The sequence below is a fragment of the Cheilinus undulatus genome, linkage group 2, assembly GCF_018320785.1.
Source record: "Cheilinus undulatus linkage group 2, ASM1832078v1, whole genome shotgun sequence".
NCBI lineage: Eukaryota > Metazoa > Chordata > Actinopteri > Labriformes > Labridae > Cheilinus > Cheilinus undulatus.
This window is the reverse complement of record NC_054866.1, coordinates 11,078,233-11,150,321: the sequence shown is the minus strand read 5'-3', so window position 1 is coordinate 11,150,321 and position 72,089 is coordinate 11,078,233. Positions and strand designations below refer to the sequence as shown.

The 72,089-nt window shown below is 38.8% G+C and overlaps 3 protein-coding genes across 4 annotated transcripts; 1 reads left to right on the top strand and 2 right to left on the bottom strand.

Annotated features, from left to right (window-relative positions):
- Positions 1 to 535: 535 nt before the first annotated feature.
- Positions 536 to 18,268, top strand: meis3 (myeloid ecotropic viral integration site 3). Its single transcript, XM_041808104.1, has 13 exons — positions 536 to 811; positions 1,151 to 1,252; positions 7,029 to 7,168; positions 7,472 to 7,646; positions 7,741 to 7,791; positions 7,886 to 7,936; positions 10,001 to 10,150; positions 10,321 to 10,429; positions 13,134 to 13,279; positions 13,824 to 13,900; positions 14,736 to 14,794; positions 14,897 to 14,983; positions 17,116 to 18,268. Exons 2-13 carry the CDS (start codon positions 1,241 to 1,243, stop codon positions 17,313 to 17,315), a joined length of 1,257 nt encoding a protein of 418 aa, XP_041664038.1. The 5' UTR covers positions 536 to 811; positions 1,151 to 1,240; the 3' UTR covers positions 17,316 to 18,268.
- Positions 18,269 to 35,549: 17,281 nt separating this feature from the next.
- Positions 35,550 to 56,199, bottom strand: rinl (Ras and Rab interactor-like). Of its 2 annotated transcripts, XM_041795923.1 has the most exons (11): positions 55,932 to 56,199; positions 55,547 to 55,712; positions 50,139 to 50,250; positions 47,587 to 47,659; positions 43,633 to 43,721; positions 43,454 to 43,536; positions 42,715 to 42,937; positions 38,511 to 39,224; positions 38,085 to 38,402; positions 37,795 to 37,926; positions 35,550 to 36,613 (listed from the first exon to the last, which is right to left on the bottom strand). In XM_041795923.1, coding segments are annotated over exons 1-11 (2,364 nt in total). In that variant the 5' UTR covers positions 55,934 to 56,199; the 3' UTR covers positions 35,550 to 36,161. The 2 variants fall into 2 exon arrangements, with proteins under 2 accessions (XP_041651857.1, XP_041651848.1); XM_041795914.1 differs by lacking the exon at positions 55,932 to 56,199 and having other exon boundaries at positions 55,547 to 55,726.
- A 2,730-nt stretch (positions 56,200 to 58,929) lies between these two features.
- dmac2 (distal membrane arm assembly component 2) lies at positions 58,930 to 66,759 on the bottom strand. The gene is made up of 7 exons (XM_041799641.1): positions 66,714 to 66,759; positions 65,895 to 66,085; positions 65,051 to 65,131; positions 62,222 to 62,361; positions 61,971 to 62,133; positions 61,711 to 61,881; positions 58,930 to 59,714 (listed from the first exon to the last, which is right to left on the bottom strand). The coding sequence occupies exons 1-7, from the start codon at positions 66,729 to 66,731 to the stop codon at positions 59,711 to 59,713; spliced, it is 768 nt and encodes a 255-aa protein (XP_041655575.1). The 5' UTR covers positions 66,732 to 66,759; the 3' UTR covers positions 58,930 to 59,710.
- Between the last annotated feature and the right edge of the window lie 5,330 nt (positions 66,760 to 72,089).

The window sequence follows — 72,089 nt, the reverse complement described above, 5'->3', positions numbered from 1 at the left end:
AAGCAAAACAGCATAGAGGTAGTTTTAAGTTAATTTTCTTGCGATGATAGCACTAAAAGTTCACAAATTTAGCTTGTTGTCAATGTTTGGTCCGCCATATTTTTATTGTTTTACGTCTTATTACTCCCTTTATACCCAATGAAAGGGAGTAATATCACCTTAATGGTTTGTCAAGAGTTTAATATCCTCTTTTAAACATACATAGTATCTCAGAGAGCCAGTAATGACGATTTTTAACCCGAGTTTTCCCGGGTAGATAATAGCGCAGCTGCAGCACTGCTGGGGAGAAAGGAGGGGTGGATGGAGAGATGATGGAGGAGTGATATCACCACGAAGGAGAGCCGAGATAAAACGATTCAAGGGATCTTCTTCTTCTTCTCTGGTGTTTTGTGTATGTGATAAGGAGGAGGAGGAGTAAAGGAGGAAGGGGAGGAGGAGGGACAGAGGGAGGGGGGCCAAGAGACCCCGTCGCGTTTTGACCCTCCGAAACCTCCCAGCACACCACCACCATCACCACTCCTCCTCCTCCTCCTCCTCTTCTTCTTCTCTCCTCGTGAGACTGAAAACACCATCGCTCACTTCCACCCGTGACACTCTCCAGCCCGTCGCCGTATGCTGCGTGGACAGCGAGCGCAAAGAGCCAAAAAGGAAGGAAGGAAGGGACGCTTTCTATCTGCACCGAGCATCCCTGCGACCGCGAGCCGGAGCAAGAGGAACACCAGGCGGGGGCGAGACGCTGCAGGAGCCGCTGCAACCGGGGGTCTCTGGACTAGTCTGACCAGGACTGGATACAGCGGATATTTACGTCTCGGTGGGACATTTTACACCGCTTTACGGAGGCTTGTATGTTACTAACATCACTAGCCACTAGTACAGCATTTAACAGGCTTTATTAGCGCTGAGTGTATTGTAAACCATTAAGCGCACATCAAAATATCGTCCATAAAATCTCCAGTCCCATCACAATGTTGTAACATAAAACGAGATGGGCTCGGAGTAAACACAGTGGGGTAGCACGCAGGTCCACACTGTTTCCATGCACAGTTTTGTGTTGATGTTAAATTCTTTTAGGTTTTTCCTGCAGTGGTCGTGTTTTTAACTTCAGTGCAAATGCGTATTTTAAAATAAAAGTATTTGCTTTAATTTCCAGGACCCAAAGGGCAGAGGAAGGGAGCAAAGCTCGCTGGACTAGCCGAGCCGCGCATCATCATCTCCGGTATAGGACTGGCTGTCGAGTCGCATGGAGAAGAGGGTAGGTCTGCAGGTCTTTTTTTTTTTTTTTTTTTTTTTTTTTTTTTTTAAATCATGAGGCTAGTTTGAACCACAGCATGATGGCCGGGGCAGAAGAGCTAATTACAAAGACATAATGAGAGCATGTGGTTGGGAATCCTCTTTGCACACTGCTGGGGAGGTTAAGCAGCCATGCAAAACACAAGGCCCACTGAAAACAGACTAGTGGACTGCACTGGCATGGACTTCAGAGGGTAAACTAGAGCCAGCAGAGGCATGGCACACAGGGAGTTATGCTTTCAGAACAATTTATTAATGATTAATTTAAAAAGCTGCAAATTAAAATAACTTTCAAGACCACTTTAAAATGTCCCAACCTTAAAGTGGAGGCTATGAGAACTCAGAGTAGATGCCAGGAATCTAAGTGTCAATTTGGATGTAATATTTAACCATCTGCTTAAATTAATATGGATTTATTGTTGCGGAATGTCAGCCAGGAGCTGGAATGGCACATCAGGGTTAGAGTAGGTCATTAAGAGGCAGAGGAGAGGAGATGGAGCTCTTCAACTCGGTAAGTAGGTCAGTTTTTTTGCTACAGTGATTCAGAGGCATGGAGATGGAGGAGGAGAAACAGGCAGATCAGGCTGACGGGCAGCAGGCGGACTGAGACCTCGGAGTGCAAGAGGGCAATTAGACATGTACAGTGTGCAGACAGAAAATCAGTGCAGAGCAGGAAAGAGACGATACAGGCACATTAATGAGCTGCAACAAAGAATTAACTCATTAAGACCACTGAGATAGCCATCATTTGATCACATCTTTATTTTGTGTGTTTAAAGTAATGTGCTCACTGGAGGCTACTTCTCCAAACATGTAAACTCTTTATTTAATGCTCATAAAGAAGCAGTTAGGCTTAATTCAACTTCAAATGTTCTATTCAGCTGTAATAAATAAAGTAGACCAGTTTTGTGCGTCATAATTTTATGCCTGCTACTTGACGCTAATTTACTCCATGAAAGACTTCATTAATGTTTTTATTTTTTGTCAATTTATTTAAAATCTACAGTTTAAATGTTTTTATTTGCTTTGTGCATGAGTGACTTTTCCTGCACCTGCAGAAACAACAGGTTTTTCAAACTTTATGCAGCTTACCAAAGTGACATTTTTTGGTGTTGTTTGTTTAAACTTATTAAAGTCTCTTGAAGAAATTGCAGAAAAAGTCTCAGTTTGAATCAAATTTATGATGTTTTTTTGGATTTCTGAATAAGTTCTTGACGCAAAATGTGCCATTTCTCGTTCTCGAAATTTACGCACAGAGAAATTGCGCCTCCAGTTGTGTTTTCTAGGGTGAATTTTTTTCCAGATTGGGGCTTAAGTTTAAAATAACATCTTTAAAACTTATTCAGATGATAAATATTTCTAATAAGACGCGTCTTTCTTATAATCAAGGCAGTTTTATTATGACGGAAACTTTAAAACACGCCTATAACGCACGATAGTGCTGCGCCAATTCCGCCAAATGCTTTATTTTTAATTTTCCTGCATAATAAATCCACTATAACAGGTCTTGATGATGTTATTCTTTAGTCTTGATGTTTTCGGCTTTGGGGATTTCCTCCCTCCAGCTGAAGCAGCCTCAACACGCCTGTTAGGCCTTGTTATCAAAATAATTAAAAGTTCCAATGAAAATGTTGTCCTGCCATCTGAAGCCCGTTTGCCCGCTCCGTGACTTTACAAAAAGGGAAAATTCACGGAATTTGTCATCTCGACTTGTGCGCTTTGATCCGCTTGACGCACAGAAACCGGATAGGGGCCGTGCGTAAAGAGAGACGCGCAATCCGATAGCGGTGATTGTGTTAATAGCCGGCCCACCATAAAAACTAGAAGGTGTCCCGGACCAGGGCCTCAGAGCAGGTGCTTTCTGTGATCCTGGTGGCCATATGGGACTCAGAAATACAACAATTTGATAAGCCATTTAGGACAGTGGTTCCCAAAGAGTGGTCTGGAGACCTCCAAGGGTCCTGTAGAGGGAACTGAAGGAGAGCAGTGCCTGAACATGAAGAGTAATTGTGATTTTTTTTCTTATTTAATTCCAGTAATTAGCAAATAGATCATCCTTTAGAAAACAATATTAAATCCTGGCTTCTTTGTTTGTGTTAAATATTTCTTAACTCTACATAAACAGCAAAATGTAAATCAGATTGGACTTTTGTCACAGAAAACTTGGCCACTTTTAAGTCTTTTAAGCTTAAAAAAGTGTAAAACAACTAATAGAATAAAAAGTATAATGAACAGAATAAAAAGATTCAGACTTAGCAAGTCTCTGCTAAGTCTGAACCTCTTGTAGCCACCTGCATTGGAAAAGTCTCCCCAGAAACACAGAGCTAAGCAGATCATAACCTTTACAGCTTGATTAAAATAACACAGAAGTGAAAGGTGTCCCAGGCCAGGCCACCTAGCAGGTGCTTTGTGTCTGTGATGGTGGTGGTTCTGCACTCCGAGCCTCTTTAATCCAGCAAACAGAGGCAGATCTGCTGACCTGAGCAGACACAGAAGCTGCAGTGAAGAACAAATGAGCTCAGTAACACAGAGGAGCAGAGGGAGAAACAGAGGAGTCACACATGTATATTCATGATGTTGTGTGTAAACGCTGCTGCTGTCGTGGTGTATGTATCTGTGCATGTGAGCGTAATTGTGTCTGCGAGTGTGCCATATGTGTGTCTGATTCATTGAGTTGGGTGAAGTGTGTGAGCGGCCCCAGTGAGGCTGTCACAGCGGGTCGTGAGGGACGTCTCAGCACGGCTCCTGTCTCGTCTGTCTTTAGAAGGGAGGAGGAGATATTAGCAGGCTCACTGTCTTCCTCAGAGGATCTCATCTCTCTGTTATCCTCCACTCCTTTCCTTTCAAGAACTGAGAAAATCTTTTTATATCACCGCTTGCTCTGCATTTTCTGAGGTTAAACAAGAGCTTTTGAAGGAGTTACTAAATCCAGAGTGGCAGAGTTGTCAGCAACACTTTTATGATGGTTTAATGAGGAAGTGGAATTATTTTTTTACACACATAACCAGGATGCATAGTGGTGTTTAGTGACATTGGTCTATTAATGTACATATAAACACAGGCCCTTTGTCAGAATGGTTGTGAGCTTGAAGAACTGCATCATATTTTTGTATGTATTTCTTTCAATATTAGTAAGATAAGTTTTTTTTTCCTATTGCAGCCTTGCTAACACTAATATTAAACAGTATACACACATAAAGTCAGAGCTGATAAGTTGATCTACTGAAAATCTCTAACAGCACAGTTTTCCTAAAATAGATTTTTACTTGATAAAATTGCTCCAAATGAACCACTTCCAATACTTTGTAGATATTTGCTGGTTTTATCAGTTTTCTTTGGCAGCGTGCTACATGCACAAGTTATATATTCAGGTGAGTTGCATTCAGTTTACCCTGTGGCTCCTTTCTAAAGTCATTCCCCGATGGCACTTCCCAATTTCCAACTATCCAGTTGACAATAAGGGCACAAAATCCCCCAAAATAACCCTTCTAAAGAAAGTTAGACAAACACTGAATCAAGTGTTTTTATGTTTCTTTATGTTTTCCATGTTTGCAATAATAGAACTTAACCAGATCACATTATCTTATTGGGCGTCATATGCAATACTTCAACAGCTTTGCTGCTTAATGCTAAAAGTCCTGTTCATTCGTACAGGTTGTCTATCTCTTCAGTTACAAACAGGTTATTACTTAAGCACTCTTCACTCTGCACAAAACTTTTTTCCTCCATTAATCAGATTTCTTCAGATCCCTGAAAAGTTTTCAATAGTCTTAAATTGCATTTCTGAAATATTGGCCTTAAAAGTCTGACTTTTACCAGTGAGAAGTCTTAAATTTTACAGGGCACTTTGACTAAGACATGCTCATATCAAATCTTTGTTTTCTAGCCAAACTTGTATGATTTTGAACATTGTCCTCCACAAGTTGTTGCATAAATATCATTCAGGGAATTTAGTGGTAGATCTTCTAGATTTCCTGGGGGACCTTGGACCCCAACACCCCGATCACTGTGATCAATTATACTCTATACTGTTGAAAACTCTTGTGCAGTTTTCTAACATCTGGGCTACCAGGTTCCCTACTTAAAAACCCATGCAGGCCTCCATTTTTTTAACAGGTTTCCTCAATAAAAAAGCTTTATTCTGCTTTTAAATAGTTGCATTGTTTAGAATCAGCATCACGATACTGATAATATTGATAGAATAGAAGGATTAAATGTGCCTGAAATCATCAAACTTGTAACCCAAAAACACCTTTGCCCTGTAGCATACGATATTTCATAAACAGTTCAGACATGGTCTGATGTAAAGAGAAATCTCATAGGCCTCTCATGACTACGATTTGATTATTTACAGCACCAGAAGTGGTATAATTTTTTTTTCATTTCAGTTTTTTAAAATGGTCTTGAAAAGTCTTAAATTTGATATCTGTTGGACGCATTGCATATATACTTATGTATACTTATTTCTTTTTCATATTCATCTTAAGTCATTTTGTACTTTATTTATATATGTTTTTGTTATCTTATATTTCTTTCTCCTGTACTGTGTGTAAGAGCAATTGTAGCAACCAAATTGCCGTGGTTATTAATACGCTGTCACTGATTCTAATCAATCTGTTGATCATTTTTACATTAGGCCAGTTTGTGAGATTACATTATTAGTTGATGAATATGGCTTTGTTAAATTCTGATCATAATTTTCTAAGACCAAAACTGACATTTTTAAGTACTTGTATTAAAACCTCGTCAAAATACAAAGATTATTTTTGCTTAAAAAAGCAGGAAATTCTTTCAGTTTGAACTCAAAAGTGTTTGTCAATATTCTCTTGAAAGATCATAAAACATAAACAATTCTATTTAAGGGTAGGGCTGCATGGAATTGGAAGAAAAACTAAAATTGCAATATCGTTTCTTCATGCAGCTTTTTTGCAATTTGAAAAAAAAGGAAATCAAACAAAATAAGATGCAAAAAAATTACAATATGTGAACAAGTGCTTTTGTTACAAGGCACAGTTTCTGTTCATATTCGCAGCAATGTGTAAAACACATCTATGCAACATGAAGCCAAATAAATTGAGAAATTATTTCTTAATGACTTGAATGACACCAAATATTTTTTGGGTTATCTGATTGCAATCTTGAGCTTCAACTATCTGCATTAAAATGATGTAAATTCTCAGTCGTTATACCTTGGTCAACAGCCAACAAGTTAATTGTGCACATACTTTGTGAGAAATTATCGCTTCTTTAAATACAATGAAAAATGAATACTAAATTGAATAATGTTTCCTTTTCTTAAATATGCATTATTTCAGGCGTTTGTGATGTGTTATTGTGGAAACTCATGTTGCATTATTCGGTGATTATTCTTTAAATAGTTTGACAAGTTAGTTGATTAATTGTTACAGTTCTTTTGTAAATATGACAGTTTGTTTTTAAGGCCTTTTTTATTAACTGGTGTCTTATTCAGAAAAAGGCCATTTAGATTAACCAGCAGTTAAAGTGATAAAATATAAGATGCTGTATTAGTGGTTAAAAGTTCTCCTAAGTTCTTTAGTTCAGACCAAAAACAGATAAAAAAGCCGTGGATGTGAGTGACTGTGGGTCAGTAAGCCGTGTCTCTGAAGCCCCCTGACAGCTCAGCCTCCTAATAAAATCACTCTCACATTTGATGTCAGACAGGCACAGATGTCCAACGTGTCTCACATTTACTGTCTTTCTATCTAATTGTGTTGTAGTATGAAGAGCTGGTGCACTACTCAGGGTCGGAGGCCATGCCGGTGGGGGGGTACGGGGACGATGTCAGGCCGTTTCCTCCCCCACAGTACGGACCCGCCATCCCCGACTCCCTCAAACACCACAAAGACCAGATCTATGGGTAAGCGTGTTTGAAACCTGAGAAGTGATTTATGTGGCCTGTCGATGGCTGACAAACAAGTTTCAATTACATGTGCACGTTTAGCACGTTAGCAGAGCGTGTCTGTTTGTATTGTGAATATTTAAATATAAGTGAAGTGTTCACAGCTGTCTGTTTCATAAATACTGTGCTCTAAAGTTTCTGTAACACCTTCTTTAAATGTATGGTGCGTACACTATGTCAACTGTTGCTGTGTTTATGTACAGTATGTTAACTGTATATATATGTCTGTGTGGTTGTGTGTGTGTTTGGGTGTGTGTGCAGTCACCCACTCTTTCCACTGCTGGCCTTAGTGTTTGAAAAGTGTGAGCTCGCCACCTGCTCCCCTCGAGACTCCACCTCTCTCTCAGCCACCTCCCACCTCCCCGGCATGACCAATCACAGTGACGTCTGCTCCTCAGAGTCCTTCAACGATGACATCGCTGCGTTTGCAAAACAGGTGAGTGACAGCCAGGGGAGCCAATCAGAGAACAGGCGTCTATCAAAGCTGTCAGATCTTTTAAAATCAATGTGTTTGTTTTTGTGTGTTGCAGATTCGTTCAGAAAAACCCATCTTTTCATCCAATCCTGAGCTGGATAACTTGGTATGATACTCACTGAAGTCAGAGTCAAACATGGGTGCATGTTTTCACATGTATACTGTATACTGATTTATAATCTGGATTCTCCTCTCAACAGATGATCCAGGCCATTCAGGTGCTTCGCTTTCATTTGCTGGAGTTAGAAAAGGTAACTGAGATAGAAGCGTGCTTTTATCAGAAAACTTTCAATGTAGTTTTTTAAATTTATAAACCTTGGAAGAGTATTGTGTTTTATATGGGGTTGGCATTAATAGGATATGTTTTATTTTATTGAGCAAAAAGAACTAAAGGATCAGCTGCAGTTTGCAGTAAGTGCATCAGTTTGCACATGAGCATGTGTTTGTTGTTCTAAAAGGAAGGTGAATATGTGAAATTTCATTTTAATGTTTATAGCACTGCCTTTAAGACTCTACTTAGATAATACAATCCAATATGATACAAGACGGTACAGTATGATAAGATATAATACAAGATAGACTTTATTTTCTGAAAATATTTTTTTTTCATTAAAATGTTTAAAGTACTCACCCTAGTTTGACCTTTTAGGCCCTTCTTATGCAATAAAATATAATATGATATGATATGTTATGATTAAAATAGTGCTGCCAGTTGACTTTTAAAGGTATCTAATTAGTTATAGGCTTTGGCATAATTAATCACAATTAATTGCATATGTTGATATTTTGAGAAAGATTGCATAATGGTAAATTTAGTATCTATAGTAACAAAACAATCAGAAAGGACATGTTCCTGAATGGCATCTAAACTTTTCATAAGCTTTTGTAAAAGAACAAGTGGAGACTGAGGACAGATTGTTCACTTACTACTCAATCCAGAATAGTGCCAATCTGTAGAATATGGATTTTTGTCCACAAGATTATTAAAATTAAGAGCACAGAGAACCTTACGTTTTTCTGTTTGAAGTTACAAAGCTACTTTAGCAGGTTGTGTGGTGGTGTCAGAATGCAAATAATCAGCATATATTTTTTAATTGTATTTTTTGACTGTGATTAATTAATCGAAATTAATCGAAAATATTGACAACACTCGATACAATACAAAAACTGTATTATGATATGATACCATTTAACAAAACATAACACAATGCAAAATGATTCGAATGCAACATGACACAATATAATACATGATTTGATACAATATGGTATGACACAGCATATGACACAACTTGATACAATTTGATATAGTATGATACAATAATGATAAGGTATGGTACAATACGATTTTATACAATATAACAGGAAAAGATACATTAAGATATTTTATGATTTAATAATATATGATAAAGCAGAATACAATGAGGTATGGTACGACAGGGATTGGCAGGCATTGTGGGGGCCAGACTATTAATTAAGCAAATAAGATACATTGAGATGATTTGAATTCCGTTGATATGTACCTTATTTTTAGGCATTAGCAGTAAATTCAGTCCCCATTGCCTATACTGCAGCCAGCCACAAGGAAGCAATTGAGATATTTTAGCCACATATTTCCAGGGCTGTCATGTTGTTTATCACAGGGTTTGAGTTGAATTTTCTAATCCCGATTCGTGAAAATAACACATGCAGTTAACAGGTCTTTTGTTTTTGATCTCTAGGGAAATTGGGTGGTTGATGCTGTAACTGGCAGTTCTAATCAACAATGCATCTTATTTACTAACAGGTGGATTTTTGTGAAACTGTTCAAGCATCAAGCAAATGGCCCCCGGGCCTCAGTTGATGATCAATATGATAGGATATGATATGGCACTTCATTGTCCCCATGGGGAAATTTGCCATGGATTCAAAGTGCTTTACATTTTTTTTTTTTTTGCTTCTATAGAAAAATAAATAAAATCATTCAAACAATTACAGCTCACTTGTAAACAATGAAGCACATACCAGTGCTAAACATAAGAACATGCTATGTCCTCTCATCTATTTATTTCCTCTTATTTGGGGCCTGATTGCGGTGGTGGCAGGCTAAGCTACTTGCAAAGACAAGTAGCTTAGCCTGACTGAGGCATCTAGATAAGATGCCTCAGTCACCTTGATATACATATATTTTGCATTGCCCATATTGCACAAAGCCACATTTAAAACAGCATAAAAAGAAAAACATACAGAAAAATAAGATTTAGAATATTAGAGCATACTCATATTGGAGGATGTGAGACAGGTCAGACATACTCATGCATCCAAATCTGTCCCTAAAGGTGCACGACCTGTGTGATAACTTCTGCCATCGCTACATCACCTGTCTGAAGGGCAAAATGCCCACAGACCTCATCCTGGATGAGCGGGAGGGCGGCTCCAAGTCAGACATGGAGGACTTCACTGGATCGTGCTCCAGTCTGTCAGAGCAGGTGAGACCAGCATGTGGTAACAGTGTGTGAGAGGCTCCAGCTGCCTCCAATAGATGTCTGAATAATGACCGTGTATTTCGTGACCCCTTGTTCTCTCACCTGCTGGGAATTCCCGCCTACCCATCACTCTCCCTCACACCTCCCCTCTGCCTCTGTCTTTACTCTTGCAGAATGCATCGTGGTTACGGGAGCCAGATGAATGCGCCACAACTCCTCTGGGAACTCCAGGCACCTGCGGCCTGCCTTCACTCAGCACAGCAGACAACTGTAGCGACACAGGTACACACAGGATGACACACGGTGCACGGGGGGACAAATGCACTGCACAGTGAGGATGCATGCAGGGAAATAGAGGTGCACATGTTTGGAGCGGCTTCAACCAGTGGTTACCAAACTTCTCTGCCAGCCCTCTTTTGTCAGATTTATAACAAATATTTTTAAGCAACCCAGCCTCTCCACCTCTCACCTTACACATCAATACATGCATTATATTAACATGCACTAAACAAAATTTCAGTCATTCATTTTGATAACAGATTATTGTATAAATCTTTTTATATCTAAAAAAAACCCCAACAGCAATCCTGCAATACTGAATTTGATGAGCTTGCAGTGTTAACAAGGGAGGCCACTTTTAACAGCTTTTCTCCCTCATTATGTGAAAAGAAAACAGTGGTTTTCTGATTAGTAAATTAATCTTCTGGAGTGTGGTTTTTATTGAACGGTCCTCAATTCAAAACAAAAGTAAGCAGTAGAGCTGGGTGGATGAAGCCAGAGCTGAGGGGGATGAGGGGGTGGAGTTGTGGGTTATGGTGGCGCTTTTGCAATAAAATATCTAACAGAAACAACAAGAAGAGAGGCTATGGTTCATCCCAAGAAAGAAGCACACATCATCAATGAGATACAGCAACAGAACAGCAGCTTTGAGTAGTGCTTATGTGGCCGTCTATCATATTTCCTGAAAAAACAATAAACGTTTTGTGTCTGTCATGGCAGCTCTTTCATGGCAGCAACAAGAAAATGACCTTTAAAACTAAAACACAGGATTTCTTTGGCAGTTTATTTATCAAAGGGGTAATTATTTTTAATTTCAATGTTTAATCAGTGTGAAAATTGTGTATATTGTATATTTAAACAGAATTTCAAAATCTGAATATTTGAAGGTGAACAACTTCCTTAAAATAAAAAAAAAACAAAAATCTTTCAGAATTTTCATCTTCAGTTCTGCAAATGTCTAGCTAGGGCTCTTCTTATGCTTTAGATCTTTTTCAGTCTTTGCAATGGGACTGTAATTCTTATTTCATTTTTAAAGTGATGCATTGATCTTAATTTGATCTTGACTGAGGAAACTGCAGATTAAAAAAAACTATCACACAAGTAGGATGTGGCTAAACTTATCAATGTGGCTCTCTTCATTACCTATGGTTGAAAAGATAAAGACAAGGTCAGGATTTGATTTGGCCTATTTTCTTGTTGTTTGCCGTAAATTCCACTTAAAATTTCCATGCTTTGCTAGCAGTTCACAGTGTTGTGCATTGTTTGTATGTTGTTATACTACAATAATTTGCTGTACTGACTTTTACCCTACACCTTATTATAATACATTAGAGCAACTGGTGGGTGAGGACGCAAAAGTTGGTCGTGCAGCTGTTTTCAGCAGGTCTTGATTGTGCATATGGAATTTTAAGAAATGGCAAAGAGTCTATAATGTATAAAACCTTTAGCAGACATACATCCACTATTTTTACTTAATTTTGTAGGGATGCATGATATTGGATTTTTGCCAATATCAAGATATTTAGGAAACAATTTTAGCTGATACTGATACCAATATTTATTTCAGTCCTTAAAACACACAATTTAATTTTTTAGGATAAAAAAATGAAAATTCTCAGTCTTTAAAACAACTCAATAGTGTAAGTAATGATGATGTATAAAGAAAAAGACTTCAGCTAATGTAGGTCTGTTGGTCCAGACAGCCCTGTACTCCAGTGACTTCATATGGCCAATATTTACAGCTGATATAGGCAGATTTTTTTTTTACTTTATTTACTCATTATTTGTTGATGTTTATGTATTTTATCTATTATCATTATTTTTAATTGTATTACTTATTATTATTAGTATTATTATATATTTATTATTAATTGACTTTCTTTACAAATTTACAAATTAACAAATTTCAGTCCTTAAAACACACTTTGGAGATGATGTATAAAGAAAAAGACTTCAGCTGATGTAGGTCTGTTGGTTCAGCCAGCCTAAAACTCCAGTGACTTCATATGGCCAATGTTTAAAGCTAATATAGGCAGATTTTTTTGCCAAAATATAACAGCAGAAGTGTTATTTTGCTTATTCTGCTATTTTACTTCAAAATTAAATTTAAGATATTAACTCTTTTTTATCCCTTTAACTTGGGATTGCAAAGCTGGTTTCCCATTAGGATGCGCCAAATTCTCTTTTGGTCTTGTCTCTTAATGCAATCATATATATTTTTCCATGTAAAGTCCAAATTGCAACATTTTTCATAAAATGAATTGAAGTAGTTCAAAGTGTCTCACAATGTGGGTTGCTTTTGCTCATAAGGGGGTGAGTGCTGAAGATAGTTCAGTTCAGAGTCACTACATAAGAGTAAATTCAAGATCTCAAATGCATTTTAAATGCTTTAGACTTGACATAAAAAATTACCTTCTTTAGTTCAGCATTGAGTGGGAAATTTTAGATATTATATCAGATAGACTATTAGTAAAAATTTCCGTTTTAGCAGAATTTTTCTATGATTAATTACATAAGCAAGCATTTATTTTTTTATTGCTTTAAAATACGTTAGAGTGAAGAAGTGTCAAATTGTACAAGGGTCAAATTCTGCTAGAAACACACAGAGATAATCAAAGTGAATCCTTAAAATCAGCATTATTAGTGTATTAGCTTGTTGAAATGCACCAGAGTTGATCTTGTAAATATGTTCTGTGCACCCCTGCAGGCGATGGTATGGATGGAGCAATGGCCTCCCCCAGCACAGGTGAGGAGGATGACTCTGACAGAGACCGGAGGAACAACAAGAAGAGAGGGATCTTCCCCAAAGTGGCCACAAACATCATGAGAGCGTGGCTCTTCCAGCATCTGTCGGTGAGAAAACCTTTTCGTGTTCTTATCGCAACAAAGAGAAACGTCTAAAACAGTGAATTAAGACAACAATTAAAACCATCCTGCAGAGCTTTAACAAGACAAAGAAAGCTTGTATATGTCTGTGTGAAAGAATAATTACTGACAGAGAGGATTTAACATGAGGCAAAACGTCGCTGACAAGAATAGATGGAGAGGGGAACGGGGTGTATAATGGAGGTCAATTAAATTAAATGAAAAATAGGGGGATTAAGTGATTATGTGAATATGCTTGCTATTGAATAACTATGGATGTGATAGAAATGGAGTGAGTAATTGTTGCTGAGGTAATTAGCTACTAAATGAGGCAGGTCAAATGTTGCTTCACTCCAATTATTGCAGAGAAATACAGAGAGAGAGTGAAGGGTTGCTGGGGTTGAAAAAGTGAGCAGATGTGAATTCAGATGGAAGGTCATCAGTATTCACTCTGAGATTTCTCTTATGTACACTCTTTCACTGTAGCTTGAAGTTAAGCCTTTTTTTTTGTTGCCTTTGTGTCCTCTCCCAGCACCCATACCCATCTGAGGAGCAGAAGAAGCAGCTGTCGCAGGACACAGGACTGACCATCTTACAGGTCAACAACTGGTCAGTGCACTCTTGATCAATACGCTAATTCCTCCCCTGCTACTTATCAATAATCAGTTAAACTGTCATGTTTGAATGCAACACATCAACTTTCAATTTAACAACATGCTCGCTGCCACGTCGATACTACATCGACGTTAAAGTCTGCAGCAGGAATTAGCAGTATCTCTGTTTTACAGCTCACTTATGCTGCATTTTTTGCTTAATGAATCTTTACTGTGGACACATTAAAAGTATCAGGCGCCACTTTTACAAGACTTTTGGATAAGACCGTAATCTACTTTATGAAAAAAAAAGCTTGTAACAAGGGAGGAAATTTTCTGCTTAGCATTTTTCTTAAACTGCAGCACAATAAAATCCTCTGTGTTCATAAAACAGAATTACAAATCAATGCCCAATAATCCAAAGGTTTACTGCCCCCAAATTTCCCATTCAGTCCCTCTGCACACTTGCATCTGCACAGACAGAGCATGATTTATGAGTGTCTTTCATAACATTCAGCATCTACTTGCATATTGATAGAGGAAGGCATACAAGCCAACATATGCAGTGCATGCAAAACAATAGATTTTGTAATCTGATAACTTCCACATTTTTATTTGCGCCCCTGCAGCGCACACGCACACAGAGCGAATGAATCAATGCAGATCAATCAATTATCACAAGGCGATCAATGCTTGCTCTGCCCTAACGTTGATTTACTCTGCCCTCTGAAAGGGTTAAGTGGTTGTAAAATGGAAAAAGGTTAATAGTCTCCTGGTCAGCCTTTTTCTCCATTAAAGGTCAGCTTCGTCCATCTCTCTCTCTCCTAACTCTCTCTCTCCTCTCTCTGCAGGTTCATCAATGCCCGGAGGAGAATAGTTCAACCCATGATTGACCAGTCAAATCGCTCAGGTTGGTGTTTAGAACTCACTCGCCTGCTGCAAACAATTTCTACATTTATATTTGTGTTTTTATGTTGTGTACTTGTCTCTGATGATGTGTGTCACCTCACAGGTCAGGGTGGTCCCTACAGCCCAGAGGGGGCAGCTCTCGGGGGCTACGGGCTGGACGGACAAGCCCACCTCGGGCTTCGAACAACAGGTACGGTGGCCTGCAGGTCTCTTACACATACTGACAGTGTAAAGGCAAAAATGCGTAATTTTTATTAAACAACAAAGGAAAAGAACAAATGAAAAATGAAGAAATTTTATCAAACAGCCTAGCCTACTAAGTTAAACTTGAAAACATGTCATTTAGCTTCTGTCATGGTTAGATGTCAACAATTTCATCAGAAAACTTCAGCCTTTTCTTAACAGATGTTGAAAGTGAGACATGTTACCATTTCATGAACAGTTAGCTCGTTGTGGATTTGATGGCAGTGGCACATCTCAAAAAAGTAGGGACACGGCCATGATTACTGGTATGTAGCATCTGCTCTTCTTTTAACAACCCTGTAAATGCCTTGGAAGTGAGGAGACCAGTTGCTGGATTTTTGGGAGAGGAGTGTTGTCCCATTGTTGTCTAATGTAGGATTTTAGCTGCTTAACAGTCAGAGATCTTGTTTTATGATGCTCCAAATGGTGAAAAGTCTGGTCTGCAGGTAGGACAGTTCAGCATCTGCACTCGTCTACTGTGAAGCCATCCTGTTGGGATGGATGGTGTGTGTGTTTTAGCTTTGCCCTGGTGAAATACAAAAAGCCTTTCCTGAAAGAGATGTCTGGATGGGAGCCTATGTTGCTCTAAAACCTCTGTAAACTTCTCAGCATTGATAGTGCCTTTCCAGATGTGTAAGCTGCCCACGCCATAGGCACTAATGGAACCCCATACCATCAGAGATGCAGGCCTTTGAACTGTGCATGGCTGACAAGGTGGATGGTTCCCCTCTTCTTCGGTCCTCAGGACACTGTGGTTTCCAAGAAGGATTTCAAATTTTGATTCATGTGACCACAGAACAGTTTTCCGTTTTGACTCAGTCCGTTTTAAATGAGTTTGGCCCAAAGAAGGTGGCGGTGGCGGTTCACATAATGCTTCTTTCTTGCATGATTCAGCTTTAATTTGCACTTCTGGATGGCACTGCAAACTGTGTTGACAGACAATGATTTCTGGAATTGTTCCTGAGCCCACGCAGCGATGTCCAGGACAGAAACATGCCTATTTTTAATGCAGTGCCACCTGAGGGCCTGGAGATCATGAGCACCCAATGGTGACCTTTGGCCTTGGCTGCGCACAAAGATATCTCCAGATTGTCTCATTCTTTTAGTGATGCCATGCACTGCAGATGGTTGAATATTTATTGTCTTTGTGATTTTTCTGAAATTGTTCCACAACTTTTAGACACAGCTTTTCAAACTCTTCCTCTCTAAAATGCCTCTTGTATACCCAGTCATGTTACTGACCTGATGCCAGTTCATCTAATTAGTGGCAAATTGCTCCTCTAGCTGATCTTCGTTAGCACCGTAGCACTTCCACTGCTCCGTCCCATCTTTTTTTTAGATGTTTTGCTGCCTTCAAAATCAAAATAAGCTAACATTTTTCATGTAATGTTAACTGTCTCTGATTTTTATCTATTATTGTGAATAAAATGTGGTTTTCTGAGATTTTTATTTTAATTTTAAAGTGTGCCCCAACTTTTTTGGAATTGAGGTTGTACACATAAAGATATATATTGATACTGGCTTAAATCATATCAAACTGCTAAAAAATTGTCTCATAACAAAGTTCAACAAACTTAGAATCTGCTTGGTAAGGTTCACATATATTAGATGTTAAAAATGTACAAATTTGTAATTTTGGCTACTTTTGACCTTACTTTTTTGAACGGCCAAGACAACAATTGATCAACAATTCATCAGTTCTTATTCTATATTGATTAGGAAAAAAATGATGCTGTATTTAGAAAACTAGATTGAAGAAATACATATTTTACACACACGCAAAAAAAATACCATAAAAAAATTTGACCCTAGGACAACATAAAGGGGAATTTATCAGAGATCTGGCAGAACACAAAGGTAGCAGTGTTCAGTATTAACTTGACTGTCCTTTAGTTCCACCTTTCTGAGACTGGAAACCAGCTCAACCTGGCCCAGCATACTATGAAGCAAAGATAATACTATGTACTACTGTCAAACACATTGACCATATTGCATGCCATGTCGTAGGCTGTACTGAATGCACTCATAGTTTGTTGCTGAGCTGAAAATGTAAATCCATCCTCTTTGTCTCTCCAACAGGCCTTCAGGGGATGTCTTCTCTGCAGGGTGACTACCCTGGCGCTCTACTGTCCCAACCAGGCTACCCTCCCCACCCAGGACCCTCCCTCCACCCCTACCCCGGACCACACCCCCACCCCGCCATGCTGCTCCACCCACCACCACACGCACACCCCGCAGAGCCGCTCCTCGCCCAGGGACTGGATATACATGCACACTAGCTGATGGGGGAGTGTGCTGTGTACGTTTGAGGGCAAATGACTGTATGAGTGTGAGAGTGAGTGGTGAGATCCAGTATATGTGTGTATGTGTGATGACGCATACAGAACACTATTTAAAGAAAAAAAGACAAACTGCTCTGAAGGTTTACATTCCCCACTGAAAGACACTGACCTCAATGTAGCTGTTACACACAAACATAAACATTACCACCGCACACAAACACTCAGTCTGAACCCACAGGTTTAAGCCATACCTCTGTCAGAGTAGAAGTGCTTCCTCCTCTCCAAACGTCTCCACTGTGTCCTGTGGGTGAGACACATGCTTTAAAATACACTTCCCATCATGCCTGCTGAACCACAGGTGGACGGTCAACCAGATCGGAGACATGGAAGAAGATTTAAAGTCTCCTAACTTTGTGACAGCACATACTGGATTGGACCTGATCCTGTGAACACGCCTTCTTCACCTTTCCCCGTCTTCCTTCACACGACTGTCAAAGATACAAACACCTTCACACACTTTATTTAAAGCTGATTTTTTTTAGTTTTTCTTATTCTATTTTTATATTTATGTGTGCCACTCCAGGCAGATGCAGCTTCACGTGAGCTTGTTGAAATATTAGTGCTCTTCCTCAGCATGAAGCTAAACACTATGAATGACTTCCATTCTGCCTCGCTCTCTTACCACTGACCTCCTTAAGATGCCAACAGGCGTCCGTTACCTTAGACCCTTTCTACACACACATAACATACACACAAACCAACACACACCACACTAAAGGCCATTTATACATGCACACATAAACAAACACAGTCTTCTGTAAGCATTTCTACAACATTTTTTTGTCTGTCACCGTGGCGTGTGAGGGGAGCTGCAGCCAAAGGACTCTTTAAACATTCGGCTCCCTCTCCACGCTGCTCGGACTGCTGAAACCTTTCTGAATGATGTTTGAAAATACCGTCAAAGTATTAAAATGTTTTTTATATAAGATTTGTCACTGGTCTTGTATTTGTGTGTTGTCTGATTCCTCCTGTAGACAGCTGATTACTCAGGAGTGTTTTGATAGCAGCAGCAGCTGTCTGTTAGGAATCTACTGCAGAGAGAGGCTTGCATTAAAGAATGGTAAAAAAATTCTCAAAAGGTGATTGGACATTCATGCAGAGCCCCAGTTGTAACCTGTGCTTGACAGGCAGGTGCTGTCGTAGTTTACAAATGTTGGAGCTTATTGGTTGATAAAACTCATGCCAAGGCTGGTAGTGCAAAAACATCACTGCTAAAAAAGCCACCAGTGTGGCTCTTTGCTCTAGTTTTAATAAAGAAATGTGTCCCAGTTCTGATTAAACTGTTGCTATACTGTAGCTACATCTAGGCTAATCGCTACATTGGCAACAGCCATTGCTTTTGGCTTCCAGTAAACCTTGTCCATAGCTATCAACTCATTCTCTTTAAAGGATGCGGATTGTTCAGGTCTGTTTTCATACCCGGCACAATGGTTTCAGACTGTAGCTTTGCAAGATGGATTTGCCAGATCACAGACATTGAATCTGGCCAATCCACAAAGTCATTGACATAAACCAGTCAGAAAAGAGTTACATAGCCATTTCTAAGGCTTGGGGTTCCAGGGAACCACTGTAAGAGCTATTATCCACAAATGGAGAAAATTTGGCATAGTGGTGAACCTTTCCAGGAATGGCCGACCTACCAAAATAACTCCAAGAACGCATCGACAACTCATCCAGAAGGTCACAAAAGAACCCGGGACAACATCTAAATACCTGAAGGCCTCACTTGACTCAGTTAAAGTCAGTGTTCATAATTCAACAATAAGAAAGAGACCAGGCAAAAATTACCTACATTAGATCATTCCACCATCAGTGTTAAATTAACTCCCATAGTGTTAAATTTAACACTTTTTCTGAGTTTATATAATTCTCACAGATTCCGAGTTAAAATAACACTTTGGAAAGTGTTAATATTTTAACACTCTTTTAGTGTTATTTTTTACATATTTTAGTATACTTTTAACACAATATTGTTACTTACTGTCTCTTTCAGTGTTAAATTGTGGTATTTACTACTTTGATTGTTGACACAAAGCAATGCACTTTTCATACTTCCTAAAAAACTTCCATATTAAATTAAACTCCTGAAATAGAGCCAGGTGTTTTGAGACAATCATGGTGCAGAGACAGACTCAGGGTTAGAACATGCAGAGTTTCAAGCCAGCACTCCAGCCTTCAAAGAAATACCATCCCCCACTCTAACCATGAAGTGACCGATGCAGTGGACCCATCCACTCATGGTGCAGGAGTGTTAAACAGCAAAAACACTAATCCACCAGAAACAAAGCAAAGGAATCACAGCAGTGATCACTTTACTATCTGCAACACCCTAACACATGCAAATACATCTAAACACATCTAAACACCCTGCCCTGGAGCATGATGGGAAAAGTCCAACAACCAGATTTGAAATGGCAGTGGGCAGGGCTTAGATCAATTCAGAGTTGAATTAACACTGAACAGATCAACACTGACAAATAACTCCAACTCTGAAGGCCTTTTAACTCAGAATGGAGTTAAAATTACACTTAAAGAGTGATAAAATCAACACTGAAATGTTAAACACTGAAAATTCAACACTCCAGTTTTTGCTGTGCAGGCCAAAACCACTGCTGACCAAAAAGAACATTAAGGCTCATTGCACATTTGCAAAACAAACAAACAAACAAACAAAAAAAAAAACATCTCGCTGATTCTCAAGACTTCTGGGGATATATTCTGTGGATTGACAAGATAAAAGTTGAGTTTTTTGGAAGGTTGCTACATCTGGCATAAAACTAACACAGCATTCAATAACAAGTACATCATGCCAACAGTCAAACATATGGATGGTCTGGAGCGTTTTTGGTGCTTTAGGACCTGGACCATTCGCCAAAACTAATAGGACCATGAATCCTGTTCTCTACCAGAAAATACTGAAAGAGATAGTCCGACATCAGTTCATGACCACAAGCTCAAACACACTTCGGTTAAGCAGCAGGGCAATGATCTGAAACAGACTAGTAAGTCAACCTCTGGACTGGCTTAAAACAAATTGAAAGTTTTGGAGTGGCCAAGTCAAAGTCCAGACTTAAATCTGATTGAGGTTTTGGCATGACCTTAAACTAGTCGTTTCATGCTCAAAAAAACTCTAATACTGCAGAATTAAAACAATGGAAGAGAGCACCAAAAATTCTCCAAAGTGATGTAAAAGACTCAGTGCCAATTACTGAAAAATTGCACCAAGGGTGGCACAACCATTCATCAGGTTAAGGGAGCAATTTCTGCTTCACATGGGACCAGGTTAACCTTGCAAAGCAGATGGATACACCTGTTCCCATGTTTCTCACTGGTGAATCCATCTTGCAAAGCTCCCTTCTGAACCGTCTTGGCCCCGTTAGAAAGTGACAGGACCAATCAGAGATGAGGGGCAGTACTTTCGGGCAGAGTCGTGACATACAGTTGAAACCAGAAGTTTACATACACTATATAAAAAGGCACATAAACTTTTTTTTCTCACCGTCTAACATTAAATCAGATTAAACTTTTCCTGTTTTTGGTCAAATACGATTACCAAAATTACTTCTATTTGCTAAATGCCAGAATAATGAGAAAAATATTTTTTTTGACAATTTTTATTACTTTCTTCAAAGTCAGAAGTTTACATACACTAAGATTACCATGCCTCTAAACAATATGGAAAAGCCCAGATGATGATGTCATGTCTTTGGAAGCCTCTGATAGATTTATTGACAACATTTGAGTTAATTAGAGGCACACCTGTGGATGTATTTTAAGGCACACCTGAAACACTCTGCTTCTTTGTGTAACATCATGGGAAAATCAAAGAAATCAGCCAAGATATCAGGAAGAGAATTGTGGACTTGCACAAGTCTGGTTCATCCTTGGGTGCAATTTCCAGATGCTTGAAGGTGCCACGTTCATCTGTTCAAACGATTATATGCAAGTATAAACACCATGGGAATGTCCAGCCATCATACCGCTCAGGAAGAAGACGGGTTCTGTGTCCCAGAGATGAACATGCTTTGGTCTGAAAAGTGCATCTCAACCCAAGAACAAAAGCAAAAGACCTTGTGAAGATGCTGGCTGAGTCTGGTAAGAGTGTGTCATTATCAACAGTCAAACGAGTCCTGTACCGACATGGGCTGAAAGGCCACTCTCCCAGGAAGAAGCCATTACTCCAAAATAAACATAAAAAGCCAGATTACAGTTTGCAAATGCACACAGGGACAAAGACCTTAATTTTTGGAGACATGTTCTGTGGTCTGACGAAACTAAAATTGAACTTTTTGGCCATAATGACCATCGTTACATTTGGAGAAAAAAGGGGGAAGCTTGCAAGCCTGAGAACACCATCCCAACTGTGAAACATGGGGGTGGCAGCATCATGTTGTGGGGTTGTTTTGCTGCAGGAGGGACTGGTGCACTTCACAAAATAGATGGCATCATGAGGAAAGAACATTATGTGGAAATACTGAAGCAACATCTCAAGACATCAGCCAGGAAGTTAAAGCTTGGGCACAAATGGGTTTTCCAAATGGACAATGACCCTAAGCATACTGCCAAACTGGTTACAAAGTGGCTGAAGGATAACAAAGTCAGTGTTTTGGAGTGGCCATCACAAAGCCCTGATCTCAATCCCATTGAAAATTTATGGGCAGAGCTGAAAAGGCATGTGCGAGCAAGGCAGCCTACAAACTTGGCTCAGTTACACCAGTTCTGCCAGGAGGAATGGGCCAAAATTCCTGCAAACTATTGTGAGAAGCTTGTGGAAGCATATCCAAAACATTTGACCCAAGTCATACAGTTTAAAGGCAATGCTACCAAATACTAATGAAATGTATGTAAACTTCTGACTCTCAAGAACATAATAAAAAATTGTCTAAAAAATGATCTCTCTCATTATTCTGGCATTTAGCAAATAGAAATAATTTTGGTTATCCTAACTGACCAAAAACAGGAAAAGTTTAATCTGATTTAATGTTAGATGGTGAGAAAAAAACGTTTATGTGCCTTTTTATATAGTGTATGTAAACTTCTGGTTTCAACTGTATGCAAACAGCAACAAGAGGCCGGTGCAGTTATGGATCAAGAATGTCCGTAAGAGGCCTGAAAGTCGGGGACAGCCATTGGGAATGGAAGACATTAGCGTGGATGCTGCTAAAGCGCCAGTTTTATCAGAACTTGACAACATTTCTTTGTTAAAGGAAGAACAAAGAACATCACTGAGTTGTATTCTATTCAAAGACGACAAAAGTTGTGTACTGACATGTCTAAAGTCGCTAGGTTAGTGTTATGCAGTTCTGATGGAGTTTACTTCTCCGTAGGGGCGCAGCTCGATAGTGGCTAGAGATGTGAGAGACAGGACATTTATCCAATCACCCCCCAAGTGTTTTTTTCCAAGGCTCTGCCCTTTCCCAAACGCTGGCTATGACTGATTTTCCAGATGGATGTGTGAAACAAATCCATCTGGCATGTCAGGTTAGGACCAGGTGGGTTTGGATGGATTTTTTTCCCTTAATAAAAGTAATTATCATTTAAAAACTGCATTTTGTATTTACTTGGGTTATCTTTGTCTGATATAAAAATTTGCTTGATGGTCAGAAACATTAAAGTATCACAAATATGGAAAAAAGGAGAAAGAAATCAGGAAGGGGGCAAAGACTTTTTCACAGCACTGTATGTGTTTGAGTTTATAGCACTAGTATGTATGAATAGCACTCTGTTTCAGACACAACCTTTGACTTGTCTTCATGCCATGTCCTCAATCTGGTGTGCTGGCAGTGAACCGGTTCTGTCCATGAGCCCTCTGTGCACAAACTGTTGTCATCCACATGGGTGGCTTGGGTTCTGGTCTGTGGCTTCTTTCCCGCATTTCATTGCCCACCCTCTCTTTCTCTTCGTAGTTTCTGTGTCTGTCAACTGTCCTATCAATAAAGGTTTAAAAGTCTACCTGAATAAAGACAAATTTATGGACTAAAATGGAATGTGGCTTGTGCAGATCTTTGTCTTCTCTAACATCCTTCTGTCCTCTTTGTTTCTCACCTATATAAAAAAGGAAATATCTGATTTGCAATAGTAAAAACTGAAATAGAAACATCCCACCCCCTCTTGATGTCATCATGTTATCCACCATTTTCACCTCTCCTCTGATCTATGTCCCTTTAGTCTTTAAATGTTCATACATAATTCCATTTTCAGGAACCCTGCATCCACCCGCTGCACCCTAAACATACAACAAACACTGCTGAATCTCCTCCCCTCACCCTACCCCCATTCAGCCTGAAGCAGCAGGGGGTCATGGGCCAGAGTGCAAACAGAGGTCAACAGGAAATGGCTGTTCTCCTTTGCACCCAGGTCCTGACCCCAGCACCCCTCCACTTTTCATTTCTCTTTTGTCGCTCTGAACCAGTCAGTGCTCAGCCAGTACATGTTGGTCACTGTGAACCCCTCATGTTTACTCTTCAGTCCTTCCACTTCCTTATTTGCTGTACCTGTACATCACATGTCTCCGTGGTTGAACGTAGATGTGATGTCACTCAGATCAGACAGTTTATTTAGTGGTGGTGATGATGGCTACTGCAGAGAAGGATAATGATTCTCCACCTGAGCACCCATAGTCCAATCTTAAACCCATGTTTGAGGTTTTTGAAGTGAAGATTTGTGTCATTTTTATAATGCATTTCTATGTATTCTTGAATGCCTTCATACATTGTGAAAATGCAATAATTATTAAGTACTTTTAAAACTTTATATTTCTAATAAGCCTTTATACTTGGGACATCTACTACACTGAACCATCACTTGGCATCCCATTGATGCCTATTCTGATTATTTAAGAAGACGTACTGAAGACTAAATAGTGTAATACATTTAGGTTGGAAACTGGCATAATAGTAACTTATAAGGTATCCTCCTGTCATACAACAATCATATATGAGAAAGTTGATTTTCTTTTTACAATGTTCCGAAAAAAAAAAAAAAAACATGTTGCATTACAAAAGAAATATTTTTAAAAAATAGTAATTATGTCAATTTTATTGGGGAAAAATACAGGACCAAAGATATAAGCACCAACACAGAAGTACGTTCAGTCAGAAAAAGTAAGAAAAAAAAATAACATTTTGTGTCAGTTTGATGAAAACTTGACTTTAAAATGCATGTAAACATGTTAGTCTAAATCAAACCATGATAATGGGATTTTTTCCAGGTGGACAAACAAGGCTGTGGTCCTGTTGGGGGGTAATTAGTAATTTTTAAGCTACCAAAATGCCATAAATTAAGCTGTTTATGACTATGCCAATTATTCAAAGTGCAAAATAAAATCCCTTTTATGTTTTTTTGCAACTTTTGTGTCCTGAAAGTAGTGAAATGTTCAGACAAAAGTTTTTTAATAAAGTTTAAAAATCTCACATAGAAACAGCAGCAGGCAGGAATTCAAAAAGCCTGGATGAGCGGTGTCACACAACGCTGGTGGTTTGTGCGGCACAGTTTTGTCATGTTTAAGTCCAGTAAACTCTGATCTAACCTACATTTCCTCAGCTCATGTCTGTCCACTTTCTCATTTTAGATATACAGATAATTTGGATCAGATTGTCTGGCTCCCAAACGGCTCTTCATTTGGTACCAGTTTGTTTTTTTTTAAATGTGGATTTAATACAGACAACAACTAGAGGTAAGAAAACTAGCACTCAAACGGGAGCTAGCTACCGTGGCTCACATTAAAGAGCCGTTTAGCAGAACAGGCTTGTTCATGAATAGCTCATCATCACTCGGCCTCTTCCCTCACAAGGTTTATTCTGTTGACAGTACATCACAGTCTCAAAAAAAGCATGTTTGTAGAAATCAGGATTTAAAAAAAATATGTTTACCCTTTCAAGCCTGATACTACAAACAATATCCAGAAAATTCTCAATTTTTGAAAATGAGATATTTATTCAACCTTCTATTGGAAAAAAAATGCCATAAAATTCCATATATGTCTTTTGTATCACATTTGCTGCATTACGCATTTCTGACAACTGATAATCCACTGGAGGGCATTTTTACCTTTTATCTGAATGTTTTGACGAAGTTTTTAAGGACATTATTAGACAGAGGTCTCACAAAATCATGTATCAGAATGATACAATTGGCTTTAAAGGGTTAAAGGGGCTCAGCTAGCCTCTCAGCTCAGAGCTAGACTCCCCCAGACTCTTGTCTCCCTACATCTGGATAGACAGACACTAGCAGGTCTGCAGGACTGAGTATTTGTGATACTGGTCACCTCCAGGCCAGGTAAATCAGTTTACCTGAGGTTAACTTTCCTCTGTTCCCATTCATCCCCAATGGCTTGCCCCTGACTTTCCAGCCCCCTACGGACATTCTGGATTATGTGATTGCAAAGAACCTGTACTGGTTGAAAGGGGGCGTATCATCACTTACCACAGCAGAGGCAGACATGTCCTGATCCAGATACATCAACTCTCTCGTTGTGCATGCTAAGACAAGGACAGTAGTTCAGTTATTGCCTAATGGAGCTATAACTGTAGCTCGACTTTACATGCATGCACTGACTGATCTAGTGGCATAATAAGAAGGAAATGGAGGATTGAACCTTCATCTTCTGTTTATTTTTATTAAGTATGTTTAATTTTAAAAATCAAGATGTAACATAATTGAATTATGCAATATGTCATTCAATTTCTTCCTTTTTCAGACATTTTTTTCACTCTTTAGGTGATGCACTAAGCCTTTAAAATCAGGATCCAATCCGAAAGCAAAGCAGAGAAAAATGCACAATTTCTTATAACATCAATATTAATTTCTCTGTCACTCTGCATTTTTCATCATCAGAGCCACTGTTTATGATTGGTTCAGACGGATTGCCAGCCTTTTCTCTCTAACAGCACAGACTCCATTAGCTAGTGGGAATTAGATTGCATAAAATCTGCCTTTATGTTGACAAATGAAGAGGAGACAGGGAACACGAGGCAGAGCGAAGCCTGTGTTCTGGGCTTACAAAGAAAAAAGAGAAGACCTGTTTCATTCTCAACAAAATTATTTATATATCAATGATATCCTAATACAAATCAAATTTAAGCAGGAAAATTTACATAGGCGAAATGTATTTGAATCATTTTAACGAGCATCATTGGAGGTCTGCCTCTCTGCAGGATGTCTCTGTGTACATTAATAGCAGCAGTATTGCTACACTCCCTATAATGTCTCCATCATTTCCAACTGGTGTGAATTTGACCATTTGTGCTGCAGAAGCAAAATGAACACACATGTTTAAAGTGAAAATGTGCACGCCTGCATGTGTCAGCATGAATATGTGTGAGCATAAATATGTACGATTCCATTTTAACATATTGAGTGTCTGGGTGTGGGAGGGGGGATTCTCTGGTGGTCATTAATCATTCAATTACACACCTGTCAGAGTTCAGACAAGTGGGAGAGAGGGAGGGGCTGCAGGGGTCGGGGGAGGGAGGGAGTAAGAAAAAGGAGGGTGGGGGGATGAGGGAAAGGAATGGAGGAATGCAGTGGGCTAACTGAATGACAGAGAGGAGGAATGAGAAAAGGAGCAGGAGGGTTAAGAAGAGAATGGGTGAAAGTTTTATTGTGTTGCAGTGGGTGAACGCACCGTGACAGAGGCAAGCTGTTAGATGGCGACCGGCTCTCAGGGGCCACAGTGAAGACAAAGATGCGTACATGTTTTATAGGAGACGAGTGACAGATGAGGACAGCACAGTAAATGGAGACAAACTCTGCACATCATCCAACCTGTTTAACATGACAACTGAGTTTAAAGTAAAGCGCTGTTTGGCAGCTTAAGTGCAACAGAAACAGCTTCACAGAAGTGGTTAAATTTCCTTATTCCTTATTCTTGGAAACCTCCAATACAAAGTGTTTGGGAGGGCAGGACTTTTTTAAATTTCTCAGAAAGGATGAACGGTCTGTTACATTCATTACGGGCCAATCAGAGCAACAAGGTAGTAGGTATGCACAGAATTGGTAGTAACGTGAGTTTTGCAGGTGAGCGCTGATGCAGGTGACGGAATTGCATTGTTTATTGGTGGATAAAACTCATGCCAAAGCTAGTTGGGAGAAGTACAAAGACACCTGCGCCAAGAAAAGCGTATTGTGGCTCTCATTCTTCCAAAGAATTGTGGTCCATTTCTGATAAAACTGCTGCTATACTAAAACTATGTCCAAACCTCAGCTGTAGCTAACACATCATTTACCTCAAATGATGCTGATTGGTCCAATCCAAGACCTGGCACGTTCAGTTCAGATTTGAGTTTTGCAAGACAGATTAGCCAGATGACAGACATAAAATCTGCCCAACCCATCTGCTTTGCAAAGTAAGGTGCTGTGAAAAGTTTTTGTATAGTAATGAATCAGTCTAAAATTTAACCTTGCAAAGCAGATGGATTCGCTCATTTCTGTGTTTCTCACTGGCAAATCCAACTTGCAAAGCTCCCATCTGAACCATTTGGGCCTGGTTCGAAAGTGACAGGACCAATCAGCATCGAGGGGCAGTACTTTCAGGTGTGGTGGAGTTGCTATGTAAGCCAGCAGCAACAAGAGGTCGGTGCCGTTATGGTGGAAGACATTAGCGTGGATGCTGCTGAGGTGCCAGTTTTATCAGAACTTGATGACATTTCTTTGTTAAAAGAAGAACGAAGAACAGCATTGAGTTGTTTTCTTTTCAAAACAACAAAAGTCGTGTACTGACACTGACAAAAATGTGACAGACAGAATGTTCATCCAATCGCCCTCCAAATTTTTTTTCAAAGGCTCTGCTCTTTCCCAAACGCTGTGTATAAGAGATTTTCCAGATGGATTTGTGAAACAAATCCATCTGGTGTGTCAGGTTATCTAAATTTAACATAAGTACATTTACATAAAAGGAAAAGTAGAACTACAGTTATTGAGCATGCACCTGTTTACAAAGGGCACGGTTCTGCTCATACCCAAACAGCAACCTGAAAAATGAAGTCAATGCAGAAGTGCTGCACAAACACCAGAAGTCACGTACGCAACACCTGTTAAAAGACTATTATTTTACACTAGAGATAAACAGGTTTACAGTCTGGTTAAAAAAATGAAACTTATCTCATTAGCTAATGTCTTCATGAGCACACACTGTACAGGGGGTGAATTGTTTTGTACCACTATTGTTTTGATTAGGAAAAACCTTCCACTGCACTGTTCTGTTGAGACAGTGATTTCAGTATGGAAGCCGCCATGGATTGGCTTCAAAGCTGTTTGAATCCGCCTATTTTAATTAAGCGGTTAATGTCATACAGGCTCTCTCCAATTCTTTTTGCAGTCTATGCTCATACCTTAGTTTAGGGGTCATGGTTTGGCAAGGGTTCTGTTCAACTGGAAAAACAACCACAAATAAAGAAAAAAAAAATGAAATTCTGGTTGGATATTTATGGGCTTATCTTATTTATTATTTAGAACTGGCAAAAGTGACAGCTCCTGCATATTGTGTTATAATGTGTTGCTAAAAACTCCTGTGCCATCTGTAGTGTAACATTTAACCCAAAATAGGGAAATCAGAACACTGCAAAACAAAAATGCAACACAGAACTGACTTAAATCTCCTGATTTAAAATTATGAAATCAATGCAATGACAAAACTATAATAGAATTCATGCATCCTGGAGGAATGTATGATATTGATGCTTAATATTGTGGGTAGTCAATTGTTAAAGCTCATCAGGCGTAGGAGTATATGTGCTAATTTATGAGCCAGTAGGCTAACGGACTGAGGACTTTAAATACACAGTTTAAGCTGTGCTCTACTATTACCGTATATTCCACGTAGCTTTAAAAATGCGTTTGCGTCTGTAATGTCATTCACTTCAGTGTTGACACCCAGAGGATTTTTTACGAGCACAGAGAAGTTGAGGAGAGGAATATAAAGCCTAGAGTTTGTCATGCTTGTTGCTACTGCAGGTAACTTTTCCTCTTTGTGTGTTTTGCTGTGCCAGCTTGGCTAACCAACATCTGGAATGGGGTGTGGATACCATCTGAAGGACGTGTTTTTGTCAGTTAAGACTCTGGTTCAAGCGTATTTGTTGTATAACTGCGTATAACTGTATACTTGTATAACTGAATCGAACCGTGATGGTGCACGATGAACATAACTCTAACCGCAATTTACAAATGTCATTGTCCTAGTAAACATGCACAAAGAGAGAAATAATTTATTAATGGAAGCATGTCTGCCTCAGTCATTGTATACGGCTATATATCTGTCTTCTTAAAGCCAGTCACTATGACCCTTTTCCAGGTTTACCTTGCTAATAAGCTAGCAAGCAGCTAGCTAGCCACCTGTATGTAAAAATGTGAAAACATGGATTAAAATTTACAGATTCATACATTTCCTACATACTATTCGCTTTTATCAAGTTTTAAATGAGACAGAAGTCAAACAGATTTTTTTCCCATTATTTTTGTTTTTCCAAACGACAAAAAGCTCCATGACATCAACTATCCATGTGGCATACGATACACAAAAAGACAAGCGAAGACAAGGGGGTGGGGTTACAAACCAACTCTGGTAGAGATCACCATCATTTTTATTCCCTTAAATGCACAAGTATGTTTGCATATTTGGGGATCAGTAAGATTATTATAATATTATTCAGTTTTCTCCCATAAAAGTCAATGAACAATTTAGTTTAAAAGAGTTACTGAAGGTTAAGACTGCACACTCCATTAATAGCAAGTCTAAGAACCCACAAGCCATGTTATAAAAGTCTGGTTTGTGAATTTCCTGTTCATAAGAATGGGCCCAGAATTTGGAAGACCATCCATCCATCAATCTCTTACACCTGTCTGGTGCTTGGTCTTGGTGGCAGCGGACCATTTCCAAGCCAGATGAGATATATAATCCTCCAGCGAATCCTTGGTCTACCCTGGGGTTTCCTTCCAGTTGGATGCACCCAGAAGACCCCCACATGGAGTCATCCAGGAGGCATCATAGTCAGATGCCTGAACAACCTCAACTGACTTCTTTTTAGATGAAGGAGCAGTGGTCCTACTTCAAGCTCCCTCCAGATGTCAGAGCTTCTCCCCCTATCTCTAAGGCTGAGCCCAGCCACCCTCCTCATTTCAAGCACCCGGACCCATGGTCTCATTCTATGGGTCATTACCCAAAGTTCATGACCATAGGTGAGATATGCAATGAAGACTGACTAATAAAAAGTGAGAGCTTTGCCTTCTGGCTCAGCTCCCTCTTTGCCACAATGGTCCTATACTGCCATTGCTGCACCAGTCCGCCTGCTGCTCTTGTGGTCCATTCTACCCTAAATCGTGAACAAGACCCGCAGATACTTGAACTCCTTCGCTTGGGGAAGAATTTGTAAGTCAAACAGCATTAATGGTAAGCATAACAAAAGCAATGTTGTCATCTAGGGTCACCCTAGAAATCTAATTTGTCCCCCCTGACTTCTAAGTCATGATCAGCAATATGGTCTGTCACAGGCAGGACTTGTTCTGTAGCCGTTTTATATATACATAGCTATATATATATATATATATATTTATATATATATATATATATATATATATATATATATATATATATATATATAAATATAGCAGGCTGTTAGTAGTTCAACGGTGAAAAATGCCACTGAAGCTAAAACTGTGGGTTGACTTTACTGTGTGTAAATGTGCTGACAAAGCTAGTAACATTAAGATAAGGAAACAGGGGATGTGAACTTTTCTCTGAACTTTTACTTGACATCGCCCTTGTGAAATTTCTGTAAGAAAGCAGTGTAATCTAATTAGTACTGTGGATACGTCCAGTAACAATTAACTTTGATATATTGTCATTATGGTGTCATATTCTGCTTCACCCACCATATTGTGTGTCTCGTAATTGATCTGTTTTTGCATCATGTCCTGCTTTCTGACAGGAAAAACTTCTCACTGTGAGGGGAATTGTGTGAATAACAGCTCCAGCTATTAGGGGCAAGAGTTCCTGAAATGTTCTGGAAATGTTCTAAACTGCATGTGTGAAATCAGCTTTGTAACCCTGTCTCCTTTCTCTGCTTCTACCCAGTTTGGTTATACACTGTTTAATTTTAAGTACATGTGAGCCCAGCGCCGACCATTCATCTTGTGTGTGTTTTTGTGCTGCAGTCTCCGTGTTTAGCTGCAGTACCTCAACCGCCTCAGGCCACAACCATCTGTGCCCTCCCCTCCCTTACCCCCCTTCCTCATTTCACATACACACATATACACACACTCTTCTTCTCTCCTCCGTGGACCCCCTCCTCCATTGCCGCCACTGCTGCCATATATCTAATTTATGGCTGTGGTGAGTGCGTTACACACACTCATGTATGCATAATATATCATGTGTGTGAAAAGGAGTATGTGTGGGAGAGGGAGGGTGTGACACTATGTACTGGACGGTACTATCTGGACCAAAATCCTTCCTTGGTGATTCCTTACATTTGTCTGTTTGTGTGTGTCTGTGAGCTCTAGAGAGTGTGATCAAGAGTTTTTTTCTGTCAGTCTTCCTTCAGATCTAACAGCCCTGATAAAGTGAAAAAGAGAAAGAGAGAGAGTGTTTGAGTGTATAGGCCCAGCTGTTTCTGGGCTTGACATCCACATGCAGGCAGAATGCCAGATGTCTCATTAGGCAAATTTGATTGGCTGGGTCATTTAGAATGCAGCGATGATACGGTTCCATATGTGTGTGTACATGAAGCTCTGCATGTGTGTTTGTGTGTGCATTTACATAAGAGGCCCCCTGTATAACTATTTACATGTGTACATGCGTGATGTATGTGCATTCATTAACAGTTTCACCAATGTCTGAATCTACAGGATGGAAATGCATAGTAAGGCCAAAAACAACCCTGAGATGATAATATCACATATAACAGCTTTAGACTTAACTTTACTGCAACTTCTAGACATCTTTTTAAAACTTCTTACATTTCAGCTGAACCGGGGTCATCAACTACATTGTTAACCTTGCAAAGCAGATGGATTGGCCAGTTTTCATGTCTATTATCAGGCAATTCCATCTTGCACAGCTCCAGTCTGAAATGACTGTGCCAGGTCTGAGGATGGACCTGACCAATCACCTGTCATTAGAGGAGAAAGGGCAGTAGCTATGGCGGGGTTTAGCCACACAGGAAGCTGGTAATGCTATGACTTGCTTTGAAATAAGTTTGTAATAGTTACAGGTGGGGTTAGTTGTATTGTAAGCCTGTATATACAATGACTGCTTGTGGAGTGATTAGCACAGTTGTAGCCACAGCGACGGTTTTATCCAAAATTGTCCCTATTTCTTTAATAAAACAACAGCAAAGAAGTCCAAAGGCAGAAAAGACGTTTCCATTCTTCTCCTAACTTGTTTTAGCAGTTGTTACAAGCAGGGTTTAGTTGTACTGTGAGCTGGTGACAGTGACTGCTGCTAGTGAAGCTATTAGCTTGGTGGGGAAGATGTTTTTGCACTTCTCCTAACTAAGGATTTTCCTAAGTGTCTATTTCCCTATTCAGCTAAATGCTCATTTATATTTCGTTTAACCAACTAGTCTAAAGAGGAGAAAACCCCTAGAAAACAGTCAAATTCCTCACAGGGTTATTGTGTCAGTGGGTGCGATGTTAGCCTGATATACTCTCTACAGCGTGGCTAACATTAAAAGCTGGTGCCGCCTGCCTTCGTTCCTCTTTGCAAATTAATATCGTGCTTGATATTTGGCCTCTTTACACATTGGGTGAGTAGTTATACGTGAGTTCAACCCTTGACAGCCTACATCCCACTCTATTTCCATTTACTACTTTAGAAACTCTCGTACCGCAGTCTACCAACTACACGCTAACCGCTAAGCCACCGCTGCTTCTCATTTATATCCGGTAAAGTGCCAGACAGGAAGTCAGTGACCATTAACTTAAGCTACTGCGACCTCCAGTGGTGGGAGGTTCATTACAGTTTAAACGAGCATTAAAGTATAGGATTTCCAGCCTGTGTTTATAAAAAATGATATGTAATTAGTTTAACCGACTAGTAAATCCCGAGCTGGCTAATTTGATAAATGATTTTAACCGTTTTACTGATTAACGGCACGCATACCTACTCCCAACCAACCCTGGCATGAGTTTTATCCAACAACAAGCTCCATCACTCATAAACTACAATAGCTTCTTGCTGATGAGCTCAAGTTACTTACTGGCCTACTACCTCATTTTGTGTTGTCACTCTGCTTGGCCTGTAATGAATTTGACAGACAGAATTTTTGTCCAATGACCTGTCAAGAATTTTTTGGAAAAGTCCTGCCCTTCGAAATGCTTTCTTTGGGATGTTTCCCAGATGAATGTGAAATAAATCCATGCATGGATATATCAAACAGTCTATCTGGCATGTAAGGTTACTACATTTGTACATCGACCAGCGTTTCCTTAATACATGCTTTGGGGGCAGACTTAGAATAAAATAATTTCTTGAAAATTTTGGACTAATCAGCGCATTTTGTTTGGGTTTTTTTCAAATGTGGATCAATTTTGTCCTTTGGCAGTGAGCTCGGTCACAATTTCTGTCCTTAAAACTGATTTTGAAAGTTTAAATGAGGGTGAAAGAAAGAAAAAACAATCAGCAAGGTCTGTTAGTTCACAGTAAAGCTCCACAAACTTAATGCTCCACCAAAAGTGAATGATTATGGCACATTAGTCATTTGATATCTGCCAATGCATCATCTTACCACGTGCAAATTGGGAATCTAGAAAAAAGTCTGCAGACACATATCAGTAAAAGAACCTGCTCATGTTTCAATTCATTCTTGAAAATACCCCTAATAAACATAGATTTTATCTTTTTTTTGTATTGAATATTTCTAAGAACTGATACAAAGCTACTTTATTCTATAAATAAATAAGAAATAAAATTCTCCCTGTACTCTGTAAATGAAGCTTTACATCTCACCAGAAGTTTAATGCTGCCATCTAGAGGTCAAAAGCAAGAACATTTATTTACTTATGTGTGAGCTGCAGTCTTGACAGAGTCCTATAGCTTTTGTTGATGATAGTTAACAAATCAGTTCCATGTCTACATAAAAGACAAACCACAATTCCTAAACAGTATCATAATTAATCTTGATTTGAATTTAAAAAACACCATTCACAGTATCATGGAATAAATTAAACCTCCATTTGATAAAGACCCTGAAGCACAGAGTCTCAAAAACCTTACAGTGATATCTGATTAAAAAAAAAAACAAAAACAAAAACAAAAGCTACATGTAATGATTTTCTGGTCCTTTAGGGGCCAGACTTTTCATTCATTACAGAGAAATATTTTATTAATTTGAGCATTCACTTTACTTAAATCTCTCTGTCTGTCATTTTATACCTCTGCTGTAGTGATAGCCAGGACCTGAGGCATTTTGTTTCAAGTTGTCCTTCTATCCATTCATAAATAGATTTGTCCATCCAGGCCATTTTGTGAGGATGCTATTTTAGAACACTTTGAGGAATTTTCCTTCAATTTCTGCTCAAATTTGGAGAGAAATAGGAAAAAAAACACGTAATTACAGGGAAAAACATAGGTTTGAATGTACCAGTCTCAGTGTTGTGTGCAGGGGACCACAGTTATGGAATGAGCTTGATGACCGCGTTAAAATGTCCCACTCTAGCTTCTGTTATTGACATAAGATTATCTGAGCCACTGTTATCCTACATTATTATAAGTTATTAGTTGAGAAAATCCCCTTAGTAAAGTTGCTTGATGAAATGGCCATATGTGTATACTGGTGTATAATCAAATATGGTTCCTCCATTTCTCATGCTAAAATTTTGGTAATTTCTAGAAATCCTATACAAACAAAACCTATTATGGCATTTAGCACTACCATTTGCCTTTTAGTGTGTGTGTTTCATCAACTTATAACAGTTAGTTATGATGTTAGGGCCATTTGTATGGGCCTGAAAGAGATGTAGATCTAAATTTTTCATGTCCTCAAGGAAACAGGAAGTTTGAGATGCTCTGGGCCACTGCTGATTGGTTAGTATGATGTCACTTTCCTTGACATTGACTAATCTTCATTGATTGGCTGAGAAAAATGATACTGATTCTACTTTATCACAGAGAGATGGGGGGGGGGGGCATGGAGGAAGTTGACTGAAGTGACCATATATGATTCATTGCCCCATAAAGGTTTAATCACTTTAATATGAAATATAACATAATTTATCAGTTGATATGAAGTGCTATTTATACATTTATATGAAAAGTGAGATGATCAGTTAAAACATGTTAGTTAACATACAACATTTGAATGGCTTAGCTTAGCTTGTGCTATATATGCATCTTTTAATAAGATATTTCTTCATCCAACTGTGTTTCTGGCACCCCAACTTCCCTTTTTTCTTGACAAGCAATATTAATCCTGTTTTTGTCTCAGTAATGCCCTGAAAACAGACATTATCCACTTCTCCCTATCCCACTACAGGTCATTTCTATCCATCCATAACAAAGTGCTCTTTCCTGCGTTGGACACTTGGAAGCATTGTTCGTATGTTGGCAGATATACGGGCATCAGTCACAAACAGACAAACAGCTTTCCTTCTTTTCATTAAGTGTTAGCAAAAAAGACTCCTTTTCTTTGGCCTCTAAAGAAGTGGAAAGCCTGTTTGAAAATAAGACATCAGTGGTTTTTGCTGCAGTCCACAGGTGGTTTGACACAGTAAGAAATATCTTTGGTCATGTAAGCTTCTCAAAAACGTGACAGGATGTCACTGCATCTCAGGTTCATTTTATTTTCTGTGTTACAATCCTTTGTGATCTTCTTCTGCACAAAGAGTCTGTCCGCCCTCCTGTTTGCCCTGACTACAGTCTGATGCTGAAGGGCTGTCCTGTGATTCTCTCTCTGTTTCCTGCCCTCGGTTTTTCTCTTCCTCCAGTGACAGCAGAGCCTCTGTGGAGCTTTCAGTCTGCTGCTGTGACTCGTCTTTATCAACAGACTCATCTATTTCCCTGCTTTCCTCCTTATTCCTTGTTTCTGTGTCTGAGTTCGGCCTGGACCTGTCCCGACATGGCGTTCTGCGAATGGTCCGTCGGTTCTTGCTGCGGCGTGATTGGTTACAGTGCAGGGTGCGCCTGCGATGCCATTGGTTCAGAGATTTTTGAGCTTCCACACTGAGCTGACGGGCAGCCAGTCGTGGCTGGAAGCTGCTGATGTAGAACAGTGAGGCGTACAGGGTCGTCAGGTAGTAGCCACCTGTTGATTTTGAGAGGGATAAAGGGATTGAAATTAAATTACATCTCAACTCAAGCATTTTTTCAGTTTAAACTTTATTTGCATCTTCTCCATTTTTGCAGGTTAAACAGGGAGGACAGTACTTTAAGACTGTGCAAGCTGGTTGATATTCAGTAAATCTAGAACAAAGCCCAACACACTCTAACTGATACTGTAAAGCTTAGGTCAGGCTAGACGTTTCGAGCACAATTAGTAGCAAGGTTTAGGAGCTCCAAAACGTGGTTGTTCCGCTCCGTGAACTGTTACCATATAGCGAATGACAATCAAGACAGCATGTAGGTCACCTCATGACCTGCAGATTTGATTTTTCTTTCTGCCTTGTAACATTAGTTCCATCATGTCAGTAAAGTTGACCTATGACTGCGCAGAGAGCTTTGCATGTGCTAAAAGTCACAAATGTAAACAAACCAAATGGCAAAATAAAAGAGGACCAGTGAAGTTGGTGCTGTATGAGATGGAGGAAAATTTGACATCATCATTCCTGCGTTTATGATGTGCTGTCATCTTAAGGATTGATACTAGACAAGTGGATACAGCTTAGTATGGTGAGTAATGCATGGTTATTTACTGTCCTCTTTCCGTTGTCATCTAGCCCTGCCTCTCTTCCTTCTAATGTCAACACTTGTCAACACAGTCATGCTGATAGGTTGCACAAAACAACAGCATGAGTCCACATGACATCTAAAAACAGCTGTTGCATAACACTTTATTATAATAGTTGGCTTTTACCTAAAGTGTCTTGTGATAACATATTTTTTGCTTTCAGTGGAGTAGATTTAGAGACCAGCACATCCACTTCGGTAAATTTTAACCAAAGTAACTCCACTTTTACACAAGTACAATAGTCTTGTACTTGTTCTGACTCTGCCTGGTTTGCATTTTTAGGTCATTATAATTCATCAGTATTAATGTCAGCCTGTTTTATTATAACTATGGTTTTATTAAATCTTGTCTTTATATCATGGTTCATATTTGGTGCAGCTTATTTTAATTTACTGATGTGTAGGCTCACTCGCCATTAAGTAATACTCATGCTTTATGGATAGGCTCATTAAGAAAAGTGTAGTGGTGCTCTAATCTTGTCCAAATCATGGCAGCTAATAAATCAACCAGCCTGCTTATTAGGATCTAATCTTCCTTACCTTCTCCCTGCAGCTGTGTGGGGTCCAGCAGCTCCATCATGTAGTCTGTGTCTATCTGCAGGGTGTTCAAGTCGCTACGGAGCAGCACCCACGTCAGACAGGGGAGGAAATCATCAGCTCCAAACACTTTACCTGTAGGAGAGGAGTGAGTGAATGTCAACAGATTTGGACAAGATTAGAGCACCACTGGACATTCGCATGTGCTCGACAATGCTGGGAATTTATCAGGATTGAAGTGCATATGTGAAAAGGGCTTGACAGAGTTCTAGAGTACAGAAACGCCTTGCTACCTGAGTTAGAGTTAGCACTCATGCTGTGATAGATGCTTTTGCAGACTTTGAGCAGGATCTGGACCTTCTTGTTTGGAGAGTAGGCCTCATGCATGCTCGTCCACCTCTGCTGGATCCGCTCAAGGCTGACAGAGTCAGGAACTCCGACGGCCTCTGATCCTCCAAGCTCCTCCATCCCTTTCTTCTCCAGCACACGGAGGTTGCTCTGGAGATGCTCCAAACTTCCATCATTGGTCCGGGAAGCATGAATACAGGTGTAGAGGTGAGCAGAGACAGGCCTCAGGGCCACCTTGTGGATGGAGAGCTCCACCAAAGAGTCTACGGGAAAAAAAAGGTAAAATGGGAGAAATTAGTGAAGAAATTAACATTGATCAATGGAGTTTTGTTTATTGTGCATTTTTTTTAATTCATAGTCAGTATCCTCACCCATCTCAGAGTCATTCAGGTCAGTCATGCTGTCCAGTAATGTTTGGATTTCTGCATAGTCTAACAGTGTCTCCCTAAGTGATGTGAGCGATGACCTCACTTCCTGTAAGAACTCTGACCCCATGACTCCAGTGGGATCAGCCCCTCTCTTCAGTGTTGTCTCCACAAATCCTTTGACAGCTTCTGCAAACACAGCACCTCTCCGCTCACTCAGCTCCTGCACACGATTGGTCAGACGTTTCTTCTGACTCACCAGCCCGCCGAGAGCCTGACCCACTGCTGAGAGGCGATGTATGACCTTGTCAGCCAACCAGTGCGCTGATTGGTGGTGTGGGGTGGGGCTTGGTGTTTGGGACTCCTGTTCTTCCTCTATGCTGCTGATGGACAGAGAGTCGAGCTCCATTGATGGTAGGTGGAGCGAAGATGAAGATGATGGCCTGGGTGGAGGCAGCCAGACTCCATCTTCAATCCAGGACACTCTGTGAGGAGACTGAGGGACGGGGCTGCCGTGGGGCTGCAGCTCCAGTGATGTGCGGCATGAACCTCCAGGGGTGGAGGGAGTGGATGGAGGGAGGCTCCCTGTGCTCGATCTGTAGGAGAGACTGGAGACAGAGTCTTTGCTGGGCCGTCTGAGAACGACACCTGATGGAGGTGATGGTGTAGACGGGGTCTGAGGGCCATCTGGTGAATCAGCTGACTTGGCTCTGGTTAGACCTAAAAAAGGAAAACATGACTTATTGATAGTTTTACTGATAATGATACAAGTCATGGAAATGCCTGCAGTAATCCCATCAACATCAGATTATATTACAGTCTGTGCACAAATTGCTTATTGCATTCATAAGCCTAAAAACTAGAAACCTTTAGTAATCAGTTATTTTTTTAACAATTCAAAACACATTTTTACATAAAGATGGACTGTGTCATGGATTTATTATGGCTGTCCCTTCTCATAGCAGTTAAAAATAGCTTAAAGATCAGAAGGAAAATAAAAACTGTGAAATGCAATGAAAGTGTTGGGTTAGTAAAATGACTGTTCTCTGTTACAGTTAGTGGAAAATGCAGGATGCAGGTCTCATTTTCAAGGTATGGTATTGATGTAGCCATTAAATGTTATTAGAAGAGGTCCATAGCCGATACTATACATGAATATAAGGTTGTTTGTAGCCTCTAAAAGTATTATTTATATCTCATTGGGTTTTTATTGGTACTCAGTATCTGCCTTTTCTTTTCTACTCAGGTAAAGTCAAATATATCTGAGATAAAAAAAGGGTTGAAAACACCTCTGTCTATGAGCACAGGATGAACGAAAGCCTTGATTCTCAACTGGTAGGTTGGAACCCAGAAAGCAGTCATAATGGCTGCCTGGGAAAAATATTTGGCATAAAGTCCATGATGTGCTTTTATTTTAAAGGATTTGTCTCTTTCTCTTTTGATCCATTTCGAGTCCAAATTCTTCCATATATGTATCAAAAACATCATTCTTTTAAAAGCTTTTGGTGTCTAGAGGTGAGCATTTAGACAAGAGGCAGCTCAATGTGTGCAGCACTAGACTACAGTACAAACTAGAAAAGCACTCAGAGAGTGCAGACCTCCGCCATTAGCCCTATCTCCCAATAGTGAAGAATCCTTTAAAAACATTCCTTGATCCAGACGGTGATGGGGATCACTCCCCAAATCTAATTTGCCGATTACTCCCTCCCCGGTTGGGTGGAAACACGGTGAGGCAAAGCTTCGCTACGTGTGGACTGTCATGGTGGAAGCACCCATGGTCTCACCGGATGACTGGAAGTCATGGCAGAGGGTGAATATTCCTCTATTCCTCCCAGCATTGTGAGTGTTCTCGCTACAATTCGCTGTCTTTCTCTCTGTTACGTTCCGACTCATCTCCTCGACCGGGCGTGCGTCTTTCAAACACTATAAACTCCAAAACTTTGAATAGAAACACACCAAAAAATGCTGCTGGGATTGAAGTTACTCATGTCTGCCATCTCCTGGTGTAAAGTGATAACAGCGCAGACCTCCGCCATTAGCCCTCTCTCAATAGTAAAGAATCCTTTAAAAAAATTCCTGGATCCAGATGGTGATCTGGATCAGTCCCAAAATCGAATCAGTTCTTCCTTATGCCATTTCTGACATTTCCTGAAAATTTCATGAAAATCCGTCCATGACTTTTTTGAGGTATGTTGCTAACAAACTAAGAGAAACGAACAAACAAACCCACCCAATCACATAACCTCCTTGGCAGAGGTATTTAGTCCTAGGAGATATGACCTAAATATGATATCATGGTATGTTTCTTGCCTTTGACGGTAACGGTATTATTACAGTATTACAAAATATTCTTAAAAATATCCAAATTCAAGTGTTATAAACCCCCTTTCTCCCCTTAAAACAAGCTGTTGTTTGCATACTTAGTTTATGTCTAAACAGATGTTGCATACTCAATTTATGTCTCTTGTTTTGACATGGAGGCTTTTATTTTGAAATGCTCACCTTTCCTAATGGTCACATGATTTCCTTTTCCTCAAGTATTTCATTGAATGAAGAAAACAAAATAACAGACCCTTTTTAAAAATGTTGTTTGTTTTTTCCATTTTTGTGCCCAAAATGAAAAAAAAACAGAAAAAAAACCCTTCTTTTTTCATCATTTCCATTTGTGGTCAAAAACAAAAAAAATAATTAAAAACAAACAAACAAACAAACAAACAAACAAACAAAACAGCTTGGTCAAAAACTGAACAACTGACAAATGGCTCATTTTTCCGTTTATCCATTTTTGGTCAAAAATGAAAAAAAAAATTAATAAAAAGAGTTTCTTCCATTTTTTGAATATGGTTTCAACCAGAAATTGGATCTGCCAGAAAATACACTGACCCTACACACAATACTAGAGCGAAACGTGCTAATAATCACTTGCTTCAGCAGCTGTGGGAAAGGATTTGCCTCGCGTGTGTATCACAGTACAATGTAGACATTTAAACTGGTGATGATGGTGTTGCAAAAATCCATTCCATGGCAGAAATTTTACTGGTGGGTGACAGTAATAATATTGGTTTACCGCCCACCACCAATACAGTTATTTGCAAGGAGAGAATAAAGTTCATCATATCATATCATATTATATTGTACTGTATCGTAATTCCATCCATCCATCTTCTTCTGGTTATCCGATTCAATTTTATTGTATCGTATCCTATCGTCCATCCATCCATCCTTTAATCCATCCATCTTTTTCCATTTATCTGATTCAGTGTATTGTATAATACCGTATTGTATTGCTATATCATACTGTATTGTATTTTTATCGCATCTTATATATATTGTATCATATTGCATCACATTTTCTGGACCCTAGGAAGAATAGCTGCGGCCATGTGCCAATCCTAATGGGGATCCGAATAAACAATAAACATAATGACATTGTATGGCCTAACATATCACATTTTACAGTATTATCATATCCTGTTACATCACATTATATTGTATTTTATATTGTCTTATCTTATCCTATCCTATCATATCATATATTGTAGTGTATCATAAGGTTTTTTATGGTAATGTATTTTATCATATTGCATCATATCCAGTTGAATTGCATCTTCTTGATTTGTAAAATATCAGAACATACTGTATCATATCCTGTTGTAATGCATTGTATAGTACTGTATCATTGTATTGTATTAAATTGCATCAAATCATACTGATCCCTCTGAATCATTTGTCTCGTTACATCACTTCTTATATGGCATCATAATGTACCAAATGGTATCTCATCTTATCCTATCATGTTGTATTTATTGTATAGTATCATAATATATATTATAGTGTATCATTAAGTTTTAAATTATGTGGTATCATATTGTATCATATCATATTGTATCACTTGATTTTGTATCATATACTGTTGTATGCATCTTAAAGCATTGTAACATATCTAACATGACACATTGTATCTTATCCTTTTGTGTAGCATTGTATAGTACTGTATCATATGTTATTCATCGAATCATTGGATGGTATGGGATTGTCTTGAATCACATTGTATTATTCTGCATCATATCTTCCCATTGCATGGCATCACATCACATTGCATCACGTTGCATCCCCCAGAGTTAACCTTGTGGTGACAAGCAACCACTTATAAAGGGGGAATAGAAATTTTACAACAGGATCTCACGCATATGAAAAAAAGCATTCTCACCAAAACTCTCCATACTGGCAGCAGAAGATTCCTGGTCCAGTGAGATAGTCCGTTTACTCATCAGCCCCGACCCCGCCCAGGTCCTGGTGGTGCTGAGGCGTCGCTCCTTTCTGATTTGTGAGGGTTGGGAGGACCAAGGTACCTTCTGGGTGAGCCAGTCGTCTCCATGCTCACGAAGGTAGAGTGGGTTGATGATACACAGGGCCCCATTTGTGGAAGTCAGCTAAGGAAACATAAATTCTTATGAACAGTTTATACCTGCCCTTCATGATATGAAGAATGAAAAGTCTGAAATGTGAGATAATGTTTATTACTATTACTTTTATAATGCATGTATGCAACAGTTTGATCTGATACTCTTTTAAATATTTTCTTACTCCCATCTCATCAAATATATTTGCCCCCGGCTTGCTCTGCAGCCAAAAGCCTCAAAACACAAAGATCGATCATTGGTGTGGTATCTGAAAGGCTCTGTTAGCAATGACAACAATGCAAAATCACATTTAACTTTTAGATAAAAGAAATAACATTTGTGGACTGACTTCTTAGACACCTTAGACACAAGTGAATGATTGGTTATTGATGTAAAACCTCAATTGGTGCAGCTCCCAGTTAATAAGAACAGATACAGATACATTGTCTCACTTGGAAAGACAAAATAATTAAGAAGTTGTCTCCCTTAGAACACATATGCTTTCCTTGGTCTGCTCTTGCATGCATATACACAAATGTAGAATACCTGTATGGAGCACATCATGTTGCTCGGCTCCCTGTTGGACATTTCACCAGGGTCTTGCTCAGGTCGTGTGTGGAGCCAAGTCTCTGCACCAGAGAGTCAATATAAATAAGTTAAACTCTCGCTAGTATTGTTTTTATCCTTATTATGTGGAAAGGAAGCCTTAAGATGTTAAGACTCACCAGGTTTTAGTTGAGATAGAAAGTCTTTGTTTATCTCAGTAACACTGTAGATCCAGGGAGGAATGGAAAGACAAAGAGATAGCACATCCCTGATAAAAGGATAGAAAAAAACATGGTTGAAGAAACCCACAGAAGAGGTGGCATGGACCCTTAGATGACCACAAAGCTAAACTATTAGCTTGTCAGGTTTTGATAATAAAGATTAAAATATCAGGATAGAGTTGAGATGTTAACATGGTCAGCACTGGGAAAACACTCATATTAAATGCCCAAGAACCAAAATTCTCCTACCTGGGGTTCTCCCATAACCCAGAATAACAATTTTTTACATGTTAACTATAAGTAATGTGTTATATAAAGTGTTTGTGGTTGTCATTTGTATGTGCTTAGCTATTTGCATACAGTTGGTATGGATTGTTGAGCTGTACTGCTCACAAGAATGAAGACAATTAAATGTGCCAGCTCTAAGAGCCTGTATGGTCTCCTTGTGGGGACAAAAAGTGTCTAATTGTATTGTGTCGTGTTGTACCATATCCTACTGCATCGTTTTGCATTGTACTGTATCTTTACGTACTGGACCATACCATACTATATTGTGCTGTATTCTACCATACTGCACTGCACCGCACCATGTCGTATGGTAACGTATCTTATTGTATCAGATTGGATCATATCTTTATGTACCATACCATACAATGCCATTCCATACTGTAATGTATTGTATCACATTGTTTCATATCGTATCATATCAAATCTTATACTTTCATACTGTACTGGACTGTATCATATTGCATCGCACTGCATCACATCACATAGCATCGTATCGTATTGTAGCGTACCGCATCACATCATATCATACGGCATTGTATTGTATCATATAACATTAAACTGAATTGTATTGTATTGCACTGTATCATATTGCATGGTATTGTACTTTGTATCATATCGAATTGTGTATTGTGTCCTATCTTATTGTGCTGTATGTTATGGTATGGTATGGTGTGATTTGGTTTGGTATCATATACTGATTGTACTGTATCGTATCGTACTGTATTGTTTTGTGTTAAGTTTTATTATAAAGTATTGTTTTGGGTTTTTTTTATTTAACCTTTATTTAACCAGGATTTATTCCCATTGAGATACAAAATCTCTTTCACAAGGAAGTCCTGGCCAAGACAGCAGCATGATAAGTTTCACATATGACATTAAACAGGACATAGGACAAAGGTTACATCAATCAACAAATCAGCAGCTTTCAGCAGAAAAACATATGTGCACAGTGGTCAAATGTTCCCTAATTCTAGTTTTGAAATCTCCTAGACTAACACAATGCTCAAGTTTAAGATGGCCCTGTAACTAAGACCAAGGTCATGGAGCAAAAACATCTCTTTGACCAAAGACAAGTGCAAGCCAGTGCAAGGAATCTCATACATGATGAATACATGAGAACAAAGATTACAGCTACTGACAGCTTTTGGAGTCAGTAAAGAACAGAGATAAGAAGGTAGTTCATGTAAAATAGCCTTATAAAGAAAGATATACCAATGTTCCATCCTTCTATTGTATAAGGACAACCAACCAAGCTTCTCATATAAAACACAGTGATGGGTCCGAAAACTCAGACCAGTGATAAATTGCAAGGCAGAATGGTAGACTGAGTCCAACATCCTTCAGAGAGGATGAGGTAGCATGAATGTAAAGAACATCACCATAATCCATTATAGACAAAAATGTTGCTTGAATGAGTTTCTTTCTTGCAACAAAAGAAAAACAGCGTTTGTTTCAATAAAAACAACCCAGTTTCACCCTCAGTTTCTTTGCAAAACAATCAATATGTTGATTAAAAGACAGGTTTTCTTCTAGCAAAAAGCTAAGGTATTTGTACGTTTGAACACATTCAATTGCCTCGTTGTTAAAGGTAAAAATCTGAGCACTACCTTAAACATGTGGCTTAGACCTTGAGAGCCCTTCACTGTGGTCTTGTTGGCATTAAGTATGAGTCTTAAATCACAGAGGTTTTTATGGACATTATTAAAGGCTGCCTGTAGTTTGTTTGTTGCACTTTCTAGGGAAGACGACGATGCATATATATCTGTATCGTCCGCATAGAAATGAAACTGTGTCAGTAACATTCATACACAACTTGTTTATATGATTAATAAATTATATCTAATAATACGGCCCCAGTATTGAACCTTGTGGGACACCATTTTGAACATTTAAAAAGCTGGATAACTGACCACCAACTTTAATACTTTGCCTTTTACCACTTAAATAATCTGCCAACCATTGTAGTGCTGCGGGGGAAAACCCGATATCAGCAGGCTTCTGTAATAGGACAGAGTGGTTAACGGTATTAAAGGCCTTCGATATATCTACAAAAAGTACAACACAATGTTCTTTAGAGTCGATGGCATTTATGTATTGTACTGTATTGTGTCGTATCATACTGTATAGTATTGTATTATTTGGTATCGTATCAGATTGTATTGTATTGTATCGTTTTGTATTATATTGTTTGATAGTATTTATATCGAAATCATATTGTATTGTTTTGTTTTGTATCGTATCATACTGTGTTATATCGTAATGTATTGTATCCTATCATATAGTATCATATTGTATTGTATCGTATTGTATTGAATTGTATCCTACTGCATCGTAATGTATTGTAATATCATACTGTATAGAATTTTTTATCAAATCATATTGTTCCATATTTTATTGTATCGTATTGTATCATATCGTATAGTCTTGTATTGTAGTGTATTGTACTGTATCGTATCCTTTTTTATTGTTAAATCCTACTGTACTTTATTTTTATCGCATGGTACTATACTATATTGTATCCTATCATATCGTATCGTGCCGTATTGTATTATATAGTATTGTATTGTATTGTCTCATATCATATTGTTATATTGTACTGTATTGATTTTTTTATCATAATGTATTATATCATACTGTATATTATTGTATCATATTGTATTGGATTATATCATATAGTAATGTTTCATATTGTACCATATTGTATCGTATCATATTGTATCATACCATAGTGTATTATATTGTACTGGATTGTATCTTATTGTATCGTATCATATAGTATTGTATTGTATTGTATCACACTGTACTGTAATATTGTCCTGTAGCCTTTTGTATCTTTATTGCATCGTATTGTACAATATTGTATTGTACTGTATCGTATTATATCATATCATGTCGTACCGTATCGTTTCGTCTTGTATTGTAATGTATTGTATCATACTGTACTGTTATATCGTACTGTATTGTATTTTTATCACATCGTATTGTGTCATATTGTATTGTATCGTATCACACTGTATTCTATTGTATCATATTGTCTTGAATTGTATTGTATAGTACTGTATCAGATCAGATTGGATCAGATAATACTGTATGGTGTTTTAATGTACTATATCATTTTATATCATATCATATAGAAACGAGTCGCATTGTATCATACCATGTCAAATGATGTTATATCAGATTGACCATATCTCACCAGCATCATTTTGTTTAAAATTATATCACATTGTATGTGCTGTGTCAAGGGTTGACCTCAAACAGTCAAATATTTGATTAGTTGGAAACGGCTCAACACCTGCTTATAAAACATTTACATCTTATCTTGGCAAAATATCATCTAATAATGCTTACATTGCAAAGTAGATTTATTCAAAGAACAAATTATTTTCAGAATTGAATCAATTAGGAAAAAGTTTAAACTATGTAATTTTTTTTCCAGCTGACATCTATACCCTCATACAAAGTTTCTAAATACAATAGTCATCATATTTTGCTTTGATTTTTTTCCTTATAAATTATTCTGATCTCGAGATTTCGGTTCTTGTACACTAAATATTTTGTAAGGACGATAGATCAATCAAGGTTTAAATTGCTCACAAAATGTAGGCAATGGTAGTTCCTTACCTGGTCAGAGAGTAGAAGAGTATGAGCTGAGTGAGGTCAGTGAAACACAGACGAGACTCTGACAGCTGAAAGACTTCAAGACACACAGAAGAAGATGGGCAGAGTTAGTGTCAGTTTCATAAATAAACACCTGGAAACAGACCAAAGCTTCTACCAGGAAAGTTAAAAGAAGACTTCTGAAGAACAAAAGTGGGACTGCATCAGCAGTTATTTTCACACCAGCTTCACTAGCCATTGAGACTTTTATTTCCTGATAACATGTGGTTTCTGACGCTGATTAGGTTTCATCAGGTCTGGTGGGCCTCTGCTCCATCAAACATAAGTTGAAAGTATTTACTTCTTTGAATTTACTGTAATAGGGGGGCCTTGTCCAAATTAAAGCACAAGTGTCACTATTTTAAGCCACAACAAAGGGATAAAGGCCAAAAATACACATCTAAAGGAAAAATAAGAAAGAAGAAACTGGACTAAAACACAGTAACACTTCAGAGCAATACATCACAAACACACACACACATCAGGAACATAATCAAGTTAAAAGCACTGACAGCAGCAGTGAAGTTTAAGTTTTATAAAAACCACTGGGAAAAGTGGTGAAATAATCAAGTCTCTTTACAAAAAAAAAAGAGAAAAAGTTAAAACTCTGAAATATTCTTTCTGAATAAAACTCCTTCTGGAAAGTGAAAGTCCCTCCAGGGGATACTCTGTCTTTTAAACACTTTCAGTCAAATAAAATAAGACACTTTACTACACTGACTTGCAAACTCTGTTGAAGTGGTGAGACCGGTCGCTCATTTTATCTTGCCCCATTTTACATCCCCTGGCTGATAGAGAGAAATTATTTCCTGTGTTGCTGTCCTGTCTATTAAGATTAAAATCAATCTTGATCATGCAGCAGTCTATGTGGTTGAAAACTGGAGCCAGTGCAGCGGTGCAAAAAAACTGTGGTTCCTCAAGTGGCCATTTGAGGTTGTCTGCAGAAGCATCAGAAGTCACACCTGCACCCGAAAGTCAGGGTGCCTATTTAGCATCAGAGACAATCATGTCTGTTCAGCCATGTTTCAGAAAACCATTTGGGTTGAAGCAGACCATGTCTTTCTGGGTTCATGCTTGTATGGGGGTGAAATTGTTCATAACTCTTCCATTTTGTTTTGTTAAATGATTTTGGTCTATGCACTAGGGCACTGCAGATATAGAGCTAAACAGTGCAAGCCCACTTTTTTTAAAGGTTTATTTTGGGCATTTTTATGCCTTTATTGGATAGAGTTGGAAACAGGGATGAGAGTGGGGGAGAGACATGCGGTAAAGGGCCTCAGGCCGGATTCGCAAGCCCACTTTTTTGACGGCTCTGGTTGTTGAAGTAAATTTTGACATTCAAAACTCCTATAAATCCTTAAATCAACATTTTTGATCTTGGACCCAAGCCAACACAGTGCAACAATGGTGTTTAAAAACACAGAATAAGGCAAAGTTACAAGACTGTGTAAACGCTTTTTTTTTGTTTTGTTTTTTTACAACGACAAAGGATGTATGTATCCCATAATCCGGGGGGTCATGTGGGCTGTACTGTGGGAATATGGTGTCCCAGGCCATCAGGTCTCTTTATAACCAAAGCGAGAGTTGTGTCTGCATCCTCAGCACAAAGTCAGACACGTTTCCGGTACTGGCTGCCCCTTGTCTCCAATTCTGTTTGTGATTTTCATGGACGAGATCTCAAGGTGCAGTCAGGGGGAGGAGGGTTTCCGGTTTGGAGGGCTACTTTTCAAAAACATTTTGTCTGAGTTGCTTGGAGTGTTCTTATGTCTTCATGTCATAATGGTAGCCAGGAATACTTATTAACCAGTGACTGGACCTTCCAGACACAGGTGTCTTTATACTACAATCACTTGAGACACATTCACTGCACTCAGGTGATCTTCATTTCACCTACTGTGAGACTACCAGCACCAATTGGCTGGACCTCAGTTGAATAAGTTCAGTCACTTTAAAGCGGGTGAATATTAATGCAGTCCCCTATTGTACATTACATGTTTTGGTTTAATTGACATCACTTTGTAGAAATCTGTTGTCACATTGAAACTAGAGTGTTTTTTTTTTTTGTAAAATGATACTGACCATGACTGATTTATAAGATCAATTGAAGGGTAAAACATCCAAAGAGGTAATACTTTTTTATAAGTACTGTATTGGCTCTTTGTTTCCTCCCCATGTGAACTTCAGCAAAGATTTAAAGTGCAATGCATGCATCTGCAGTAACTTTAAAAAGGTAGAAACAGCAGGAGTGAGCAGCAATCAGAATTTGTGGTTTGCAATCAGCCATATGATGAATATCACGAGGATTATCTGGTTATACAGGTTTCTTATGTCTATACAGTCGAGTCCAACAGCAGAAAGGTGACCACGTAATTGTGTTACTGCCACTGATGATAAGTGTAGTCAGAGAGAAATGACTCATGATAACTGCTTAAAGTGACACAGTGACTGGATCAGACGCCCACACACACACACACGCAAAAAGGAAGAGAAAGACGGAGGTGTTGGCATGCATTTACCTGTTCCTGTGCATTTGATAGTATAGTCAATAACTGCTTCATCCTGTCCACCCGCAGACACGCACAGCAGGCTGGCCTGAGAAGTCACAGACTCCCGCACAACCAGGAAACTCTGCAGGGAGACACGCACAGTGACTCATTTCTAAAGCCTTACAGAAACTTGTCGAACAGGAAGAAGATTTCTCTCAACCGTTCCACTGCTACCAGAAAAAAATACACTGAAGAATTCAGAGGGACTGTTGTGAAAATATCCATTATGTCATGGTTTGTATGACAAGACTGGATCGTTTTAAAAAGCAGCCCTGCTGACAAGCAGGTTGTAAAGGGAACTGAAAGAAATACATGGATAATTGTCCAGGGGTCATAAAAGCTGCAGAGCTGTTCAACCAATCATAAAATGGAAATGACTTTATGAAAGCCAGTCAGAGGAAGCAGTAGCCTTCACTCAGGGTAAAGTCAGGGTGAAAAACTCTGATATTTGTGGTCACAAATGCAGCTCACCCAGACATTGTCAACATTTTCAGGAGTTTTGTGCAAGTGTGGGTTCAGTAAGTAAGGACTTTGGTTGGGAAGGGTGGCGGGTTCAAGTCCTTTTGGACTAAGTTTGGAAATGGGTCTTCAGCTGGAGAGGTTCCAGTTAACTTGCTGAGGCGCTAGCATGGCGCCAAAATTCCAACCAATCTGAGCATGTGCTCCCCACTTCCCATAATCCACAGGATTCTGTTTGTGCATGTTCATGGTAATTGTCTGAGGGTAAAAGACCAAACTTCCTCTCATAGGATTAAGAATATATACACATTTACAGTATATTCCTCTCCTTCTACTTCTTCTATATTGTTGATGCATTATAGACTCACGCACACTCAGAAAACCTTAAATTACGTTTTGTTTGAGTTGTTCCAAAATATGCTAAAAATATAAACTGAAACATTTGTTTACATAAGCATGCAAACATTAAACTACAGTAGATTAAATACTTGAACCACCGGGGGTCTCTTTAAACCTAAAAAAATAAAATGTACCTATTATTTGAGTACACTGATTTTCACAAAGACAGCTGATCAAGAGCAATTATTTAACCACAGGCACTGATCAGATGATGATCCATCACATCCAGAATGGTCTTACTGCTCTCTTCCAGAGGACTCAATGTAAGAGGCTCAAGCAAAATTCCTATGAAGGAAGCTACGTTAGCTACAGAGCTATGTTAGCTATGGAGCTACGGAGCTATGCTTACTGAATTAGAATGTTTTCACAGGCTTTTTTCCTGTAAGCAGACTGCTCATTAATGACATATGTTGATTTCTGGCGACAGTGTGTCAATTTTTTGTCTTGCTTGTGTCCTGGGGGGACTCCACCTTTCTTAGGCACATGGAGGGGGGGCTCCAAGGAAAAAATGGTTGGGTAACACTGCTTTAACCTAGCCCTAAATTAAAGTTTGATCTGACATTATTTCTAAGGTTTTAGTGTGTATCCCCATCTTGAGATGCACACCGTCTCAGATGAACAATCTGTTAGAGCAGTGGTTCTCAACGTGGGGGTCGGGACCCCCTTGGGGATTGCAAGACTCTGAGAGAGGGTCACCAGATGCCTTAAAAACTAAGAATTAAGAAAAAAAACCCTCAATTAATTCAAATTGTATATTTTAACCACTATTTATGAAAATATATGCATGTAATTAGTTACATGTAAAATAAAAACACAGTAATTTGTTGAGATTTCTGTTGAAATTAAAGTTTTGTTTAAAAAAAATCTATAAGTCTGCACACAGACCCAGGTGCCTGACAAACCCAGGGAATGGGGTTTGTCATTTATTGATGGTATCAATGCATGTGTTTTTTCAGTAGCATTGGTACTAGCTTTTTGGCTAAGAGATACCTCATTTAAGAGCTAAAAAAGTGCATCTAACTTTTTTAGTGTGTTCTAATGTTGAAAGTATTTATTTGTGCCACTTTTAACCACTTCTCCCGTACAATTTTGCCACTATTATTTGCCAGTTTTCACCAATTTTTCCCTCTTTTTACCCATTTTTGCCACTTTACACCAATTTTGCCACATTTTAACCCATTTTCATCACTTTTTCCCATCATTTTTTGCCAGTTTTGATCATATTTTTCAGCTTAAACCCATCTCTGCTGCTTTTTAATCCCATTTCACCTCCTTTATTGTCTATATTGTCCATTTTTAAGTCATTTTTACCACTTTTCAACCCTTTCCATCACAATTTCTGCCTGTTTTTGCCCCTTCTAAACCAATTCTTGCCACTTTCCACCTATTCTTGCCACTTTCCACACCTTTTCACCACTATTTACACTGTTTTCACCAAATGTCACTATCTGTTATGCCTATTTTTGCCAGTTTAACAAATTTCTTCCCATATACTGAATCTATACTACATATAGAAGGGTATATACTACAGCAAAAAATAATATAAAAGGTTTTCATAGCGTGACAGTATTATCAATTCTTTCCAAATTTACAACCCACGGGCTCAATGCATTGAACCTAACGGGCTATCACATTTCTCTAAACGATGATGCTCTTCCTACAGTTGAGTCAGCTGGAAATAGTTCACACAGTAGATGATTAACTTGCCTTTTTAATTTCAGGTGTAAACCTCACTGGCGTGAAGTAGGTGGGGCTTATGTGGAAAATGATGATGTCACTTATTTCCACACTCACACTGACTCTAACAGGGAAACACTGATGGCCAATTTTTTCCTCTGCTGATTTCTTTTTCTTAGATAAATATATAAAAAAGCTTTTTTAAATTGCAATAATAGCAGAGGAATTATTTTCTCTTCCCTCTCATCAGTTTATTCCTTTATTTATATTATCATTATTATTCATTTCTGACCCTAGTTTCTTGGGAAACTGTAACTCAAACAGAAAGGCAGTTAGTTGAGACACGATTAATTCTGGTAAAAGAAAAGAACATGCAATCCTCAGTAGAGCACATCAACGGCTCTGACATGCTGTTACACAACTATACACACAAATACACACACAGGAAGTGGCTTTCATGCTTAGTTTGCACACAAATAGAGACAAGTTCACAGCAAGTTTTCAAACAGGCAGATACATAAAGATGAGCAGCACAGCAGTGGAGACAAGTCAAGAGCAAATATTCTGTTGATTCATTTAATAATAAAATGTCTGAAGCATCTGAGTCATGCTGTAGACTATTCAGAGTTAAATGAAGAAATACACTTCTTTGTTAGACCTTTCAGCTTAAACTGAGTAAGATCTGTCAAAGTGTTTTACAAAGCACTGATATTAAAACATTTAGTTCTTCTGTGGGAATCTCTTCAGATAAAACCAAACTCTGCTATCTCCTCTCATGACTGCATACTCACGTGTCGGTGACTTGTTCCTGCAGGTTTTCCTTTTGCACTTCTTCATACTCTATCAAACTTTAACCTGAATTTGGGATGTGCTAACTTTCTGTCTTCACTGCAGCTTCATCTGTTTTGAAATGTCATTTCCCTGCCATGCTATCACTTTTAATTCTACTTCTGCATTCAGCACCAAAAGAAGTGTTTGTAGTGTTTTTAGAGATCAGTCTTAAAAAGGGGAACTGGTTGTTGTATCTCAGAGGCATGCATGTCAACGTTCAGCCTGGGTGAGGATACTTCTGTTGCAAAAATACAACCCTAAGTTACCTCAACCCAGCTTAAATTTGGGATTGTCATGTTTCACTTTGACAGAATGAGCAGCAAACTAAACAAGCACACAGGATGATGTGAATAAGTAATGCAGACAGATGGGGATAGAAAGAAAGATTGATGACCAGGATTGGCATAAAACAATTCAGCCTCATGTTTAAAAAATATTTTTAAAAGAAAGATTAAAAGAATTGGGTAGAATAAGAACCCTTTAAATCTAAAGTTAGACTTTAAAAGTGAATAAAATGGGAGCAGAAATGTTACACAGCAACTGAGGAAGACAGTGGACAGAAGGCTGGGACTACTGACCAGGCACGGTAACAGGATTACGATTTTTGGACGAGCCAGTGTAGTTTTGGCTAGGTCTGTTTAAATCAAAAGGTCAGTTCTCCTAGATCTTTGTGAGTACAGTTGCTGTAAACATGTGAAAACACTGAGATCTATGTGTGACTGAATTTTTTAGACCGTTAGAAAGCTGGTAACCTCTCTGTTGCCTGGGTTTTATGTGAGCAGGGCATAAATCTGAGCCCATGACATTGTTGGTCTTGATGGGGAATAACCTGCCCTCCTAACACTACAATGATATAAAACCACTGAGCAGTCAATCTCAGTACAGTCTATTGTTAGCTGATGACACTGCCTTCATTAGAAGTTTCTGTTCGTTCATTGTGAAGTCAGATTTCCCAAATCATTCAGCCACAGTGGCCTATGGGTCATTAAAAGCATCATGATGGAAAGATTTGTGCCAGAAAACAATAAATTTAATCCCCAACTTCTGTCTCTGTGCTCTGATCAAAGGCATTTATTTCTTAAAATCTGAGAGGACTGTATTTCTCATGAGTGGGCGTGGCTTTAGCTCATTCGACCGACACGCCCACACCATCCTAGGGCAGATTTTTGCTAATTTTGAAGCTTAATTTAAAACTTAGAAATGTGTTTCATGACTGAAAATTTCCCTGATGGTTTATAACACAGTGGTCTGTCATTCAACAAAGCTAAAATAAAGATATGTTTACACTTTACAGGGACTTTAACGTCTCACGTCACTTTAAAAACTCACAGACAGCCCAGTAGACCAGTCAAGTCATCTGCACCTTATTTTATATTTTATTAACCATTTAGCCTTTCACTGTTCCCTTATTTCTTTTCAACCCAAACGAAGTTCCATTTTCAAAGGTACAGTTAATTTTTAAACCTTCCATCTACCCAAAGTTCCTAATTTCAAAACAAAATAAGGTCTGTATCCAAACAGGAAGTCAATAACTCTTATTTTAAGACAATGAAAAATGTCAAAAGTAATAAAATAGTTTTAAATGCAAAATAGTTGAGTTTCAAAATGTGATGTGAAGAGGAGATTTATCTCAATGAACTTCAGAATGTCTGAAATGAATTGTAATTGCATATTTAAATTGTTTGATAGCCTTAGTTATAACTGTAATGCTGCCATAATTCAGGAGCAATCCAAATCTGCACTGTTCATTTAGGATTATGATGTTTACTTCAATTTCTCCAATAAAAGCAGAAAATTCATAAACAGAGGCCACTAGTTACTGTAATCTTTTAGTTTAGTGTTTAGTCTCAAAATGTCAATACATTTCTTTACTGTGTGGCGAAACACCTAATTCACTTGAACAAATTCTCCTTGTATAAGCAGATCCACATAATATTGTAAAATTGCATGACTTAATGAAGCCAAATCCCTTTGTTTAATTATTTTTTGTATTATGAAGATGGATGGCTTACCCCTGCAGGAGTTCCACAAAGAGCCTCATGGGCCTCCTCTCTGTCCCAGGGTGCCTGGGGGCACCATGCGTCCTGGCACCCCTTCAGCTGCTCCAGCAGGGTCAGCCTCCTCCTGCTGCTCCTCCATGGGATGGCTGTGGTGCCATTAACTGGACTGTGAACCGCCCTGAACACAGACATAGGGACAAACATGCATACATGCTCATGAGAATCACGGTTGAGATCCTGTTTTGTAATAAGATTGACTTCTCCCTGCACCTACAGTAAGAAAAAATGAAGTTTACCTCATTCTAAGGTTGAAAATTTGATCCTATCATCATAAACTGCATGTCATAAATTCACAGACTTCTAGTGGACTGATTATATGAACTTAATTGATACTTACATGTGCCGAGTCGCTTCAGGTCGTTCGTGTATCTCCTCTCATCTACACCATTGGCACATCCTTCCACATGTTGCAATCGCCTCTCATGAACCCTTGCCTCTTTCCACTTCTCAAAATGTTACCTAAGAGCTTAACGTACAAACAGGCTTAAAAAAGAAGCTCAAATTCTCCTCATAAATACATCCACATGAAGATTTCAGTTGTAGTCTGGATTATTTTGCCACGTTGTTTTAAGAGCTACGCTTGGCTTCTTCTGTCGTCTGTGCACGCTGGCATTTAATGCACTTTCAGTTTTCATGTGAAACCCTTCAGTACCTTCTCCCCCACCCTTCCCTCCACTCAGGTCTGCATGTGGTTAACCCAACTCTGTTCATAGCTCAACATTCAAAATACACTGCTTGTTCTCTAAAGAGCCCCATGTCTGTTTTTTCTCTCAGCAACAAAGCCTCTGTTTTCTGCTCACATGTGATGACGGTAAAAAAAATTTAACCATGCTGAGAGTTTTTCACCAAAACTCAGTGATTATCAGTGCTTTCGTCTTACAGATTTTATCTTGCAACTTCGCAGGAAACACACAGAGATGCACGCTTTGAGTTTAGATCCAGCAGTTAGAGGCTGACAGACAGACTGATGAGAGACATTAAGCTTAGTTTAAATTCAGTGAAGTTTTAAACCAAACCAATTCTGCAAACACCTCTTTTACTATTCATCTACTTTCAATCTGTCATTACAGTATGATTGCTCTGTCACTCCTGCACCCCAGCCACCTCAAGTCCATCTCATCAGTGTACAGGTCCAGCTTTTCAGAAGTCCACTCCTCATCTTTTCCTGCATCTTTCAATCATCTCCACCAGCATCCAGACTCTATACTGATACTGACAGATCCTACTGTTGGCCGTACAACTTCAAGGACATCACAATGGAGTCTGATGTCAGATGTTGAATATTTGTCCTTTTCCAAACAAAAAGTCGGGGCGCTGTGTAAAATGTAAATAAAAACAATGCAATGATTTGCAAATCTCATAAACACTTATTTTTTACTCAGAACTGAACATAAACATCATATCAGATGTTGAAACCGAGACATTTTACTGTTTCATGAAAAATATGAGCTCATTTTGAATTTGATAGCAACAACACATCTGATTTTAATAGGGGCGAGCAAGAAAAGGCTGGAAAAGTAAGTGGTACAACTAATTGCAACTAATTTGTTGAGTTGGCAACAGATCAGAAAAATGAATATAAAAGGAGCAGTACAGAGAAGCTGAGTCTCTCAGAAGGAAAGATGGGCAGAGGTTCATTAATATCCGAAAAACTGCACCTGAAATTTGTGGAACAATTTCAGAAAAATGTTCCTTACCATAATATTGTGAAGTGTTTGAACATCCCACCATCGAGTACAAGCAGGTTAAAGTTTTATCATGCAAAGAAGAAGCCATATGTGAACACGATCTTCTCTGGTCCAGAGCTCATTTAAAATGGACTGTGGCAAAATAGAAAACTGCTCTGTGATCACATTAATTGAAATTTGAAATTCTTTTTTGGAAACTACAGAACTTGAGTCTTGTGGACTAAAAAGGAGGGGGACCGTCCAGCTTGTCGTCAGAACACAGCTCAAAAGCCTGCATCTCCGATGGTATGGGGTTGCATTAGTGCCTCACACATATGGAAAAGCACTACCGATGCTGAAAAGAATAAAGAGCTTTCAGAGCAACGTGCTCCCAACCAGACAACATCTCTTTCAGGAATGGCTTTACATATTTCAACAAGACAATGCCAACGACATACAATCCATCACAACAGCATGGCTTCACAGTGAAAGAGTCTGGGTACTGAACTGGCTTGGCTGCAGTCCAGACCTTTCACTAACAAAAAACCTTTGACCAAGGACTGTTGAGCAGCTAGAATCCTGCATCAGAAAAACTCAACTCAGAAAACAGCAACTGCTCTGCTCACTTCCCAGACGTTTCCAGACTGTTAAAAGAAGAAAGAATGCTACACAATGGTAAACATTACCATGTCCCTTGTTTTTTTTTAGATGTGTTGCATCCATCAAATTCAAACTGAGCTCATATTTTTCATGAAATGGTAAAATGTCTCAGATTCAACATTGTTTATGTTTTACTGTGAATAAAATGAGTTTATGAGATTTTCAAATCATTGCGTTCTGTTTTTATATACATTTTACAAAGCACCCCAACTTTTTGGAATTGGGGTTGTAAAATAAAAGATTTTTCACTATATTTTAGGATCTTAACCTTTCAATACAGTTGATCCTACCATATGCTACTCCTGCAGAGGGTACGAAGGTTCGATGATTATCTGTCTCATAGACAACATCGTGAGATTTCAGTGAATGATCAGTCGGCATACTTAATGTGATCAAAAAGGGTTCCACAAGGCTCCGTATTAGGTCCTGTACTTATTGCATTGTACATCTTATATTGTTTCTGTTTTGTCTAATTGCAATGACCATTTTTATGCTGATGACAGTCTTGTATTGCTTTGCTGACACTCCACAGAAGACCACTGAAATACAATAATATACAATACAAGCACTTTACAACCTGCAAGATGCATTATTTAAACTGAAATTAAACCTAAACGTAAACAAAACTAAACATACAGTGCCTATAAAAAGCATTTACTCCCTGGGATGTATTACCCTTTAACCATTGTTGTTAACCAACCATGGTAAATATAATCCTGCTCTGGATGTCACTGAGAAGGAGGGCATACCCTCAATGATTTCTCCAGAGTAAATGAAGGTTGAATGACCCTGGGTTTTAGTGTTTATGCTCTCTTGCCTTTACAGGTTGGTTTTCTGGTTGCTTCATATTTAACGGAAACTGCAGCTCAAGGTGTTGTTGATTGGTCAACATCTCTATGGCAACAATACTCGGTTTTGTTTCATTTTACATGAAGTGCTGTCACGTTTCCTTTTAAACCAATGCGATCAGACATGAAGATAAAAAAATATACAGCGCCAAGAGCCTAGGACTTTAGGGAGTAGAGATTTATTTACATAAAATGTTTTACCATGAAATTTGGCCAAGCAGTTAAGGCCCAGGCTTACCATCATATCTTACATACTCACTATGTGTGACAGAATTAGCCCGTGTACAGATTCAACTGCAATAAATGTCCATCTGAGCCATGTGGAAGAAAAGCATTACACAAATGAAAAACAGGAAAATAAATAAAGCCCTTAACGTGCAGTTAACTGATAACAGCAGCATTAAAAACGATACAATTCCATTCCTGAGAACTTAATCATAAAAAATTTCATACACAGATGAAAAATGAGGGTTTGACCAAACAAAAAAACTTTGTATGATTATGTGACTTTCAGGGTCAGCTCCAAACCACAAGTTCATCACATAGGCGCAGCGGTTGCTGTAGAGATTTGTCTCTCAGTCTGATTGGCCACTCATTTAAAGCTCTTGCAGTCAAAATTTTCCAAAGCAAAACACTGATCCCAGAGACTAAGCTAGCAGCAAGTGAATGCTGCTATAAATGGACACTTGACAAAACAACCTCTGACATCCGTGTGTGAATAAGTGAATACAACATGCTGAAAGTGTGGTCAAAAGACCTGAAGAGTACTCTGCAAGTACAGTCCCTTGCCACTTATTGCAGTCTTTCTGTTCCTTTTCAGGCTCTTGGCCCACGGATGGCGAGCTCCTCTTGGTTGCAGCCTCTTTTCTCTCTGTTCTGGACCTTTCTGTCTTGCCCCAGCCATCAGTCCTGGCTAGTTTCTGCCTCACAAAGTCTTCAAACTACCTGAAAAAAAGTGAAGATAAGACAAAGATTAAAATATGACTAATGCACTGACTGATTATAGGTTTTTGTGATTTGCTTCTATCGAGTAGTCTCCCTCAGTGGTGATTCTCAACTACGTCGCACAGGAAAAACAAATATAGGCTAGCCTGACATTTCTGACACCTCTGCTGCAGTTTTAGGTGCACTTTGTTCCACACTGGTAGCTAAGACATGTTAGTGTGGTTTCCTACATTTATTTGAAAATTACTTTGACTATGGGTCAAACATTATTAGTCATAGAGAACCTCAAGGCTTATTCGCTCTCAGCAAAAGTGGACTTTAATTTAACTTTTGTAAGTTTCCTACAAACAAGGATTCACTCCCTTGAATGTTTAACCATTTTATTTATTTTATAGATTAATCATGATCAATGTAATTTGGCTTTTTCGATGAAATAAAATACACAAAAACTCTTAATGTGAAAAGGATTTCTATAAAGTAATGTCAATTGAATTAAAATCTATAAGGTAAAATAAGGTAGAATATTCATCCCTAATTCAACAGAGGTCCAGTCAATTGGTGCTAGCAGTCTCACAGTTAGTGAAATGGGGATCACCTGAGTGAAGTCAATGTGTCTCACTGGTTAATCACTATTCCTGGCTACCATTACAACATGAAGACAAAAGAACACTCCAAGCAACTCAGAGAAAATGTTTTTTTAAATGTGTAAGTCAAGGGATGGTTCAGTTCATCAGTTCAGTTAAATCCATCATCAAGAAATGGAGGGAATATGGCACATGTGTAAATCTACCTAGATCAGGCTATCCTCACAAACTGAGTGACTGTGCAAGAAGAAGACTAGTGAGAGAGGCAACCAAAACACGTACGACTACTCTGAAGAAGTTACAAGTTTCAGCAGCTGACATAGGAGAGACTCTGTATAAAACATCTGGTGCCCGGGTTCTTTACCAGCAGAGCTTTATGTGAGAGTAGCAAAGAGAAAGCCACTGTTGAAGAAAACTCATTAAATCTGGACTAGAGTTCACCAAAAGGCATGTAGGAGACTCCGTGGTCAAGTGGAAGAAAGCTCTTTGGTCTGATGAGACCAAAATGGTGCCTTTAAGCCATCAGACAAGATGCTATGTTTGGAGGACACCTAACACTGCACATCACCACAAATACACCCTCCCCACAGTGAAGCATGGTGGTGGCAGCACCATGCTATGGGGATGCTTCTTGGCAGTCGGACCTGGAAGCCTTGTAAAGGTAGAGGGTAAAATTGATTTGCCAACATATAGGAAAATCCTGGAGAACAATCTAATTCAGTTTGCAAGAGAACTGCAGCTTGGAAGAAGATTTATTTTCTAGCAAGACAACCATCCAAAGCATACAGAGAAAGCTACACAGAAATGGTGTAAAGACAACAAGGTGAATGTTCTGGAGTGGCCAACACCCCCAATTCAATAGAGAATATGTGGCTGGACTTGAAAAGGCTGTTCATACTTGATCTCTGTGCAACCTGACAGAGTTTAATCAGCTTTGCATAGAAAAATTAAACAAAATTTTAATGCCCAGATGTGCAAGCCTGGTTGAGGCCTATTCACACAGACTCACAGACTAAAGACTGGAAACAAAGGCAACCAGCTAGCTGCTTTCTTCCAAGAGTTGAAAATATCACTAACCTGCTAGAGTAATGCAGTACTTGTGTTTCCACACTCAACCATACCTATACTTGGTAGGTGGGCTTGAAGGGCTCATAACCTAATTAATACCCTGACGTCATAAAAACACTCAAAGGTGAAGCCACTAATTTAATAGCTCCACCCTGGTACTTCAAAAAAACGTTGGCAAAGAGTAAGACAGTACAAATGAGTTATTTTGGGTAAATAACTGAATGGTACTGAACTACACTGAATCTTACTGAACTGTACAGCTGTGCAGCTTTTGTGTATCTCCTTTCCATTTTATTAAGTCTAACTTCCCTGCTCTATGCAAATACACCCAAAGTATATCCTACCTCTGCCCCTGTATCTGCTCCCCTGATTCATCTCCATTATCCTGTCTCAGGCTGTAATCGTAGCCAGTAGCAGTGATCTGACACTGTGGTAACATCTCCTCAAGCAGGATAACGACCAGCCCAGGACTTGAAATCCTAGGGAGGGATGATACATCCAGCCGCCGCAGTCCCCTGCACATATATGCACATGAAGTGATGATATTCATACAACAGAAGTGTTTTGGTTATGATAAATCTGTTGTGAGAGTTTAAACAATTACTTGAGATTCCTGAGTGCAGCCAGGCCTCCTGTAGTGATGCGTGGACAGTGCGAGATGTCGAGTTCCTCCAGAGAGTCCTGAAACATGTGGAGCCTGGCAAGGAACCAGTCATCAACCTCAGGACATCCTCTTAACGACAGAGTCCGCAAAGATCGCTGCCCCTCTGGCAAAGTAGAATAACACTTAGCTAACATCTGAAATATCACTGAAAGTAAAGATCATTCAATATAGACATGGCAAACGTTCATTACCCAAGTTCACCAATCCAGTGTAGTTGGTAAGTGTGTAGCTCATGTCTACATCCTGTAGTTGTGTGTCTTTGTGGTTCAAGAAGTCCCAGTTGAATTTGCCCCTGCGGTCAGTAAGGAACCACTCTGATTGGCCAACAAACCTAAGGATACACAAACCACTGTATGAGAAATTCAGCATGTTGAATCTGAAAATGATGTGCACTGTTTTACAATTGTTTCAAAGCTGAGAGTGTAAAATAGGTTTGGACATTTATTTTCACCTGATTGGTGAGATTTGTTTGAGGATCAATCTAGTCAGTAATGAGCTAAATAAAGCCCAATGTAGTGGTAATGTCCTAGCAAAACATTTCTTGTGCGTGGCTCTTCCTTTTAATTAAACAATTAGTAAGTTTTCAGGGCTAAACGCAACACAAGTTCAAAAAGAATCACAAGAAAACAAATACTAACCTGAATCTCCTGCAATATAACAGCTTAAAATATGCCTATTTTGCTTGCAGGTCACAAGATTTGATAAAAGAATAATACATATTTCTGTTGTTTTTTTGTTGTCCACTTATCAAGAGATTGCTGGTAGGATTCTTGGTCTTTCTAGTCCACACATTGAAATGTTCTTAGGTGAGATACTGAACCCATTCACTTCCTGAGGACATAGCCTTCTTCAGTGTTTGAACTTGTAAGGCCATGACCCTTGCATAGCATCAGTGAATGTGCAGCGAGCAATTCTGAGTAACAAAGCAGTGTCTAAAAAAGTCACAGAGGGCTGAATATAGAAACTGCTTCGTGTGTGGTCGATCCAAGCTCTAACCTTGTTCACTGTTTCTCCAATAAGTATATGTTAATCTGTTTATTCACACAATTTATCTATATCAACACAATTCATGTAAAAAAGATGATACTCGACTGTGTCCACATGCAAATAAGTAAACGTAAAATGTCCAGTATATTCAGATTACTCTCTGAAAGGCTTACCGTCAAATAACATCTGAAGGTAATCACCTGAAACTTTGGGTTTTTGAGCAACATGGGTCAAGCATCTCCTTTATATTCAGTTCATTAAAAAGGGCAAAAATAAAGCTAACATTTCCTCCAACAGTTTAAATGGATTGAATGTTGGCATGTATAATAATTAGAGATGCACAACTGTTTTTTTTTCTGATGTCAGGTAGTGATATTTATAAAATTAGATTAGCCCAGTGCTTCCCAAAGTTTTTTCTGTAGTGCCCGCCTTTGGCTGATGAAAACATTTTCAAAACCTCCCAACCCTTACCATACACATCAGCACAAACGTGCATCAATATACAATGACAAACCTATCTCACATAGATAGGCTGTGGTAGAAAGATCAAGTTTGTCTCTCTCTTTAATACTGTTGGGTACATGTCAAGAAAAGGGTGAGATATGAACCCTGTTATTTTCACATCTTTGTTTAGTTTACCTGGAAGCTGTGTCTCACTAAAATTTCTTATGCTTTGCTTTGCAAAGCAATGTACTGTACATTGTTTTAATTTAGCCTTGCCAAGACCCTCCTCCCCCTTCCATGATTGCTTAAGGCCCCCCCCCAGGGCCCATGACAGAGTTTATACAGAAGATCTGACATCAAATTTAATACTTTTTAAAACCTTTTTCAAAACATCTACAATTTCTAATCTGTTATATTACCACCACTGTTACATATTGTTAACCTTATAGCATAATTGCATAAGTCATATTTTAAGGTTTTAGAAAAAAAGATAATATACATATTTTGACAAAGATTTTTTTTTAATTTATATTGTAACAGTAAGTTCTACCAGATGTGTGAACATGTTTCCTGAAAAAGAAAAGACCCAACAAAGACTATCTAACAACTAAAAGTGACTTAATAGACAATAATTAATAGATGACTTAGACATATAGTGATCAAGTACAATAACAAGCACTCTGGTTGACTGAGGATATAGGCAGTATGGCACAATGAATCAGCAGCGTTAGAGTAGAGTTGGGCAGATATCGCACTTTAGCCAAAAATGACTTGGGCAATTATGCTATGAGGCTAATGATATACATAGGATGAAAAATGTAGGAACACAGAAGATAAAAGGCCAGTAGTATTTCTTATAGTAGTCAGCTTTCTTGAAGCATTTTGAGAGTAAAATATGGGGGAAAAAACTTGGTTTGATACCTTAAGGTCGCTGACAATCACAGGTCTAATTTTTTAAGCTAAATTATTAAATATACTATATACATATAGATAATGACATATAAATGTAGTTAAGACCTAAAATGTCAGTACTTCAAACACTTTAAAAGTTTGGGAAATGAGGAAGAACAAAAAAAAAAAAAAAGACTTTTCAAATTTTAATGTAATCTCTGCCAAAACTGATATCATACCGTTAATACTGTGCATCCCCAATTGTAATGAAAAGACTAGAAAGGCTCTGAAGCGTCCTGCAAGTGGGGCCTGCTGTTTTGTGTTGCCCCCTTCTGTCTGCATCTATATTTTTGCTTCTGCAGGTTTCTGGTAGGTGGCGTTCTGCTGCAACTGGGTGAAGCTGGCTAGTCTTTTAGGTGATTCAGTAATCAACCTACACACTCTCTCTGCTCAGAGCTTAACCCCAGGCCACTTGACATCTTGGCAGTCCTTGTGGCAAAACATTTTCACTGAGCTGTTCATTCTATTCACCACACTAACTCTCCATTTGCATTTTCAATCATAATGTTGCAATCTTTGTAATAAAGTTTAGTACCTTTTGGTTAAATCGCATGTTCCCTTGTTTTTGTCCTGTCTTCTTTGAATCAGGTCACACTATGATTGCAGTTTATTTACATCCTGACAAACAGAGCGCCTACCTGAATCCGCCCTTCATACTCAAGATGTAATAGGCTGCTGCTATGTCTGGTCCATGAAACCTCTTTGTGTAGCCATAATAACTGTAAGAAAAGAGGTGGAAATTAGTCATAACACTGTTATTTGATAAACTACATTTGAAATATACTTGTAGCTCATGTATAGATTTTTGACCAGGATAAAAAAACTGACTGAAATTTAAACTGAAGCTGCTGTATGACCTATAATGCTGCTGTTGGGTCAAAACCTCATATCTCCGAAATGACCACTTTTTAGGGAATGAAAAAACAAACAAAAAAACAAACAAACAAACAAAGAAAAAACGCTGTATTGTTCAAATGATTCAACATTGAATGGTCAAAGTTAGCATATTTTTGACACTTTTTATTGGTTTGAAATTAGTATAAACCCACTTAAAGATATAAAGGGTGACCAATATTGAAATATGAGAAAAAAAAAAAAAAATCACGGAAAATGGAGATATGAGGTTTTGCTCTAATGCAAGTGAAAAGCAAAAAATCAGCACAAGATTGATGTATTTCAATAATGTTATTATTACCACCACAAAAAAACTCTGAGCTAACCTTTAAAACACTCTGCCATTATTTAGAGGCATACATTTTGTACCACTCTGATGGTAATTTCTGCAAATAAACTGACTAACTGCATTTTTACAAACTGCTTTAGATATCCAAAATAATGTGAATACTTAATTTCATGTTTTTCTAAGTAGTTTGGACTTACTGATCACACCTGATAATGCACTTCATTTACTCTGCTTTACCTGGGGTCTATACAGCAGATTGTATCTATCTTTGCACCCAAGACATCAAAAATGTTTCTTACGCGTTCTTCTTCTCAATCCCCCTCCTCTTCCACTGAGCCCTCCAGCTGAGCAGCATCTCTACATCATAGTAACGCTGGGTGAGGAAGAGGAGCAGCCTCCTGTGAAGGGGAGGAGGAGACACTGAGCTGGAGCTCCACGGTCGTCTGGCAATGAGGAGGAGAGCTGACCGCTGGCAACATCTCTGCAGAGACTACAAAGCGAGGTGGAGAGGAGAAGACTTAATGTAGAGTAAAATAAACCACGTAAAAATAATTCTACAAGGGGTTCATGTCGTCAACACTGTTTTAGCTGTATGAAGTCCTTGGTCGGGACAGTACAGTATAAGCATGTCGTTAAGTAGATATTTGTCAAAGCAAACTCTAAACGTTGCTGTTTTGGTTTGAAACGTGACCGTGTTCACTGGTGACCTCAGCCGAATGCGTCAAAGGTTGTCGTAGTTGAGGTGACAGTTGCTCAACAACAAGAGCACTCAATAATATCTCTTTGTTTCTTAATAAAAAATATTGTAATTACTCCTCAATGACAAACTAAACAAGTAAATTGTTGTAATGACTTTGCGTGTTCAGCAGCTGTCGTCACTGACAACCACAGACGCATTCTGCTCTGAGTCGCCAGTTAACACGGTCTCACATGAAACCATAACACCGCGTTAGCATGTTGATGTTACCCTTGAATAGCAGCAGTAACATACGCTATCAGCCTTCGACCGAACTGTAAAGGGGTAGAAGGCTTTTCACAACAATTTAACAAGAATAACAAACTATATGAATTTCTTTATGTACGTTTAGGAATACGTTGAAATTTGAAGGGTAACTTACCATCATGGGAGCCGACATGACAGCACCGGTTATCAACAGTAGGACGGAAGGGACAAACTTAGCAACTACGCATTTATCACAGCCCGCTGTTGTTCATCTCTTGACCGAAGAGTGTCACTCTATGCACATTTTTTGATACTGACTGGATGAACCTGAGCTCAGGTAAAACTAGGAGTCAGAGGATAGGTTGGGCGAGTCGCTCTGAATATGAGGCTTGTTACGCTGAACGAAGCCAACTCTTTTGTTGTTCTTATTTAATAACGAGAAACTACATTGAAACAAGCTTAAGCCAAGCAAGATAAAGGACAGCTTGTATCTCTGATTACAAAAAACAATATTTATTACTATTTTGAGACTAGCCCAGCCTAATAATACAACATAAAGAAAAACATTTAAAGCTCCATGCTAAATGTTTTACATGCTTTTTGAGCTCATAGTCTTGGTCTTACGCAACAATGACTTAATATCAATGTTATAAGTAGTTTATCTAAATCTAAGGAATAGCAAGTCTCTGAAATCACCTGATCATAAAATCATAACCTGATGTAATAGCGAGCTCATGTGACATTGCCACCGTCTGAGATGGAATAAGACTTGGACTATTTATTCAAGCTGAATATTGTATATGAAAGTAAGTTGAGGATGTTTTTAATGTGATTTACTGTTTTGATAGTAACATTAATTTTGTTGAGCAGACTATTGTTTCTAGATGGAATGTAATTCCTAAAAGTATGGATGAGTGTTACTCTTATTTTTTAATTTCATAAAATAATATTTTAAGCAAATTTCTGTGGAGTGACATGAGCTAAATTTCAGACTATTTAATATTTGACAATGGGGTCAGTTGTGAAAACAAAAGCAGAACTTGGCAGTCACTGTTCTTTACAGCAGTCGTTACCAAACTCAAATATGCCACAGCTCTTTTTGAGACCAGAAAATCTTCTGGGGTCCACTAAAACCCTCACACAACTAGAACATGAGACTAAATATACTTTTTCTTTAATCAAACAGAATTTTCTTGCAGATGCTTTGTTTTAAGAGACATTAAAATGAAAAGGAAAGCTTTTGCAGAGTTGTTGATTACTTTTTTTTGATAAGGTGTCTGTAAAGTAATATTTTCTTGTCTTGTATACCAAATACTTAGTAGTAAAAGGCGCTACAGTCTTTGTTCCAGTTCTGTTAATGTCTCTATCGGCACTCTTATAGATATGTCAAATTATATATTTTGTTGATGGAGACATTACACCAGGTTTAAGTGCCTCCTGGTCTTCTTTTCACTGGTCCTTTGTTGCTGTTTCTGCTGTATTACAGATCATGAAGTGAAAAATGAATATGCTATTTGATTCATTTATCAGCAACACTACCATAACACTAACATAACCTGCTGCCCCAACTTTAACCATTGCAGATAATTTGCTGGATAGCACAGTTAAACATCAAATCACACTGCTGGCTAATGGCAATGCTTAGCCTGCTCACCTCCTCTAGCTGGTCCATGGCTCCACAAAGTAACCTACTGCTTCAGATAAAAAATGGTTCAGGTGGACAAGGACGAGGTAATGGTCGATTTGGCCAAGTGGTGGAGCTAGAGGACAAGTCAAAGGATCATCAAATGAAGGTTTTTCTGTCCCAGATCCACAGATAGCTGCACTGACTTCCTATTTTCCAGCATTTGGGTAAAAAACAAAATGTAAACCTCATGGTGGCACTAGAGGTAAAGTCAGGGAATGATAAACATAGTGCATTAATTTATGTGAACGTCTGAGAGTAATTTCTCTGCTTAATGAAGAGATACTAGGAAAAACTGACCCTGTGGTGGTGCTGGATGATAGGTCATTCAGTTACTGCTCACTAAGTATGATAGGTTTCATCATAATCAATCCACATTTTTGTCGTATTTTCTCATTAGTGGCTCACTATTCATGACACACTGACTGATGAGCCAGTTCCCACTGAACACAAGATTTTTCTACATTCACTTCACAAACCATTATTTAAACTGTCATTTAAAGTTTTTAAGTTTTGGATGGTCGGCATAAAAAGGCATAAAAAACATACAAGTCAGCCAGACCATAAACATCCTTGGCCTTTAGAGTCACTTACCAAACTTACTTAAACTACCTTTCTCCCCCATTCTGATGCTCCATTTTGAACTTCATCTGATCATCTTGACTATGTCTACATGCCTAAATGCGTTGGTATTCATAGCTGATGCATCTTCTTCCACCACCACATTTGATGTAGTCAGGAACACTCTCGTCATTCATTTTACTATTTTATTGCAAAATAGATATACAGATTTACCTGGCAAAGATGCTCACTGTGTTAGTCAAGCAGCATGCTTTGACTGTCCAGGGATAGCTAGAAACCTCTATATGGATGAATATATTAAAGACAATGGGTACCGAATACAATAAAATTAGTTCAAAAGCAGCTAATCCACAGTAGCATGAATCTCACTGTGAGGGTGCGACAAGCTTTATGCTATAAAGGAGGACGCTGGGGTGGAGGAGGTGAGGCTTTGTTAGCAGCAGCAGCAGTGTGGTGCATCAGTATTAATGCAAGCAGGGATTAGTGGTAAGTATGTCATTTTTTATAGATGGACTGCTGTGTTGAGAGAAAGAGCTGTGATTGGCTGTTGGAGCTTGGAGGGTTAGGAGGGGGATAATTTGGATCAGCTGATCACGGCTGGGTGTATGACTACCATATCCTGGATAACCTATGGCTGAGCTTCGTTTATAATTAATTATCCTTAATATTATATCAATCAGTCCAGCAATCATTGTACCCCTGAGATAGTCTAACTGTGTTCGGAGAAGGTGAGCATAACAAAGTTACGTGCAATAAGTGCCAACAGACATATGCATGTTGGATTTTGGGTCCCATGGACCATATTTATCGTTACACTGGATGGCTTGTAGCCAAAGTACAGCTCAGTGCCTCAGTTGAAAAATCCTGATTTTAATGTAAGATGTGATGTTTTTATGTATCAGGTTTTAAATCTGGCCTAAATGTTACATGAACCCCAGCCTTATGCGTCTGCTCACACTGTCTGAGTTTGTGAGATACATGAACCACCAGGAAGGACTGTGTAGTTTGATTCCTGAGGCTGAGCTGATAAAAGGTACAGCAGCCAAACACAAATACACACACCACGCAGCGGCTTCAAATCTGCTGAAATGTGAGTGAGTGAGAAAGCTACTCTTTCACCCAGGAGAACACAGTTTGTTTTATTGTTGGGAAAAATATAAATGCTGAGCCATCCATCTGTTTTCCATAGGTTAACAGTCACACCATCCTAATGATGCACAAATGTCAGATTTGGAACAGGAAGTGAAGAGCAGTAGATTGGATTCAGCGGTAATAAAGGAAAATTAGCTTTAAAGCTCTAGGTGAACCTGTGCACTGCAGTTATCAGAAAATTTCTACATTCACTGGATGTATGTGCATATGCTGGCTTGCTTTCACATTACCTACATAGACCTGTTTAAAACCCTCCTGAGAGTTTCTGTTTTAAGCCTGGCGAATAAGTCCATCCTGAAACCATGGATGTTTTTAAAAACCATTAATATGTCCCTCTTTGTATTTACACATCTACGCGCAGCATAGAGGATTAAATGGACACGTATTTTGAAGTGACATGAGACATTTACTGCCTTTGCAACTCATCTCGCAAACTACAATTTGAAAGATAAGATGAGATATTCCTTTATTAGTCCTTCAGGGGGAAATTCCAAAAGTGGCTCATAACATCTCATAGGTGAGCCAACAGACCATTTGTTGACTTGGTTTTGAAAATTTCAATCATTTATTGAGAAAGATGTGAACAAACCTCTGTTATGGGGAAAGACGTTTTGCTTTAATGATGATGTTGTATAGCTTGCACAACTCTCTGTCCCGAGTCAACTTGTATCGTGCCCAAGACCACCTCTGCAAGCGGGCCCAGTGCACGGTTTGTTTGCATTCATACTGACCATAAAGAAGTGAACTTTGGGCACAAGTAGTGATGGGGATTTAGGCTCTTTTCAGTGATCTGGCTCATTTATCTCCGCTCAGCAAAAAGAATCAGCTCTTTTGGCTACCAAATGGCTCTTCATTCAGGTGCCAGTTTGGCTTCATTTGACCTGCCCATTTGAGCAATGTTATAACATATGATTGTTATTTCGGCAGGTATTTTATTCCAACTATGCACATTTTTTTAAATTGATGAAAATATGAAATTTTTAAAATCTACTGTCTCCTCAAAACACCTTGTTGGTTAGAAATCTACTCACTGGCTGGGATGTATGACACATGTGACAGGCAACATTAATGCTACACCATCCAACATGAGTCCCTTAATGCATGGCCTGCCTGTGGTAGAGGATAAAAGATCATCTATGATAATCAGTCAAATAACACACAGACACGCATAATCTATATACAAATGATAACACTAATACTACTACTACTACTAGTAATAATAATAATAACAGTTATGAAAATATAAAATAGGTCTCAAATGGGATCCAGCTCTTATCATTCACACAAGAGCCGGCTCATTGAACCGGCTCATTCATGAATGACCCATCACTACGCACAAGTGTAGTCAGATCTGGGACCGGGCCCGTAGTGTTAACGCACCCTAACTGTACTGAACTAAACCAGACCACTCCAGGCTGTGGACATACTTAATCCATGTCTGATGCCATTTCACTGTGAGCTTTTCAAACTTTTTTGCCTGAATACGTAGCAACTTTTGGGACTTAAAACTAGCTCTAAATTGTCTGTGTTTTTTCTTGCAATTTTGAATGGCTGGCACAAAATGTTGACGTTTTGATAGCGCTTCTCCTGCCACCCATCTGGAGTTCTTCCCTGTGACGCTACATCATCTGCAAACAACAAACCCGTTGCCCATAAATTCCAAATACTCTATCTTTGCTGTATTTTGGGAACACATTAGTTTGCTCCAATCAACAGTGCATGCCCCCCTTCTACTGGACGTGTCTCTGGAATGATGTACAGCAGACCCGAGCAGCTGGAGACAAGAGATCACATGATTATATGAGAACTACAAGTTTGTGTGGAAATAGTAAACCTTATATACTACATATAATTTTACCTTTATGAAGTTGATTTCCTGCTGTCTTCAAAATTTTCTATGTTTCTGCTTCTACCATGGATTGAGACACATTAGCAGTGGCCTCTGATGACAACAGACTTGGTATATCTTGAGCGGAGTGGCTTGGAGTGGCGCTTCTGGCTGCTGCTGGAGACAGACCAGGGTTCCTGCTTTGGAATTGGAAGAATTGACTAGAAGAGGAGTGATCTGGTTTGCTAGGAAATTGGTGGAGTATGTGGAATTTGAGGATTATCTTGTTAGGGTTCATAGACGCT

Coding starts and splice junctions, on each gene's coding strand:
- meis3 (XM_041808104.1), top strand. Junction 7,169..7,471: donor CACAAAGACCAGATCTATGG/GTAAGCGTGTTT, acceptor GTGTGTGTGCAG/TCACCCACTCTTTCCACTGC. Junction 13,901..14,735: donor ATCTTACAGGTCAACAACTG/GTCAGTGCACTC, acceptor CTCTCTCTGCAG/GTTCATCAATGCCCGGAGGA.
- rinl (XM_041795914.1), bottom strand. CDS start 55,726: ATGTCTGTGTTCAGGGCGGTTCACAGTCCAGTTAATGGCACCACAGCC. Junction 43,722..47,586: donor CTCTTCTACTCTCTGACCAG/GTAAGGAACTAC, acceptor TCCTTTTATCAG/GGATGTGCTATCTCTTTGTC. Junction 37,927..38,084: donor GAGTGCTAACTCTAACTCAG/GTAGCAAGGCGT, acceptor CCTCTCCTACAG/GTAAAGTGTTTGGAGCTGAT.
- dmac2 (XM_041799641.1), bottom strand. Junction 62,362..65,050: donor AGTATGAAGGGCGGATTCAG/GTAGGCGCTCTG, acceptor GTGTATCCTTAG/GTTTGTTGGCCAATCAGAGT. Junction 62,134..62,221: donor CACTGGATTGGTGAACTTGG/GTAATGAACGTT, acceptor CTACTTTGCCAG/AGGGGCAGCGATCTTTGCGG.